At 45.3% G+C, this 72,089-nt stretch overlaps 2 protein-coding genes across 4 annotated transcripts in view; both read right to left on the bottom strand.

Moving 5' to 3' along the window:
- The window catches only part of LOC125939726 (membrane metallo-endopeptidase-like 1), a 15,033-nt gene extending 14,733 nt beyond the window's left edge, over positions 1 to 300 (bottom strand). The window contains exon 1 of the mRNA XM_049667938.1: positions 1 to 300. This exon is cut by the window's left edge and continues 9 nt beyond it. Coding sequence (XP_049523895.1) covers positions 1 to 9 — 9 coding nt within the window. The 5' untranslated portion in view covers positions 10 to 300.
- Positions 301 to 15,624: 15,324 nt separating this feature from the next.
- LOC119453398 (neprilysin-1-like) lies at positions 15,625 to 68,525 on the bottom strand. 3 transcript variants are annotated; one of them, XM_049667842.1, is made up of 19 exons: positions 68,482 to 68,525; positions 66,967 to 67,128; positions 65,159 to 65,239; positions 62,709 to 62,917; positions 59,281 to 59,476; positions 54,769 to 54,855; positions 50,469 to 50,599; positions 50,165 to 50,390; positions 46,559 to 46,657; positions 42,652 to 42,729; positions 40,101 to 40,213; positions 37,019 to 37,077; positions 34,677 to 34,728; positions 30,123 to 30,190; positions 28,436 to 28,566; positions 24,294 to 24,359; positions 21,268 to 21,372; positions 21,064 to 21,140; positions 15,625 to 15,854 (listed from the first exon to the last, which is right to left on the bottom strand). In XM_049667842.1, exons 5-19 carry the CDS (start codon positions 59,356 to 59,358, stop codon positions 15,755 to 15,757), a joined length of 1,470 nt encoding a protein of 489 aa, XP_049523799.1. In that variant the 5' UTR covers positions 59,359 to 59,476; positions 62,709 to 62,917; positions 65,159 to 65,239; positions 66,967 to 67,128; positions 68,482 to 68,525; the 3' UTR covers positions 15,625 to 15,754. The 3 variants fall into 3 exon arrangements, with proteins under 3 accessions (XP_049523799.1, XP_049523801.1, XP_049523800.1); XM_049667843.1 differs by lacking the exon at positions 21,064 to 21,140 and having other exon boundaries at positions 15,666 to 15,854; XM_049667844.1 differs by lacking the exons at positions 50,165 to 50,390; positions 50,469 to 50,599.
- Between the last annotated feature and the right edge of the window lie 3,564 nt (positions 68,526 to 72,089).

Here is a 72,089-nt window from a genome sequence, read left to right as displayed (position 1 = left end):
ATTACGCATTAAATGCAGAATGTTCCATGCGGATTGAAAGTGCCTGGAGCAAAGCTGAGAAGCTGAAGTGGTTGTTGGCCTGGACAGCAATCTCAGGAAACACAGCCGCGTCTGACGTCACCACGACTTTTCAATATCCAACGAAAGGGCAAGTTGTTATGAAAAAGAAAATGTGAAATACCAATAAGCACATTGCTTAAAATAGTGGAACGCGTCGCGAGGACAACTGTGCGCGATCGCTGACGTGCTTCACAGCTGTAAGCCATCGACCATGGCGTGACATTTTGCTCAAGCAATGTAAACTCCCGGCGACTAGCTTTCCCAGGGACCTTGACCGATGAATGAGCTCATCCCATGAATCTCTGGTTGCCCCAGACATTTGCCTGCGACTCGAACACTGCTCCGTTTTCGTTTTTTTTCCTTTTTTTTCGCGCGCACTCTATGCGCAAAAAAAAAAGAGAGATGTATAGTGATTGTTGTCCACGTAGAAATGGAGGTTGTTCAGCACAATATGTCACTTTTAGCCGATAAAGTTAGGTTGAGTAGGGTTTTGAGTCGTGGTCTCGCCTCAAGGCCACGCCTGATACTTTTCGATTAGCGTTCTAACTCGGCCTTGTCTGGTGCTTGAGGTGAGACCATCGGCATTTGTTAGCGTTCCAAGAAAGGTGGACCAGCCAGGCGAAAAGTGGCATGACTACGATGCAGGCGTCAGCCGCGCGATTCAGACTAGTGACGCACTTTCGTCGCGGCTGGTCATAATAGCGATGAGCAAACCGCGCGGTCGCTGCCTTGCAACTTTTTAAATGGCAGAACACCCCGCTAGATGCGCTGTTTCTTTATACACGGCATGTTTTAGAGCCCCGCACTCGCGGCGTACAAGCGGGCGCGTAACGTGCTTTTTACAGCGAACCTGTATATGGCTAGGTTCTCACCAAAAGTGCATGCGTCGACAGGGCGTGTCGAAAAATGTCGCGTCGAGAAAATTGAATCCGCAGTAGCCTGCTGCGCGCCGGTGGCGCTCCGTGGCTATGGCGGAATAATAAAACGTGATAGTGAACCAACCAATGCCTGTGCCTCGTTTTCTTGTGACGTCGACATCGCTCTGGCGACGTTATCAACAGTTGTAATTTGGTCTTCCTATGGCCAGGACGCGCGTAGGCCGTACTGAAGAAGAAGAACGTGCACGGAAAGAGCGCCGGCGGGAGCAATAGCGTTAATGGGCGCGAAGGTGACGGGAAGCCGCTATAGCTGAACGTGTGTCGTCCGAAGGAACCGTAACGTCAGATAGCCGCTCTTTGACCGATGAAGAACAACAGCGTGCCCATGAGGATCGCCTTCGCGAACAGAAGCGGGAGTGGGCACGAAAGAATCGGCAACAAATTGCAGTATATCACACTGACCACGAAGCAATAGTCACCATGGTGACAAAGTAAAGAGAAGATAAAAGACGGTAACAACGCCGTTATGTTTGTGTGTCTTTATTCAATCAATATAGCAATTAACCATATATAACTCAATATAGAGATCAAGTACAGCTTCGCTGGTCTTCCATCTTCACATAGTGGAAGGGCTCTGAACTTTTTAGATCGGGGCTATGTCACTCCCTCCCTCCGCCGTGCGGCGCCCACACCCGCACTGCGCATGCGCATCCTCCTCCCCCTTCTATCCTTGTATGTATATGTATAGTATATGTACGCCAACCTCCGGCTTCCGGAACCGCAAGCCGGCTTCTGCTTCCGGTTCCGCTTCCGTTTCCACTTCCGGTTCCTCTTCCGGTTCCGGAAGCCAGCTTCCGGCTTCCGGAGAACGCTTCCGGCGTTTTGCCCGAATGATCCCCCGGTGCTTCGCCCACTCATCATCATTCACTTCGTCCTCTCATTCTCCTACCGCAACGCCGCGATGAGTGCCACGGACAGCGCCAGCGTCAACGCCAGTGTCAGCGCCGTGGACAGCGCCGCGGAGAAGAGGGCTCGAGCCGCTGCCACGAAACGGCAGCGGCGACAGGCCGATATGAAAACTAATGGCAACTTGAGTCGAACCCCATGGCTGCTTCGTATACTACTCAGGGTTCCCCTACGGGAAGATGGTGTAATTTTTTTCTCTCTTATCTCGCAGGCTTTCTTTAGGGTGCAGAAATAAATGATTACGCCACATGTAGGAAATTAAAAGCTGCCGAATTAGACGTTCCCTAGAACACTCGACAACTTTCTCATTGAAAATTTGCCTTCGGTGTTAATACTTCATCAGTTGGTTATTAAGCTTATCTAATTATGAAATCAGGCAGAAATGCATAATACAAGAAATAGTGTGACTTCGTTAATACAATTGCCAACATGCATTTGGGCATGACCTGCTGGAGTGCTTCGGCATATCTTCAAACCCTAACTAAAGTTAGCTGGGACAGAGAATGCGCTAGCGTTCATAGCAGTTTTCTGCAGCTGCGCTATGGAAAAAAAAGAAAAACTACCTTTTTGCTAAAATAATTTGTGAAAGGCTGATACTTTCGGCGGTACTTTAAGGTAACATTAAATTATAGGGTTTTACGTCCAAAAACCACGTTTTGATTTTGAGCCACGCCGGAGTGGGGAACTCCACAATAATTTGACCCACCTGGCATTCTTTAACGGGCACCTAAATCTAAGTACACCGGTGTTTTCGAGATTCGCCTCAATCGAAATGCGGCCGCCGTGGCCGGGATTCAATCCCGCGCCCTCGTGCTTAGCAGTCTAGCATCACATCCACTAAGCAGCCATGGCAGGTTACTTTGAGTTGTATCTAGAAGCTGAAAGTAGTGCGGTGTTTGGTGCGAAGTGGCATACTTCTAGGATTGACGCAATATATTCAATTAAGAATTTGAGTAAAGGCGACATTTCTTGCATATAATGCGTATTTGCGTTCGCCGTACCCCCTCCACTTTATACAGTGCCGTTCTCTTGATGAAATATTCCACCTGAAAAGGCAAAATAGTTTTCTCCATTACAGTTGTTTTTATTACTACAACCAAGGAACCGCAATCCCCCGCTTTTGCGGCCCACTAGCTACAGCGTTCCATTGTTTAGTACGAGGTCACGGGTTCAATTTCTGTACGCGCCGGGTGCATTTCCATGACGACAAAAAATAAAAAAAAATATCGTGTACGAAACCATATGTGCATGCTGAAAAACCAAAATGGTGTCAATTTAATGGGACGAAAGGGACATTCCTTAAGCCAAGCCGTTGAATTAGTACGAAAGATTGAGCCAACAAAATGTTTAGGCCGTGTATAAAAATCATTCCGAAGACGCATAAGCAGTTCTTATATGAGTTGTGGATGCGAAAGCATTTATGTCCAATTGAACGCCGCAGAGCGGTGCTTCGAGATATGAACTCTTCACGGGCAAGCGAGCACGTTGAAATGCTTGGCGTGTTTGGATTTGGCCTTCGTCGTCATCATCATCATCCTCATCAGCTTATATTTATGTCCACAGCAGGACGAAGGCCTCTGCCTGCGATCTCTAATTACCCTTGTCTTGCGCTAGCCGATTCATACTTGCGCCCGTAAATGTCCTAACTTCATCACCCCACCTAGTTTTCTTCCGTCGTCGACTGCGCTTCTCTTGGTATCCATTCTGTAACTCTAATGGTCCACCGGTTATCCATCCTACGCATTACACGGCCTGCCCAGCTCCATTTTTCCCTCTTAAGGTCAACTAGAATATCGGCTATCCCCGTTTGTTCTCTGATCCATACCGCTCTCTTCCCGTCTCTTAACGTTAGGCTTAACGTTTTTCGTCCTGTCGCTCTTTGTGCAGCCCTTAACTTGTTGTCGAGCTTCTTTGTTAACCTCCAAGTTTCTGCCCCATATGTTAGCACCGGTAGAATGCAATGATTGTACACTTTTCTTTTCAACGACAATGCTAAGCTTCCAGTCAGGATTTGGCCTTACCAAGGCGCATCTAGTACGCAGACGAGAGCTTGCACGGACAAGGAACGCGCAGATAACACAGACTTTCGAGATCCAGCGCGTATTTGACGTCGCGGCGGTGCCATCTACCCTCACGCAATACCTGGTGCGCTATTGCGGCAGCAGGTGTCCCCTTTCACCCGCTCTGCTTCATCGAGGCGCGCTTGTAACGTGGCGCCGCAGCCAATGGGAATTTAGGTGGAGTTTCGCTGCTACAGACGCCGGAAGTCGGCTTTTGCGCTCAATGAGCCATTTGACGCTTTCGCATAAAAATCGTGGTGTAAGCGTCCTACTGATAAACCTTGGTTTGCCGTCACCGTCGGCCATTTTTTATGTCCAGTGCAAGACGGAGGCCTCTCCCAGCGCCTGTCATTTACCCCTGACTTTATCGTACGCGTTCAAACTTTTTAGTCTCTCCATGGCATATATTATTGCCCAGGTCCGTGTACCTTGACTTCTCGACTTTGTCTGCATTGCAGATTTTATTCTTCCCGTCTAATACTCTGCCGTCATTCGCCGCGTTTTCTTTCCATTGCCACCTATTGTGTTGATATAATACCATTTTAAAGTTACTTCAAGCGGAGAGGATAGGGAACAGGTACAGTGACTGCGTATGGCAGTTCAGTGCCATGTCGCATTCAATCTGTACAACGAGTAGATAATGGGCTCACTTTCGAGAGTATCGACAAATAAATTTGTGTAAGGGCATTAACAGTACATACGAAGTACCGCGTCGCTACAAGAAGCACTTACATGACATTCGAGTCGAACCTTTACCCGCCGTTGTGGCTGAGTGGCTAAGGTGCTGCGCTGCTGAGCAAGAGATCACGGGATCAAATCCTGGCCGCGGCAGCCGCATTTCGATGGGGGCGGAGTGCAAAAATGCCTGTGTCCCTTGCATTGGGGGCACGTTAAAGATCCCCTGGTGGTCAAAATTAATCCGGAGCACCCACTACAGCGTGCCTCATAATCAAATGGTGGTTTTGGCGCGTGAAATTTATTGAATTCCACTCGAACCGTACTACCTTGCCACAGACACGAAGAAGTCCCTGTGGGTATTGCAGCAAAGTGCGAGTATTCTTGCGACAGTCAGCTTTAAAATTTCTTCCCCGAACGCATCAGTCCAGCTGCGACAGGCCGTGATATAACGCCACCCAAGTTACGTTTGACGCATAAAGTTGAAATTTCACCGACTGCACATGTTGCCATTTCGCAACCATGCGGCCTTTTCCTTTTTCATGTTGTTCTCAGATATCCTTTCGTCAGTAATATACAACTTGCCCATGTTTAAGATCAACAACGTTAGCTGCCAGTTACAGAATCGTGTACTTTGGATGACGTGGTTCAAAGAAGAAAATGGTCAGGTTCTTGCATGTTTGCCAATCCGGAAAAACAGATATGACGGCAGTTTGGCATCAGTTCTACGCTTTCTTTTAACGCGATAGCATTAAAGGCGCCGTGTCGCAGAACATCCGGCGTCGGCAACCGGCGTCGGCGTTCGATATTGTCGGGTGGCGGAGAAAATCATTCCCAACCACCCCGACCGCGCAGGCCCTCCACGTGGTGCAAGGTTGTAGTGAACATAAATTGAATTTCTCACAGTGAAATCCGTCAGCAAAATGGTAAAGTACGACTTTACCATTCGGCGTGGGAATGGTAACCAATTGCCGTCGTATTGTAGTTTGAATGTACGAGAAAAACTAATTCTGATACGAGAAAACTCAAACGCAAACCCATTTTCCAGCATTTCTACCAGACCTAAAGCCGCTCGTTCGGGTACTTGCAAAAATGATATCCAGATGGCGCTCGCATCCTAGGCAGGTCAAATTGGGACTTCACCTGCTAATTTGTTTTGGACATGCGCGCGTGTCGGCGCAATAGCAAACAATTAATAAAACAATAAAAAAGGTGCTAGAGCCTTCGCATTTTAATATAAGACCACTTATATTGCCCCTGAAAAAACGCCTTTCCAGCAATGGATTTCTGTTTAAAAGTGAAGCCGACTTTAAGGGGATCGGTGTAAACTTGGTCTTTGTAAGCTGGCTTTCCCACGTTCCGTGTTGCAGCGAATGAAGCCTGCTTGCCGTATGCAAATGATGCGATGCGAACGGGTCCCGATAACGCTATCGCGTTCTACTCTTAAGGGTGAAGCTTAAGCGTCCTCCAATTTTTCCTATCGGGGGAACAGCTAAATCAGCGCTTGAAATCAGCTTGAGTCCACTAGGGAGAGTTTACGCGAGAAAAAAAAAGGATTACGTAAACACGTAGACATGTTGATGCAGTAGACAGGCAGGTGTCTTCATGAAGCATTTGTTGCCGAGTTCCGCGTCAGACTCTTTATGCACGTGGCTCAATTAATAACCTATGTTGTGTTTGCAAGGAGCGAGAACCCACTGATCATTTTATTGCGGTAGCAGTCATGTGGAGGCTCCAGGGCACATTTCCACCGTCGTCGTCGCCGTTGGCGTCGGTGTTGCCGTAATGTTCCGTATAAAGTCCAAGGTTGATAACGTCACCAGCGCGTGCAGTATGCTGTATGTGCGAGTAAAGGCACGTGCGAGGGTGAGCCGACGATGGTGGCTAAATCTCGCCAATTTTTTAATAATACGAATCGAATACAAATAGTAAGTATCGAATAGGACAGTCAAACGTAGTCGCACATATTTACTGCGGGAATATTTGGTTTAATTAGGCACCACGTCCGTAATGACTAGTGCAAGAAGGACAGCTAACTATCATGCATAAAGAATAAGTTGTAAATTCACTTGACTTCTGGAGTTCAGCGTGCCAAAACCACGATTTCATTATGAGGCACGCCGGAGTGGGGCTGCTGTATATAACTTGCGTTTGCTTTACTCTAATAAATGGTGACCGAAAAAAAGATCAGAAATCGTCTGAAAAAAAAAAAACTGTTTAAGGACTTACGTGCCATAGATACATATAAAAGGGCCCGTTGCAAGGAAAGCATCAGTGGTTTTAGCGTAAAACTAAAAACTGCTCCGTGTCTTGACTGCCAAAAACACTAAATGACAGACTACAAGCAAGAATCACAGGTTGTCATGTCGGCTTCCGCCACGAAACCAAAAACAAAGCTTCCAATATCCATTTTATTTCTGAATTGCTTCGAAAACTTTTTTGTTGCTTTACATCTGATAATTTATTATTATTATTATTATTATTATTATTATTTGATTTGTAAACATATATACAGGAAATAGAAAGCGAGGAGCAAGGCTGGCAACTGCGACCAGAAGGGGCACAACGCCTGCGATGCATTGTTTAGCAGACGGAGAACAGTAACCGAAGTTTAACAATAAATGGCGACAAAATATTTGGTTAACTAATTGGATATTCGGAAATACCGAATACTTTCTTTTCGAGGACGAATATAAATAGTGGGTAATATTCGACTCGCATTCAAAACTTTGAATATTTGCCCCTCCTCCCTCGCATAATACCCTCTCGCCCGCCTTCCCTTCTTTTTCTTTCTGGCCAACAGGCCATATGAGCGATGAACGAGTCCTTCATTCATTCTACGCAGGCACTGCGATAACAAAGCAGGATGTAAACTTTGACAGCGTGTTAGTTGGTTACACATAAATTTTAGCGAAAAAGAAAACCACTTAGGCGTACAGAAACGCAGAACATTGGGCTACGCTTGGCGTCTTGTGCCTAGGTATGAAGGCTTCGGTTTGTCTTTCGTGATCTTTTGGGCGAAAATTTAAGTAAAAAGAAAGCGAAGTTTCAACAAGAACGCTTTCCCACTGTCAAACATTTGTCAAACATTTGTTCTCAAATGTGAAACATTTGTTCTCTTCATGATAAAACTTCACCAATCTGCATGTTGATGTAGAGACGCGCAAAGGTCCCTTCTCAAGTGTGTTCCTAAGCTCTTAAATAGCATAACGGACGCGCAAGAGCTGCACCGCAGGGTCGACACGGCGCATGCGCATGGTGTGACGCACGCCGCGCTAGCGCTGCCTGAAGGTCCTCGCGGGTTCTGCGGCAAGATATGCTAAGAACCTAAGACATATTTCAAGAGCAAACAGCCCAAATGTTTTGAACATTTCCGGAGAGATAGCCTTTCCCTTTGCGGAAACGCAATAGCGGCGCCGTGCATGAGCAATGTGTGATACTTATTATTTACTAAGAATAAATTTAACCTTTATTGACTTCAAAATTTGTGGAACATCTGGCAATCTTGTAATTCAAACAGGTCAGTGCTTAAAACGCACGCGCCCCGGAGGATATATATAGCACCAGATAACAAATGCACTAGATAATAGAGAGTTTTAGAACTGCGTCATGACGACACGTTGCGCTTGTTCTCAACAGCCAAGCCAAGTGAACGTTCTAGCCGGATCCCTAGCCAGATTGCGGCACAGTAGCCGCCATTTTTGTGAAAACATAGTCTCGCGCTGTCCCGATAATACTGGAAGTACGAGAGCAGTGACGCGAAACCCCCACGTACGAGCGCTAAAACAAGATGCGTGCTTACGCGGCGGTCACGTGCGCATCATGTACCGTTGGTGCTGCGTTCTGCACATGCGCACGATGCAGAACGTAGCACTCTTACTTACGCAACGTACGATGGGCTCAAACTGACTAATAAATGCACTAGATAATCCTCTCCAGACATGCGGAGGAATGCATCCGCGTTCCAGCTCACAACTTACAAAAAAGAAAAAGAAGCATCCATAGAAAAATCAGAGAAAATGCTAAGAAAATATCAATGTGTTTTGCGCCAGAGGTTCAGAACAAATGTAATGCAAATGTTAATTGTGTCCGTATTTTTATTAAGTAGAACGCGCCTCAAGCACTCATCGGCGGCTTCAATCACCGAATTGCGACAAGTGTCCCAGGACACTTGTCGCATGTAAAACCCCACATTTTAATTTAATGAGATGCCATATATTGCCATGCAAGAGGGTAATATATGCACATATTGACTATTTGGCATAAATGGCCATATATAGCTTATAAGGGGTTCATATATGGGCCCTGCCCATTTACATATATATATATATATATACCTGTACCTGCAAGAGACACCTCAGAAATGAGTCATATTTTGTGATTCTAAGGCAGCACTTCAGAGTCTGCATTTTGCCATTTATCACAGGACTCATGAACAGCTGGTATATGAGATAAGAGAAGACCACCATCAAGCTATCGCTAAAGGGCATGAAATTATATTTCAGTGGCTACCGGGACATACTAGCATTGCTGGTAATGACCACGCCGACGAAGCCGCCCGGTCTGCTCATCTGGAAGGCCGACCAGTCCCAATCCCCTTATCCAGGACCGACGCTGCAGGAAAACTTAATATCGTGGCTAAAGCTATGACACACAAATATTGGTGTTCTCTTAACCCGAAGTGCCATCTCCACAAAATTGACCAATCCTTGAAGCTTCAAGTGCCATCAAACATTTCCCGCTCTGAGGCGACAGTATTGTGCCGCCTCTTGCTCGGGGTGGCATTTACAAAGACCTATTCGTTCCGCATTGGAATGAGGGATACGCCCATCTGCGACTTTTGTGGAACCAGAGAAACAATTGAACATGTCTTATGTCTCTGTCCCCAGTTCGACGTCAAGCGCGAAGCTCTCCGGACAGCATTGAAACGGCTGGACTCTCGACCATTTTCGGAAATGAAGATCCTTGGACCATGGCCGTATGCGTCGATGGCACAGAAAGCCACGAAAGCCTTGTTGCACTACCTCAAGTCGACAGGTCTTGGCGACCGTCTGTAGACTTCGTGCGAAGCTTCAAATGTGCGCGGAACTGTGCTCTCTCTATTTCCTTTCTCTCTCTTTTCATCCTTATACCCCCTTTCCCCAGTGCAGGGTAGCAAACCGGACGTGCGTCTTGTTAACCTCCCTGCCTTTCCTCTCTTCTATTTCTCTCTCTCTCTCTCTCTCTCTCTCATATACGGGCATATTAAAAATGGGGCACAAATGGTCCTATAGGGTATATTAGTTGCCCATGTATTGCCGTTTTCATATTGTTACGGGGAGAAAATATATGTATTTACAATATATACAGAGGGTTGTAGCTCTGTGGCCAGGGTGACACCATCTACCGAGCTCCGAGACACTTCAGCCTCTTCTTCCCCAACCAACGTCATTTTGTCCACAGCGGTACAAACTCGTACGTGACATGAACCCCCCGGCGGCAGAAGCATCGTCTCGATGCTTCTTAGGGTGTCGAATCAGCGTGCGAGTTATAGGGCTTTAGTCGCGAAACGTGCACGATATCAGTTCCTGGGGTGGTAGAAGACTTTGAATTCACAGGTGAGATCTCATATGTGAGGCTGGTGACTTGGCGAAGAACTCGGTATGGCCCGACGTATCGTGGCAGCAGTTTTTCGCAAAGGCCGACGCGACGGGAGGGTACCCAAAGCAGAACAAGGGACCCAGGGCTGAAATGAGCGTCCCGACGATGACTGTCGTAACGGTGCTTCTGGATAGTCTGAGATGCCAGAAGACGGTCACGGGCAATACGACGTGCTGCGGCCGCGCGAACAATGGCGTCGTGAGCATAGAACGTGGTAGTGGTGGCGTCAGAAGGGAGCAGTGAGTCAAGAGGAAGGAGAGGGTGACGGCCATATAGTAGATAGAACGGGGAATAACCAGTAATATCGTGACGCGACGAATTGTATGCAAACGTCACGAAAGGTAAGGTGCAGTCCCAATCCCGGTGATCATCACTCACGTACATGGAGAGCATGTCCGTAAGTGTACGGTTGAGACGCTCGGTAAGTCCGTTTGTCTGTGGGTGGTAAGCCGTCGTGAACTTGTGGGACGTTGAGCAAGAACGAAGAAGGTCGTCGACAACCTTAGAAAGAAAACAGGGGCCTCTATCGGTGAGTAGCTGACGTGGGGCACCATGATGTAGGATGACTTCATGGAGGAGAAAATCAGCCACATCAGTTGCGCAGCTTGTAGGGAGGGCCCGCGTTATGGCATAACGCGTGGTATAGTCCGTCGCAACAGCCACCCACTTGTTGCCCGAGGATGAGGTAGGAAATGGGCCAAGGAGGTCCAGGCCGACGCGGAAAAATGGCTCACTGGGGATATCTATAGGCTGAAGGTGGCCAGCGGGAGACAATGGAGGCTTCTTGCGGCGTTGGCAAAGTTCGCAGGCAGCGACGTAGCTTCGAACAGAGCGATATAGCCCAGGCCAGAAAAATCGTCTGCGCACACGGTCATATGTACGGGAGACACCCAAATGACCAGCGGTAGGCGCATCGTGTAACTGCGAGAGAATTGTCGAGCGCAGATGCTGGGGAACGACGAGGAGCAGTTCAGCACCATGAGGATTCATATTGCGTCGATATAAGGTCCCGTCCTGGAGAACAAACATACGTAGAGAAGCGTCCTGTTGCTCCGAGGTAATGCGTTCGATGATGGATCGCGAATATGGGTCACGACGCTGCTCGTCGGCGATGCGTGAGAAGTCGGAGATCGACAAAACGCAGGTATCTGTATCGGTTTCGGTGCCATCCGGTGGGTCGACAGGGTAGCGGGAGAGGCAGTCGGCGTCCTTATGTAACCGCCCAGATTTGTAGGACACGGAAAACGTGTACTCTTGCAGGCGTAAAGCCCAGCGGCCAAGACGGCCTGTCGGGTCTCTGAGTGAGGATAGCCAACATAAGGCATGATGATCTGTCACGACGGTGAAATGTCGACCGAACAGGTAAGGGCGGAACTTAGCAATGGACCAAACAAGGGCCAAGCATTCACGTTCTGTTATCGAGTAGTTTCGCTCTGGTGCAGAAAGAAGACGGCTAGCATACGCGATCACGCGATTGGTGTCCCGCTGTCGTTGGGACAAGATAGCGCCAATGCCATGGCCGCTTGCATCAGTGCGAACTTCGGTGTAGGCATGCGGATCAAAATGACCCAACACGGGTGGATTGGTAAGGCGACTGATAAGCGTTGAAAATGCTTCAGCCTGGTCGGGTCCCCAACGAAAAGTAGTGTCCTTTTTCAGAAGGTCTGTGAGAGGACGAGCGATTTCGGCAAAGTTCTGGATAAATCGCCGAAAATAGGAACACAGCCCTAGAAAACTGCGGACATCGGTAGGAGAACGCGGAAGGGGAAACTCCCCAACGGCACGAACTTTGTCAGGATCAGGCTGGACGCCAGAAGCGTCAACCAAGTGACCAAGTACTCGTATTTGGCGGCGGCCGAAATGGCATTTTGCAGAATTGAGTTGTAGGCCGGCACGTCTAAAAACATCAAGGATAGCTGAGAGTCGGTGAAGGTGGCTCTCAAACGTCGGTGAAAAAACTATGACGTCATCAAGGTAGCAGAGGCATGTGGTCCATTTGAATCCGCGCAGAAGAGAGTCCATCATGCGCTCGAAGGTAGCAGGGGCATTACACAGTCCAAAAGGCATCACTTTAAATTGGTAGAGACCATCTGGGGTGACGAAGGCGGTCTTTTCGCGATCTCGTTCATCCACTGCGATTTGCCAGTAGCCGGAGCGCAAATCAATCGATGAAAAATAACTGGCACCGTGTAAGCAGTCCAGCGCGTCATCAATACGCGGAAGCGGATACACGTCCTTTTTCGTAATCTTATTCAGGTGACGGTAATCGATACAAAATCTCCAGGTATTGTCCTTCTTTTTAACCAAAACGACAGGTGACGCCCACGGACTGCAGGAAGGCTCGATAATATCTTTGGAGAGCATTTTGTCCACCTCCGTTTGGATCACCTGGCGTTCAGCTGCTGACACACGGTAGGGCCTCCGGTGTATAGGAGGAGCGTCACCAGTGAGGATGGGATGGGTGACGACACGGGTGCGACCTAGCGGGCGATTTCCAAAATCAAAGATGTCTTCATAGGACATCAGAATACGGCGAAGGGCGTCGGCGTAAGCAGGCCGTAGGTCAGTAGCTATCATGGGCGTAAACTTGTCGTTGCTTGAAGTAGGACGGTCGGAAGCTGCAGCAGTGTCGAATCGTGGTTCGGGCGTAAGAGCAGCTACTCCACACTCTTCCAAAGGGGACAGCAAAGCGAGAGATACACCCTCAGGAAGCACTTGCAGACACGAACCAAAGTTCAGAAGGGGAAGCCACGCTCGATTGTTAACAAGAGTGACAATGGAGCTGGGTAGTGCGATTTGGCGTGCCAGGAGAACGTCGCAAAGTGGGGACACCACGTAAGGACCATCTCGAAGTGGAGGAGAAGGCGACATGAGGACGTAGGTCGCAGCATCAGGTTGCAGGCGAACAAATTCAGCAGAACGAAGTCGGGACTTGTGGTCTTCGGTCGGGTCGGCAAAGTAATGGGGCAGTTCAAGGCGAAGGGTGCCGGTTGCACAGTCAATAAGTGCTGAATGAGCAGTCAGGAAGTCGATTCCAAGAATCACTTCGTGGGGACACTCGGCCAGTACAGTGAACAGGACTAACACAGGACGACCGGCAATGGTAACACGGGCGGCGCACATTCCCATCACGGCTGTTGTACTGCCATTAGCCACTCGGACGGCAGGCGACTCGGCAGGTGTCAGGACTTTACGGAGACGGCTACGAAGATCTGATCGCATAACCGACACCTGAGCGCCAGTATCGATGAGGGCTTGAACGGGTACATCATCAACAAAAATTTCAACAAGGTTCGGTCGAGCAGCAGGGGTCAGCAGAGGTTTTGCAGTCCGAGTCGTCAACGCAGCCTCACCTCCGGGGGCTGCATTGCTTAGTTTCCCGAGAAGCGGCCCGCGTAGGACGGGGACGAGGGGCGTCGAGGTGTAGGCGAGCGGGACTGACGGCGTTGCGGCGAGGGCGAGCGGCTAGTGGTGTTTCCCCGAGAGGGAAGGCCGGCATGGTATGGTTCAGAAAGGGGCGACAGAGACCGAGAGTCTCGGTCGAAGCGGCGATCAGCGTATGGTCGAGGCGAGGAGTACCAGCGGCTACTACGGCAGTGGCGGGAGATGTGACCGACCCGGGAGCAAGCAAAGCAAATCGGCCTGTCATCCGGTGTTCGCCACTCAGATGGGTTCCGATATCGACTCGGGAACGACTGGCGAGGTGCAGCAGAGGCAATGACAGGAGTGGTAGGGGTGGGACGTGGGCGGACGGCAGACTGGATGTCCATGTTGGCAATTTCTTGGCGGACAACAGCTTGAATGAGCGAGATGGTCATGTTGTCGTGCGTATGGGGACAGTGAGAACTTGGAGCCATAGCCTCAAGTTCGCGGCGGATGACCTGTGTCAAGCTTGGCGTGGCAGGCGGATGTGATGCCGGAGGGTCGTTGCAGGAGGAAGTGGCAGCCGTATTGGGAAGTCGGTCGAAGCGTTGTACGATGCGTTTGCTCTTCGCTTGCTCAAAATTCCGGCATTCCTTTATGATGGATTCAACCGTTGAGCAGTTCCTGCAAAGCAGGAGGTTGAACGCATCGTCTGCGATGCCCTTCAAGATGTGTCCAACCCTATCGGCCTCTAGCATGTCCGCGTCCGCTTTACGGCAGAGAGCCAGAACGTCTTGAATATACGCGACGTATGATTCGGTTGGTGTCTGGACACGAGACGCTAGCTCTTGCTTGGCCTCCATTTGACGTCCCACAGGCCTTCCGAAAAGATCGCGTAGCTTTTCCTTGCAGGAGTCCCAGCTTGTAATTTCGGTTTCATGCGTCTCGAACCATACCTTCGCGGTTCCTCCCAAGTAAAAGATCAGGTTGGCCAGCAAATGTGTGGCATTCCACTTGTTGTGCTTACCGACGCGCTCATACGACGTCAGCCAGTCTTCGACGTCGACCTTGCCAGTGCCAGTGAAGATTCCCGGGTGACGTAGCTGGGTTAGTACCACTTCCGCCGGTGTCTGAGCGGCGGAGGCAGCGTCAGCGTCGGAGGCAGCGTCAGTAGCCATAACAGCGGAACCGATGTGACGCCCGCTGCGAAGATCCAGGGCCGGCTTGTGGCGAGATTACCCCGCACCTCCACCAAAATGTTACGGGGAGAAAATATATGTATTTACAATATATACAGAGGGTTGTAGCTCTGTGGCCAGGGTGACACCATCTACCGAGCTCCGAGACACTTCAGCCTCTTCTTCCCCAACCAACGTCATTTTGTCCACAGCGGTACAAACTCGTACGTGACAATATCAGTCTAGATATGACATTTTCGTAAGGGCTAGCTGAAGATTTATTTAAGAATTACCTTTTTGTTCAGTGAATATCGAAATTCATCTTACTGACGTCCACCGTGGCTAATAATGCGTCCCTGAGTAAAAGACATTACTGTCTTCACGGTACCCGCCATGGTTGCTTAGTAGCTATGGTGTTGGGCTGCTAAGCACGAGGTCGCGGGATCAAATTCCTACCACGGCGGCCGCATTTGGATCGGAGCGAAATGCGAAAACACCGGTGTACTTAGATTTAGGTGCACGTTAAAGAACCCCAGTTGGTCAAAATTTTCCGGAGTCCCCCACTATGGCGTGCCTCATAATCAAATCGTGGTTTTGGCACGTACCCACAGTTCTTTTCTTCTGTCTTTACGGTGCTGTACTTAAAATCTAGGCTTTTAATTCCCCAATTTGGAGCACGTGTTATGGTTTCAAGCAAGCGTTCACATTCAATCATTGATAGTACCTTTGGAGTGTTTTTAGAAAGAGATGCCTCGATATCTCAATGTGCAATGACCAGAATGCAGGAATGGTGAACTGTTTTATAAGTCAAGAAATCTTTTATTTGGCAAGTTGATCATTTAGCCCAAATGTGAGTTGTTTAACCCGTGTAATGTCACTTGTAATCTCGACCTCTATTTTTCTTTGTTGCTGTTAGTCTCTTGTACCAGCACAATCACCATAATTTGCACCGTTCCTTTGGATTCATCTTCGAATCATTTCCACACTTGAATACGGTGGAAAATTCTTCCATGTTTCGCATAGGCATGTTTACTCTAAAAAGAAAGGAAAAAGCAAAAGTGCACATGTCAGATAAGCCCTGTAAAGCAGCCAACTATTCTTATTTTTTGTGCATTGTTAGGCCTTTACAAAGTGGTGACGGTGCCCAACGTCGCATGCATTGAATTTAGGCTCTTTTTTGCAGCACAGTTAGTATATATATATATACAAAATCGTGTCACCTGAAACTGTTGGAGTGTGTCTGATATCGATACTCGTAAACTTTAAATATTATGGGTTTTTCTTTCGTCAATATAAGTGACAAACAATACACGAGATGGTGCTGCCATCGCGGTGTGCTTCAGATTTGCGATAAGGTAGTATATAGCGTGAAACCAGCGCTAACGCATAGAAGAAATTGTAACTCTTGGCTCATCGTTGTGGGAGTAGAAAGCAGATTGTATATAATATAGGAAGCGGAGAAGTCAAGAGTAACCAAGGACAGCATATTTTAGTGAAATAACAACTGCATGGAGCTGGAAACAGTACCGGTGAAATTTAATGTGTAAATTGGCGAAATAACTTGTCAGAAAGATTTAATTCAAAATTATCATCTTACTCCTAATAAGTAAAGACGGGGGCATGATTGGAACAAAATAAAACTTGCCGCCTGTGGGAGCCGAACCCACGACCATCGCGTGACGTATGCGCTGGCAGAAACATTGTGTGGCCACACGTAGAGGATAAACTCTTTGATGATGAGAACATCATAATTTTCGCAGTTGCAAGAGTAGATTTTATTGCGATGGCAATTATTTGGACACTCCAGGCGCATTTCTGCCGTCGTCGTCGCCGTGAGGTTCCGTAAAGGCCAACTGGCTGTGTAAAGGCCAACCTCCATGCAGCGAACTGTCACGACGAATTTCACGTGACAAAAAATCCAGCGCCAAGCGCCGCCGCGAATTCGTCCCACCACACTCCATGCCACCAAGAGCGGGCGAACGCCGCCGACCATGTGGTCGACGCAGCCCGCGAGGAGTCTTTGTGGCCAGACGAGCTAGGCTACGAAAGCGACGTGGGCGAATGAAAGCAGAAGGCAAACATGCACCTAAACCAGTGTTTTTACAAGTAAAATAAGGCAACTGACCTGAAAAAGTGGTATACATAATGTTCGCTGTTAACCAGAACCTACTTCGATTTTTAACGCGACACGTCGGTATTTCGCCGATACTATCCCTCGTCTGTGACCCTGTGTTTGTTTACGGCTCGCTCCGCTCGGCAACAGCTGAGTTTTTCTCCCGTAAGTTTCCGCCTTCGAGCCTGCCCTGCCATCAAGGAAACACGGAAAGCTGTTATGTGACGACGGACATGGCAATCGTCCGTCAAAACCGTCTTCTCCACTTGAAAAAGAAGTTGCTGCTTAAAAGCAAAAAAACAAACAAAAGTAAGAAGAGAAGGAGCGATGCATTGATAGTGACCATAGTCGTCACTGCAAATTGTAGTCAACCGACGTTTCCAGAGAAAAAGATCCCGGCAAATCCGGCACGCACCACCTGACGGTCACCCCTGTCGTCGCGCCGTAATTCATGCCACGTGGAAAAGGTTTAGCCCGCACCCCGCGTGGTGATGACAAATGTGGCAGCGATTTTGGCTATTGTCGTTCCTCTGCGTCGCGATGGCTGCGCAAAGGGTACACAAAAAAGTGCGCGCCGAAATGGGGGGTCCCGTACCTGGCTTGCGAGAAGGCTCTCTTTTGTCTCTTAAAGTAGCGAGCCACCCATATGCCGCACCTACGCGGTGCTTCAGCTCGCGTTTTTCTCGGATGTGCCGGTGATCTACACCTTGCAAACGTCAATCAAACGTCTTTCCAAATCACGGTGGTACGCGATGCATCATGTTGCGGGTATGCATTGGCAGAGCATGATCAGGAAGCGAAGCCTCTAACTACATAGAGTAAACAAAACAAGCAGTGATCACATATTATTTACTAGAACATTGAGGCAAAGCAACAAACAATGAGGAGAAACGGCGCTGGAAAACAAGCGTTTGAAGCGAAGGTAGGAAATATCCCAACAGTAGCCAAGCGTCAACAACCAAAACTCCCGCCTACGGACGACCGACTGAAGCCAACCTCTGCGCTGTGATCCGATTGGCTCACGCTCTCCGGCGCGCGCAACGACTTGCGGTGGCGGCGGTTCGCTGGGCGGCAAATATCTGGAGTGAGTGGATCGGCGGCGAACAGCCAGTTGTTTGACGTCGGGCGGCGAGCGGCCGCCGCCGAAAGTTCATCGCTTTTTCGCTCCATGGAGGTTGGCCTCAATGCAAGGCCGCGCGGACTCCGTCTTGAAAGCGATCTGCGATAGGGACAAAGTGCGCCGAGCGCTGATAGCTTCGTGCTGCCTCTAGCTCTGTGAGCTAGAGGCAGCACGAAGGTCAATTCGCTCGCCGCTGCGGCCGCGCTTCCTCACTCCAACGTTGTGACAGCGAGTGTGCACAGTCATCGATTGAGTTGTGTTCATGTTTGCTTGTGCGCGCGTGATACATTGCTTGTCAATTTAATTAGTAAGCGAATGTGTACAAGTTTATACGGCCGGTAAAACTAATATCCTTACTTCGTATAGCTGTATACTACTTTGCTATCGCAATCGATGCTTTGCCTTTCCGGTGTAAACGCGACTTTTTTACATCAATTAGTGCAGTGAGATTATTGGTTGTTGAATATTATGGCGTAAAGGATGGTCTGCCGCTGAATGATTTTGTTGATTCGATTTTATTCGTATACCGCGTAAAAAAAAAGAAAACCTAATGTCGACGAATGGCGCTCTCTTGTTAAGGCACATAAAAAAATGGAGAGAAAACATTTTGGGTCTCCTTAAGTTATACCGTAATCACGCGCTAGATTTCTATGAACACTGAAATCAAAGATCATTGAAATCAGCGGGTCACATTTTCTGCCTTGCACGAACTCGCACAAAGGCGCAAATTAGGCCCGTCAGTTTCAATGGGCTTTGGCTTCAGTGCTAATTGAAAACGAGCCTGTGACGCTGGTGTTACAAATAGATATATGAGGAATCGTGGTACTTTTCGTCGACGCGCACGATGCACTCCAAGGATATGATAATTTGCAAATAATGCGATGGTTAATCAACAGCCGTATTTTGAAATATAAACGGTCTTCATGGTTAAACTAGAAAGTTTATTAAAAAGGCGATGCTAGTTATGAAATATCGTCTTGCACAGGCGCGGTTAATACGCTTTGGCTGACACAATTTTCGCGAACAATTAAACTCATCAAACATATAATTAACCAAATTCCTTATTTTTCTTGTTATCACGATCGTAGTATATGTTTATACTTGAAACGTCAAGACAGTCGTATTTGAAGACATCACTTTGTTTGATTCTCCTGGAGTGATTCTCTTTAAAGATATTCGCAGTCAAACTTTACATTGTAATCCAGAGTTCGACGAAAGTTCCTCTGGGCCAGTATTTTGTAGCGATGCCTTTAATGTCGTAATGCCTTTTCGCGCTTATCGCACTTTGTCAGTGGTCAGAGCGATGGTCTGCTCGCGTTATCAACGTTGATATCGTGAGCCGACCGTCGCTCTGACCACTGACTAAGCGCGATAAGCGCGAAAAGGCACTATTACTTTAAAGGCATCGCTACAAAATAGCGGCCCTGGTCAGGTAACATGGTGAAGAAACGGCGGTCACTGACCAAGTCAAGGTGAAAACAACACACAGACGTTTCGGGACCCAGACGGGTTCTTTGGTCACACTGAGAGTGTGACCAAGGAACCCAGAGAGTGTGCCCAAGGAACCGCTGCGTCACGTGGAGGGCCTGCGTGGTCAGTGTGGGTCAGGATTATTTTTGTGGCCGCGGATGCCGATGCCGGATTTTCAGCGACACGGGGTCCCGCTATCGCGTTAACATGGTTACATGCAAGAGGTTGTCATGTGCTATCGTTACCAAACAGCTGGTTATGTCTATGTGAAGACGCTATGGGACACTGCTGCCCCGACTGCAGGGATTATAAATTTTTCTGGGATGTCCTTCCAAGAACCCCCAAGAAGGATGTATATTATAATTATAACACCCTTCTCAATTTATGTTTTGTCTTTAAGAAATTCCGAATATCCTCTGTATAATATATTTACATGAATAGGTCCCCGTTCAATGAAATTGTCCTTTCGTAACGCTGGGGGTGTGAATGTCACACTCTCAGGGTGACCAAGGAACCCGGATGGGTCCAGAAACGTCTGTGTGTTTAATTTCACCTTGACTTGGTCAGTGACCGCAATTTCTTCATCAAACTTGACACTAAGCCAGCTAATTTCGCATTCAGAGGTACGGATCTCATAGTCGAACAAGCGTTAAATTTATGCAACATAATGCACATTTATGGGACTTAGAAAACCTGATGAACACCAGTTTGACTTTAATTAATTATACTTACTACAACATAGTGAGTGCTCTCAAACGCGCCCATTCCTGCTCGGATGGACAAACGTACTGTCAAGCTACACCTCTCTAAATTACGACGCGTGAGAGGCTAAATTTAGCTCCGATTGCGTCATGCGTGGCGCGACAACTGCGCCATCTACGCACGACACACATGCATGATCGAGTAACGGCTTCTTCTCTCTACTGAGCGATATCAAAGTTAGGTGCGTGGGTAATATATGGTAGGACAGATATAAGCGATAAAGCTATAACATGTTTCCGTTACATCGGTTTCACCAAGCAACCACCTTTCACCCTTTTTAAGGGCGGTTCACGCCAACAGCCAAAAGCAACATGCTGCCCTACCAAACTACGAGAGCACTTCCGAATGTCTGGCTCACCTCACCGTTCTGGACAGAATATCGGGGCAGCGGGCAATTCGAAGTTTCGCGGCTGCTTCACTGATGCTACAGGGTTACCAGAAAAGGCATAAATTGACACAATCGCATGTTATATAGGTAGATGCGCACACAGCCTGGCCAGTGCACAGCCGTGGCAACCACATTTGCTTTCAGTCGTGCATGCTTAACGTTTGCACTGGATCCTCACAATGCAATAGCACTGGCCCTCAGTTCACGGTAGCTGAACCGACCCAACTCAACACTCAGTGACGTTGGCTCATACATCATGCTGTAGTATTACATTTTTTCAGATCTCCTTTAGTGATAAGCTTGCGTAGCCGTGATGAGTACCTTCCTTTTGTAATGTTTGTAGTTCCACCCAACTTTATGCCTGTAACACTGGAACGGCTTACTACATACCTGTAATTTTCGGGACTGTGTGTGTCATACTGAATTTGAACCTGCCGCTTCTCTTTGCGATATCGACTGCACCATACCTGTAGAAAAGAACACATTTGTCAGTGTTGTGTTCCACTGCCTCTTTGAACCGTATCTGTTCGAGATAACATAAAAAAATGATTTATTTTGTTGTTCGAAGCAACATTTTTAAAACGGAGGTCATACCATTGCTTCCGCGATGAAGAATAGCTGTTTTCCAGATAGGTGTGTCAGGCCAGGTAGGCGAGTGTCCACACCATGACATTCGTCTTGCAGCAAACTTTCATAAGCCTGCAAGAAAATGAATTGGAGCTCTTACTTGAGCACTCTATGCAAGGCATGGCAATATACCGTATACGACACTTTATACAACACTATAGTGTTTCACGGCGTAGTTTTCACAGTATCGTCAATGTTTCTCGAACAGCACTCTTTCTCTTATCCGCTTCCCCAAATAGGCCTAGAGCCCTCCTTTAAATATATTTTTTCCCTCTTGACCACAGTGGGTCCGCGGTCCTCTACACCACTTTATCAAGCCTTTGGATGCAAATATGTGTTCGAACAAGACTGCCGAATGTGCCTGACGCAAGGCGTTCAATCACTTTTTTTATTAATCTGGACACAGCCACCATCGAGCTAAAAAGAAAGAAAAAATTGAGGGCACTTAAGCTTCGCCTTTAAGAGTTGAATGTGACAGCATTCAAAGATCTCTGTCAGGCTTCCCGGCAACTGCGGCGTTCTTTTTTCAGCACCTTAGCCTCGGCGCGCCGCTGCCGAGGAGGCGAGCGCCATCTGGATGGTGTTTTTGCAAGCAACGCTGACCGGGGCGCGCCACTGTTTGAATGGTAGGAATGCTGGAAAAAGGGTGCGAGTTTCCTCGTAACTGAATTCTGTTTTCTCGTATATTCAAATTACACTCCGACGCTGTCATACCTGTTGGTTTTGGTTAAGTCGTACTTTATTATTTTTCTGACGCATTTTACTTTGAGAAATTCAATTAGTTCAACAGCACCTCCGCGCCACGGGGAGGGCCTGCGTCGTCGGGGTGGTTCGGGATGATTTTCGTGGCCGCGGACGCCGACGTCGGAGTTTCAACGACACCGGGCCCTTAACGCTGTCGCGTCAACATGGTTAGCTAGATGCAAGAGGTCGTCGTGTGCTATCGTTACCGAATGACTGGCCATGTCTACGTGAAGATGCTATGGGCTACAGGGGTTATATATTTTTCTGGGATGTCCTTCATAGAACCCCCCAAGAAGGATGCATATATATTTATAACACCCTTCCCAATTTATGATTTGCCTTTCAGAAATAGCGAAAATTCTTTATATAATATATTTATACTAATAGGTCCCCGTTCAACGAAATTGTCCTTACGTAGCTCTGGGGGTGTGAATGTTTGTGCACAGCTCAAGAGCCTAAACTGGAACGGATGTCTTTGTGGATTGCGCGGGCCCACCTAGGACCTGTGTATTAACCCCGTGTACACTGTTGTGATGTCGGGGGTCCGAGCAGTCATGAAGGTTCCATAGATGGTGCCATGCCAGGTGCCGAGAGAAGGGGAGGTCCACAGAGATGAGAAAAGCATTTTATATACAAATGTACGTGGTATTTTACACGAAGGGCTCCATGATTTTTGGAGCCGTCTGCATACTAACGTGTTTGCATGTCCGAACATTTACATCTCCGAGCATGCACACAACACTCAAGCCCAGCTTTTTATCAGTTCATTTCCCCATTTCTCTTCGAGAGAATCTAATGTATTTCATCCTGGCTAATTGTTGTCGCACCGTCTGCAACAACCCGCCCCTGGTGACGCACCACAACGCTGGTCTCTGGCTCTGGTGTTCAAATTTCAACCCGCCATCTATGCATTGTAATTTCATGGGAAGCTTGGGTCGGCGCTGTTCCCACGAAGTCGAAGTCACCAGCGTAGGCGCTTTGCAGCAAGTAGCCGGTGACACAATGCCGAAGACCTCTTCTCAGTTTGGTGTCCTTCAAAAAACGTGACTTACTCATAAGCTCAGGCGAACACGCGACGTAGAGCCACTTGTCAATCATCTTGATGTGACGCATGCTTCGTCGCCAGTTCTTTGGCGTCGAAAAGACGATGCAGCGTGAATGGCCTTTCAAAGCTGCACGCTCGCCGGCATGCATAGCTCACCGGCATGCACGCTCGCCGGCATGCATGCAGGTTGGTCGGTGAAATCCCGGCCGCGGCGGCCGCATTTCGGTGGAGACGAAATGCAACAACACCCATGTGCTTGCGTTGTTGTGCACGTTAAACAACCCCAGGCGGTCAAAATTAATCCAGAGCCCTCCACTACGGCGTGCCTTATAATCAGAACTGGTTTTGGCACGTGAAACCCCAGAATAGAAGAGAGCTACTGTCTTTTTTTACACGCAAAAAAGAAACGAAACCAAGCATGATGCACCCAAATTCTCGGAATCATATACCATCGAATAATAAAAAGTTGAAACACCACAAAAAAAAGTATGTCTACGCCTTTGGTGAGACAGCAGTGAAAATTAAGTTCCATAAAGCTATATATTTGAATTTATTAAACTAAGCCTACTTAGATACGGGCAGTCCGCGAGTGCTACGTTCTGTGCATGCATTTCGAGTTCCACAACGTGCCATAAAGAAAGGAACTTGCGTGAATCATAAAAAAGTTGAGTTAGAGATCCAAACAACACTTTTGTTTTGTTAATATTAGATAATTTAAATATTACTTTACGCCGTTAATTTTTGTGGAATTATTACTTTAGATTATTATGTTGTTATACCCCCTTCCCCTCCGTTTAAACCAACAACGTTATAACTGCTAGCGTCTGAGAGGTTCTGCCGTGATGGGGGATCGCAATTATTGGAGGAAAAAGCAGGCAATAAAAAAAGAAAAAAAAAAAACACGCTTGCTGTATTCCCTGTGAGCGAATGCTGCTGTCATAGCCCTTGTGTTCCGAGCCTAAGGTACAGCTTATTTCTTGTCCTCATGGAATGTGCTCGTTCACCTTATAGAACGGGTGGTTTAGAGAACCATAAATGCCTACAGAAGCGATATTTGCCACATATGCAAATACTGGCTAATAAATTACATCTGAAATTTGGTCTCGGACCAAACCAGCGATTTGAAAATATTGTCACGAAGCACAGCAATTTATTAAAGTATGGCTTAGACCCGGAAAGCGCGTCAGTTCTTGGTTAAACTCACCTTGTAGGCCATTCGAATACCGCCATTGTCGGCAATGTTTTCACCGACAGTATTTTTCCCATTGAGCTGCAGAGAGAAATGGAAATAGCCTATCAGTAACTAGAACGAAGTTTTCGTGCCCGCGATGGGAAACTTGAAAACTCGTTCATGTACAACAGACAATATTTTACAAATAGAGGTTTCTAGCTAGAGGAAGCTTGTTTGTTTTTGACTTCAGTGTATGGTATGTAAGTCGGGTGATACCAATGAGCCACCGTGTACTAGCATGCCTATCAAGGTAGCTGAGTTGAATAGGTGATTTTTAAAATGCATTATTTCACATTCCTTTGAATTTTCTTGAACTTGACGAAAACAATGCCAGTAGCTAGAAGTGGTTGAATGGTGATGATAAAAAAAATGCTGCAAGATAAGGATGCGTCCTTGGTTGCAGTGTAGAGGCAGAAAGCGCCTCTACAACTTATTCTTGAAAAGGTGATGAAGCTTTAATGGTTGGATGAATAAAGTTGATGCATGAACAGTATGGTATACATTTCAAACGAACCTGCGGCATCCTGATATTGATTATCGTTGAATAATTTTCACACGTAAATTTACGTCAATATGAACTATTGCTTTCCGATTAGGGCGAAGAAGGAATGTTGCAGCTATATTGCAGCTCAGGTGTTTCCTTTAGCAACGAATTTTATTAAACGTTTAATCAACGTTTCGGTTATGTATGGCTTTAACTGTTCAATGCTAACAATATTTCTAGGCTGTGCCTTGTGAATGTTTATTACATAAATGGTACAGCTTCTTATATGTTGTAGCTAGGGTGCTACGTAATTTTTAACCAGAACAGAAATGTGCAGCCTCTCAGAATTCAATAACAAAAGTGAGAAACTTGTGTTTTCACACGATAATCGATAAGTCCGTCATACCGAATGGGATATTGAAAGTGAAAATAACTCTAATTAGTTATCGTCTCTATAGGTATACGAATTGCTTTACTGGGCTCAGTGGTGAAGAAATACAACTGCGGCAGGGTATGAGGTCGGGCTCTTTGGTATTCCATCTTGCTACACAGCGCGGAACCAGACAAAGACCTTCAGCGAGCAACGTAGACAAGCGCTTTTCTTTGTCCCTCGTTTGCCTAACTTGTCGGGTCCATGCTGTGCAGCAAGATGGAACCTAAGACCAAAGTGAATAGTTTTGGTGCGTACGATAACTCCAACAATTCTTTGTAAGCCTGCATTTTGTTCGACTTGCAGACGCACAAGTCAGGCAGGTTTGACGGACCTTCATGATGCATATATGAATATATATAGAGCCAAAAAAGAAAGATGGCGACAAGCCAGACGACATGACAAGCTCTCACTTCTAAGTGCATGATGATTACGAACGTCACGTCTTATACACACATCAAAATCACTCCAGCAGGGAGCAATGTAAAATTAACACCTAACCAAGTAAACGTACCAGGAGAAAAAGAGCATGTGTTTCGACACACGTGCCGTTTGGTTTGCATCACGGTGGAAGAAGATAGGTGATCCGATGGCGGCGCGAGGCGCGGCCACTTAGTATGACTCTACGCACGCTGCTGCCGCAAGGGGCAGCACCTGTTCTGGGGGCCACTTTTTCGCTCGCTTTGCTGGCGCTTTTATGGGCACGCGCGGCAGAGGTGCTTTATTTCGATGCATATATGCCGTTAGCCTGCTTAAAACGACTCTATTTGGTTGGAGGAACGTCCCTTTATATTTCTGCCGACATTCCGATTGACTCCGATGCGGCGAGCAGCGGCAAGCGCAGCGCGCCGTCTGCTCGAGCAGACGACGCGTCTCTTTCGTGTTGGAAAGGACGGTATTTTGACAGTAAGTGGCATGAACCCTTCTACCTGCTCAGGATTTGGCGTCTGAATAACGAAAATTTGCGCATGTTTAAGTATGGGTGTTTAAATGCTGACGGAGGTCGTAAATTATCCACTCTTGTGCCGCTGCTGCAAGGCCTCCTGAACATGTGCTGCCCCTAGCGGCGGCACTCACACGAAGTGGCCGCTCTCTCGCCCCAGCGCGGCAGCGCCTTCGGAGCACCTTTCTTCTTACACCGTGGTTTGCATATATGGTTAGGCTAAGTTAGCGCTCAGCCTGTCATTTATCTTGTTCGTATTTTTTATGGTTCTTTATATATCATCACGTTCTCTAGTGCCTTGGTATTGATACTGGCTAGATCATTTGAGCCGCAGCAGTGACCGACGACAAGTTGCGCGTACCATAGAGCACGACAAGTTCGCATTAAGATGCAATATATCGCCCGTGTTCAACTTCTTCGAGTTACGCGTAGTAAAGGTCTTCAATCGCAGCGAAGCTGAAGGGCTAGCACTCGCATACATTGTTGATCAACAGTATTCAGACTGCCCCGTAGCTGAAGAAGGGCACCCGGCCTATAGGTGCGCGCCACCGAACTGTACACTGGGACCGACACCGTTACTTACTAAAGGGAAAACCTTATACAGGGTGTTTCATTTTAGCTGCACCAAATTTTTAAAAATTGCCTGTGGCAGATAGCACAATTATAATCATTCATCTAAACTACTCGATGAGGCGGCCATTACTTCCACGAGAAATCAAAACGCCTAATTGAATAATTAACATAATTACGCTAGTTAACTTTTTAATTAATGATTTTAGGCACATCTTTCAATCTACGAATTATAGCCGCTGAGTTCGCAAGGCGTATCCACTTGGAACGCATTCTCAGGACTGGACCAGTTTCAAGATGTTAATTTTTAACGTGTCCAACGAAATCAATGGGCGTTCCAGTTAACTTTTTGAGAAAACGCTGTTTTATGCATCGAAGCACAAAGTTAACTGGAACGCCCATGCATTTCGTCGGACACTTTGAAAATTAATATCTGGAAACTGGTTCAGTCCTGAGAACTCGTTCCAAGTGGATACGCCTTGCGAACTCAGCGGCTATAATTCGTAGATTGAAAGATGTGCCGTAAAATAATTAATAAAAAAGTTAATTAGCGTAAATATGTTAATTATTCAAATAGGCGTTTTGATTTCTCGCGGCAGTAATGGCCGCCTCAACGAGCAGTTTAGATCAAGGATTATAATGGTGCTATCTGCCACAGGCAATTTTTAAAAATTTGGTGCAGCTAAAATGAAACACCCTGTATGTCTCATCGTTCAGTCGACCGTCAAATTCCTTGAGCGAAAATGCGTCGACGACACGAAAGGTACAAAAACTATCATCATCAATGGCTCATACCCTCGTAAGCACTCATATCCCCGTAAGCAAGCAAGATGGATAATAAAGCGAATAAATGGGTGACAAAGCGAATGAAGATGGATGATAAAGCGATTTAAGAGGGTGATTAAGCGAATTAGGAGTATGACAAAGCGAATTTAGGGGGATGTCTAAGCGAATTTAGGGGGATGACAAAGCGAATTAAGGGGGATGACAAAGCGAATTAAGGGGGATGACTAAGCGAATTAAGGGGGATGCCTAAGCGAATTAAGAGGATCAGTAAGCGAGTTAAGAGGATGTTTAAGCGGATTAAGAGGGATGCCTAAGCGAAGTTGACTAAGCGAATTAAGGGGTATGTGTGCGTCATGTGTCCGTCTTAAATGCATCGACACTTGGGGTTTCGCCTTGAAGGGATAACATAAGAGACCCTGTGAATTTTCATCCTTGTTTCCTTTAATCTATGCGAAAACACTTCATGAACGCAGCCCCACGTAGAACACTCTACGTGCGTGATTCATCGAGCATACTTTGCAGGTTCAATTCAGGGCATGTGTGTGTTCAGCGTCACTTTGGGCGAGCCGCCACTTCCGGCTATATCCGGCAGCCCATTTTCCAGCTTTGTCAGAGTGGCCTATTTCTAAGACACTGTAGTTTCGGCGTGAAATACACATTTTTACAGGTTGTATTTCATGTTTCCCGTTCCCATTTCGCACGCTGTTTGTCCTTGAGGCATCTTTTTTTGTAAGTAATCATGTCACTACATTTATGCCTTGCAGAATGCAAAATTTTGGTGCAATAACATCGACCAGGTTGAGCTTTACGAACACGCTTGCGTACATCTGGAATTTATGACGCTCATATCTGTCACTGTAGCTTAACGAATTTCGCGATTCAAAAGCTGTCCGGAATCTCACCGTCATGTTCGCCTCTTCGTCAGTGATGTTTCCATACTGATAAATGAAGCACTGAGCCTTTTCATTAAATTTAGCACGTGTTTCGTTGGTCCACCATTGCTTCAGTGCGCCTTCGGCATCATACTGGCTTCCTTCGCAGAGGATAAAAGGTACACGAGCCAGAAGGCATGAAAGGCGAAGCGATATAAAGGTTTTCAACAAGACAAAAAAAAAGCACGCGTAGGTTGGAAGTTCAGCTTCTATGCGTCGTGATTGTGGCTTACGCCCACCTACTACACACTAGAGCAAGGAAAAAGAAATTTAAACAAACATGTCAGAATAAAAAGCACATGGACTTACATGGTCAGCAAAGGACAAATTTGTGCCTAGAAATTCGCATCGCTGAAGATGGGGATTTTAAATCTTTTAAAAGATTTTAAAGGAGTTTAAATTCCTGAAGCAAGAGTTGTGCTATGGGAGATGACATAACTTATAGTTCTATATTAACATTGGACACCTGGGGCTCTTTAACGTACACCCAAAACAGGGCGTATAAGCGTTCTTGCATTCCATCCTCGTCGGAATGCGGCCCGCTGCGAACGAGAATGGAATGCATGACCTCATACTGATGGTGCAGAATAACATGGCCTTTGAAGCGCCGCAGATGTGGGTGTATCGATGAAAAATCCCGGCTAACGTGCCAATCAATGTGCGATTCAATTCGCAAGATAGGAGTTTCTGTGGTGCAGCGGTCATCCTTAGCGTTTCGATTTCGTTTAGTTTTACAGCTGGGCGTTTTGAAAAAGCAAACACTGTAGGCAAAATGACCGTTTTTTTCCTCACGTACTTATCGGGCCTATTTGACATAAAGTGTCCCAACTGACGTTATTCAATGTGTTCAAAGCAACAAAAAAATGCTTTAAAGAACACAGTGTTAACACCTATGGTGTTTGGTTGACAGGCCTCTGACGTGGAACCCCTTGGGTCTTACATTCGTTTCTTGCACTGTGTCTTTAGTTAGCTGGGACACCCTATATAAGCACAAACTATGCGTACAGAAGCGTTTAAAGGCGAAGCTTGCCTCCTCCTTCGACTTTCCCGCTGCTGCTCTTGTTGGCTGCCGCTGCTGACTTGCCGATAATAAAACGACATGGGCCATTGCGTATGTGTCACTGAATATGTGTCCAAATAGACCACTTGGGTCAGTGCATATATGTAACTAGGCATATGTGCCCGAGCAGACAAGTTAGACGACTGGATATGTGCAACCGGGCATTTGCCACTGGGTACATATGTGCTCTAATGTACAACTTGCGCCTCTGGGTTTGTGCGGCTGGGTACGTGCTCGAATAAACAACGTGGGCCACTTGGTGTGTTTGTGGCCAGTACCAGTCAATTGTCGAATACCATAGCCGGGAGCCAGCAGAGATGACAGTGGTACGACGAGGACTGCGTGATGATGATATTACTTTCAGTATGACCCACGAATTCACCTAGAGCTTTTCTGCAAGAAAGCAGCCAACAACAACAACAACAGCAACAACAACAGCAACAGCAACAAGAACGTCGCAAGAAAGTTTTCAGCGTTTTACTAGAGGATACACAATCGTCGCTTGACATTTCTCAGAGGAAATGCCTTGTTTCCGAAGATTTCGGCTGTAAGAGTCTTCTAGGTACAAGTATTTTTTTTTTCTTTAAGGATATTTACCTTGGTCGTCAAAGCCGTGTGTCATTTCGTGTCCGACTACCATCCCGATAGCTCCAAAGCTGAGAGAACTGTGCATGCGTGGAAAGAATTCAGGTTTAGTTTTTGCAAATTAACGAGTGCAAGAAAGGAATCCTTGTTGCATCTTGAATTGCTGAAAACGCATTCGCTGAAGGCTGGCAGAGAAAAGCGTATTTGCACCTTTTTAAAAAACAAAATTGGCCTAAGTTTTTAAAAAATAGGTATCGTGCACCGAAGCGCGTATATGAGAAATGATATCGCTGATGACAAACGAAGGAAGCAGCTTAGCTCTTTCCCTACCATGGGGAAAATACGTGTTTTTTGTATGTTACGGCAGATGTTTTATTTTGTTTCTGAAGGAACTACTCCACTCAATATTTAATGTAATACATAAACAGAAAGCAAAAAGAATGCTCTTTTCACGCATAAAAGTTTTAGTAACGAGATTTATGTCATAAAAAAGATATAAATTCTTAAAATTAGGATTGTGCGATAATATTGAAAAATGTTTGTAGTGACACGCTTGGTATCTACTAAGAAAAAATGTTACGAAAATTCTGGCGCTATCTCCGAAAAAATCAAAATTTCTCATTGAACAGGTATTTCGCTACAAAAATTTAACTGCAAGCACCACAGTTGGGCGTGCCAGGCTGCGGCCGCCGATGTTCCGGGCTGGTTTGCGTCGTCGTCGCTTTCAGACTCAAAGTCCGACGAAAAGTCAGCGTCCTCTGACTCGCTGCTATTTGATGTATCGATAAGATCAGCCGCAGAGGCAGCGGAATGGCGATATCTGCGATCTCCCGAAGCGCGCGCGCCGTTTTCGGAGCCGGACATTTTTGCGTTCTGCTTTGACGATCGCGAAACTTCGGAGCGCGTTTAAAAATCACCGCCTGGCGAGAAAAAGCGAAGTGCTTAGAAAACAAAAATATAGTTTCGCCTCTTTCACGTCCGATGGCGCAGTGTGTCCGTGAGAGGTGCAGAAGGTCTCGAAAGCGGCGTTTCAAACCATTGATAGCTGGCGGCCATTTTTTCGTTCTCCTTTGACGATCGCGAAACTTCGGAGCGCGTTTGAAAATCACCGCCTCGCGGGCGAAAGCGAACTGCTTAGAAAACTAAAATATAGTTCTCCTCCTTCACGCCCGATAGCGCAGTATGTCCGTGAGCGGGGCGGGTGTCTCTAAAGCAGCGTTTGAAACCATTGATAGAGAGCTAACGATGCCCAATGGGCGCGGTACGGAAAGAGTTATGCCACGTACACACTAGCGGAAAAACGCGCGCGGCGCGCCGCCGGCGGCAAGACGCGCGCCGCGAAAGCAGCCGCGAAACGGGTTTTCGTTGCCGCGGCAGGGATCGCTCCTGGACCGATTTTTTGCGGTTTGCCGCGTGCCGCGGATGAAGGAGACCAATGAGAGCGGCCCGCTTCCGTGACGTGCGCGCGGGAAACTGGTGCCATGCGGACCCGCCCGACCGCTTGTTTCTAGTTTCGCACTATCATCTGCACGCGTCAGCTCCCGGATAGTTCTAGAAGGGGAGATGAGTCTAGTCTGTCACGTGATTGCCGCAGCGGCGCGCCGCCGGTTGGTGTGGCCGCCCTGCCGCTGCTGCGTTTTGCCGCCGGCGGAGCGCCGCGCGCGTTTTGCGGCTAGTGTGTACGTGCCATTAGGGATACTGTGCAAGACTCCCCCGAAAACCTTGCGATTACAATTGCGGTGCTTTTTGCACTGTTTCCAAAGAACGAATATCGTATGTCCATCGTGAAAGCAGACGTGTGTTTCTACAGCAGTAGGCATCGTCTTATGGGTGTTTTTTTTTTTTTTTTTTTTTTTTTGGGGGGGGGGGGTCTTGACAGGTTTCTTGAGCTGGACCTCTCAAGGCAATTTTGTACCTAATTTGCCTTGAATAAACAGAAAGAAAGAAAGGCGAGAAAGATATCTTCAAAACGACAGCTCAGACGTGGCTGTCCGATGTACGCGGAAAGTCGGAGCCGATCGCCTCAGAAACAGGTTGGAGAATGCTGCAGTAGGTGGGCAACCACGTCGCGAGATCATTTTTCCTCGAATCCCTTTAGTCATGGATTATGATGTACTGCCTACAAGTGAGTCAAAGTTACATAATTATATTTCAAGGTGCTGCAGACTCCATTGTGAGGACCCTTTGTGCACTTTCAAGTGAGCCCTCATAATTAGAGAGTAACGAAATTTCCTTGACATGAACAGTCAGTGATGTGCGTTTTTCAGTAAAAAAACACATTTCGATCACCCTTTTCAAGCAAATGCATGGTTATTGGATGTAGGCAATATGAGGTGAGAACATTTTTTTTTGATAATTGCTGATGGAACATGGCACGTTGAAAAAGAACCTTAAACGTGGCCGTGCATATCCTTAAGCAATCGTGTGTAGCAGTGCTCTGCAGCAGTGTGGTAGAGCCACATTATGTAAGTAGAGTGCTCATTTGAGCGGAATGTCCCCGTCCGTGATTTTTTTTTCTTGCCAGTACTGAACTGAATCGGCAAAAACAAATACCGTACACGAATGTTTACAACGTAACTGAAGGGGATGTTTTGCGGGATCTCTTCAGACCCTGAAGCTAAGAACCAAATAACCGATAACATCATAGAAACAGCTTCACTGAGTGTTTCGGAGCCCTGCTCTACAACTTTCAAAGCGTATGAAATGTATTTGAACGAATAATATTGCCTTTACTATTCCAAAGCTGGCTCTCTGGCTTGAAAGCGAGGAGGGGGGTATTGGAGAAAAGGTGAAAGGAAGTACGCCACGGTAATCAGCGGCAGATTCTAAGCACATCCTCCAGAGCTCCTCGCAAGAAGACAGGTAACGAATGAGAAGGCATAATACATATATAGTGTATTAACAGGATAACATATAATATGACAGCGCGAGAAGACATAATTAAGGCGCCTCGAATGCACCTCGAAGGCGCCTCACGCACTGACTCGCTGCCGGACCAAGTATTCCAAGATGGACCGACACGTCCTGGTGATTGGGATGCTGGAGAGATTTCACTCCGACGGAGGGTTAAAAACAGGGTGTCGAAACCGAACCCAAACTGAAAACTGGAATTTTAGCCGGAACCCGAATATGGGCTGAACCCGAACGAAACCTAAACCTGAAACAATAATGGCGGTTATCGGTAGGGCATGAAACGGTTCAAGCATGTAGGGCGACAACGGATGCTCAATGAACAAACAATTCTTCGAATTAATTACTTCATCAGTGGTCATACCCCATTAGCAGAATGTTAGGACTCGCAAGTCGCGTTGCGTGCAGCAATGGAGATAGAACGTGCGCGGTAGCAACGCCTGAAACGGCACCGGATATCTGCGTTTGTTGCGCGATATGGTTCAACGCACGTTTGAAACCTCAAGGCAGATTACAACGCTCTTCGATTTCTTCGAATCATTACCGGGGGACAATGTGCAGGCTTTGGAATTTTTGTTGCCGGTTAGTCAGCGCGAAACTACGTGTCGCATTGGTTAACATCTCTACCTTTCCCTCTTCACTTCTCTATCACGTGTCCCATGAAGATGCGTTGGAACGGTCGTTGCAGTGTTTCGCACAAACTGTACTTGTTTATCGTTTAGAGCATCAATATCCTCACCTTCATTTATTTTTAAACAGCAGAAAACAAAGCGAAATGTTAATTGTTGACTTATTTCTTTGTTGGGGACTGTAAGCTTGGTGTTGTAGTTGAATAGTTTAATGCGAATCTCCGTTGTCTCCGACACCACATATATGATAGCGCCCGCTTACCACGATTCCAATAGGAATTACCTGAAGCAAAAAATAAAATAAAGAATTACCTTCTTAAACTGACTATTGTGCTTTCAAGGTGCGTAAGCTAAGCACACCCGGTGCCAGACACGGGGATTCTCTCTAATGAACTCTGTCTTTGATATGTGCACGAAAGCCTCTTAGTATCGGTGCAATCCATTTGTAATTTGCACAGTGTAAAAAAATGACTTCACTCATCCTTATCAAAGTGCCTCGGCTACTTTCTGACATCTCACTCTTGAAACTAGCCATCGCTAATAGTGCCGCGATGGCAGTTCGAAGTGCAACGTGCAGTGCAGTGATCGATGCACAGTGAGTAACTGCTTTAAAGGAAGACTGCAAGCTTTCCAGAGGTTTCCTCGACCGAAACGGGTACTGTTTGTTCCTGCAGCACGCGACACACAGTAGTAATACGGCTGGTGAATGCGCAATACTATTGTGTTTACTTTAGCCGCGCATATAAAAGGGCCAATCATGGCAGTAAAAGAAAGATTGCAATCAGCTCTTTGGTGTCGCTCTTCCTCACACGTGTCCCTTCTTTTTAGCGGGGGGGGGGGGTGGTAAAGGGGGGGCTGACCTACTTCCCGACGTATACGAAGGACTTGCTAAAGTGTGCAACTTTAACCGATACACTGACTGCAGACATCACACGATCACGTTCGGAGCAGTACGTTTCGAAATCTCTTTACGTCGGCGCATTTCGGAGTTATTTTGGCAAACGTTCCACTGCGTTATGTAACTTACCGTGGAAGACCATATTGATAGAACACACCTTGAAGTACACCCGAGGGATACACTAGAAAAGAAACGATAAAAATGCCTAAGTTATGAATTCAAGAAAATATATATTTATCGAACCACACCGTAAAGGCAACAAAGCAATGATTGTCAAAAAAGTCGAATTCTTGCGCGACCTTGCAGAACAACAGCCCATTTTCCAGCGAAGCTGTTTCTTTCGAGCTGTTCCATTAAATGTTTATCTGGTCTTTAATTAACGCATATGCTTTGAAATGCTGCCCGCATATGACCCTCCCGTTTCAAGCATTGGCCGCATACTCAGTGTACCACGTAACTTGTGCCAAATTTTAAAAATATTTCAGTGCCACGTAGCTGCAGAAAACCAAATTAAAGTTGTTTCCCATCTCTTGCAGCAAGCCGGACAAGTTTTTCTTTGGATTTAGCCTAATCACATAGTTATTTATTATGAATTTACCGACTTCGTGAATATTATACACAGAGCTCAAGTGTCAATGAGAAAAATTGTAGATAATATTAAACAAATTCCCGATGTACCTTTTTTTCGCTCCACCCCGGCTACATAAAAGTTTTTGAAAGCCTGAAAGAAAGCCCGCGAAATACGACATCACGGGGCACGTTTATCGCGACAGTTTTTTAACGCAGCACTTTTAAGTCACGCCGCACTTAAGCAACCCTCCATTTCCACTGAAACTGAACTTGGTGTCATGTTCACTTCGCTTAGTAATCTGGTAACCATGCCTGCTAAACCGTTTAAATGCATTATAGCACTCTATAACGCCTATAATGAGTAATTTTCTTGTAAAGATGTCTTCGAACTAAACAGAATAAATAATTGTCGTGCGTCACCCAGAACCTTGCTTTCAATCTTGCAATTTCAACGAAATATAATCAACGTGCCTCGAATAGTTCACCGAGGAGACCGGGTAAACTAACTACACGCCTCATATAACCCATGAACATTGGTAAAAAAAAGTATCCAATAATTGTTTCCGAAGCCGGTAATTAACCTACACACTTCAAACTTTCGGTACACGTCACCCACAGCATGAATCCATTGTCTCTAGATATGAAATTGCTGCCACTTTCGGTCATCCAATGACAGCGGGGAAACTTTGCAAGCGTTTCATGTAACATCTCTAAACAGGCTGAAATTGAGGCTATAACAATTTTCACTTAGCCCCTGATGAACCCGCACACGTCACGGTTCACTTGCGTATCACCCCCAACATTTCCCACATTTTGTCAAAATATAAATTTTGTGAGTGATCTAGTCCTACCCACAGGGGTGGTTAGTAGCTTTGCGGTGCGCCGATAAGCGCGAGTGCACGGAATCAAATCCCGGCCACGGCGGCCGCACTTAAATGGGGGCGAAATGCAACAGCGCCCTTGCACCGTGCATTGTATATGCACGTTAAAGGGCCCCAGGTGGTCAAAATTAATTAGGTGGGCCTCATATTCTGATGGTAGTTATGGCATGCGAAACGTCAGAATGTAATTAATTTTAAATCTAGTTATTTTTTTTTCAGAAAGCAGCGAAATCGGCATATACCGTTTTCTTAACGCTTCTAGTCGCACAAACATATTCGCTGCAAAAAGTCGCAATATGATCTAGTTCTTTCAGGACCCCGTAAAAGTTAGCAAAATAATGTTTTCAAGTGCGTCTATATTGTGTAATAAGGGAGGAAAATTCTTTATCATGCATTTAGCATTTTGCAGTCTTGTTAATGTTGTTTCACCTGAAGTGGTAGGCCAGTGACTATGACGTATCGCTGGTGAGCGCTGAGTCGCAAATTGAATCGCGGCCTCGGCGGCCACATTTTGATGAAGGCGCAATACACAAACACTCGTGTACACCGATTTCGGTGCACGTTCTGGAACCCCAGGGGGTGAAAATTATTCTGGAGTCTCCCACTGCAGTGTGCCTCATAATGAAATCGTGTTTTTGGCGCGTAAATCCCCAGAATTTATTCTTTTATTAACCTTTCTTGATTTCGTTCATTCTAATACTTAGTGTAGATTGCGAATGTTAAAATGCGTAAAACAGTTTTTCGGGGGATAATTAAGGTTACCTCCTTGCCATCATCAATGATTTTTATGTAATTTTGGCGGGATGAATCAATCGAAGAGAACATTATTTGACCAATTTATGTTAATGAAATGGCTGCACATTCGAATAATCAGAAATAAAAAAAAGTTATGTATAATTTATTTAGCAAGAGTTTCTCTGAGAGCTGCAACTATACGAAGATGTTCTGATCGGATGTCTGTGGCATAAACATTGCGCGTGAATTTGGAAAAAAAAATTGAGCATATATGCATGCACTTACGCATTTCGTTTGCAGCTGGATTGTAGAAAGCGTTAACAACTGCGGGGCCTGTGTACCAGCTACAATTGAAGAGCAAAGGAAATGAAGCGTACGTCAATATTCGCGCTTGTACAAAAAGTGGCAAATGACCAGGTATAAACAAACTTCTAAATGCTATAAAAGTTCCCAGATTCATTTTAGAAGACCTCGGCAGAATTGCTGCACTTGGCGAGAGACACGTTAGAAGACACCAAAGGACTCGTTTTATCATAGAGCGTTTCATAAAGCGATGCATTCTTTGCTTATCCTCCCACCACCATTTCATGTTGTTCGGTCGTTGTGTCGACTTTTAGGTCTGTAGGCCAGGCGATATGTTAATTGGTCTGTCGGCCGGTGGCTATCTCGACGGATATATTTGTGGTTAAAAAAATGAATGAGCACTTGTAGAGCTGGAGAACAACGTTGTGACACTGAAAATGACACAGCTAATGGAATAGCGCATGATTGGCAACGCGTTCTTTGAATTTCATGTTTCTTATATTTTTTTCATGCCCCACTGGTTATGGGTGAGACCACAGCAGCGATGGCAGAATGCTGATTCCAACTCTGCTTTCTGCGAAGTCTTTCTTCTGGCTTGCCGATCTTGCCGATCTTGTTATCAACTTTGCTGAGGTGGTTGTAGCACCTTGCGGCGTAATACCAGTCATTTGTGCTCAACGCGTGGTTGATGCCTTCTGCCTGGGCTTGGATAGCGCTATCCCCTTGGGGGATGATAGTGATGACCTGTCTATTTGAGCATCAAGTGATCCGTGGGCCGACATAATTGGTGACGTTGAGCTAACTGTAAATTAATTTACTCCCTTACAAGTGGATAAGGGTGTAAATATGTCTTAACTCACACGCTTACACCCATGAAGTGTGTAAGAGTGTGAAGTATAGCCCTCACAGCCTTAGATGTACAGCCTTATTCATTTTGAAGGGTGTTATTATTTTTCAGCCTACGTTTCCGCAAACGGTCAGCGTGGTCCCGCGGTGTCTGCGAGCCAGGATGCAAAACCTGTATCACACGCTTCTAGCTTCGGTGGGCAAGACAACAGCAGTGACGACACAATGCCGATTCACACTGTTTGTTTCAAATTTTTTTGTTATGTTATCTTGTTATTTATCGTATGTTATCTTGAGGGAGCTATACCTACGTTCACTAAGACGACCGCTTCTTGCTGTTGCTTCTTCGCCCACACCGTCACGCCTTCTTGCCTAATACCCTACATTCTTATCACATATATTGTTTCAGCGCAGTAGCAGCATGTCGTAGACTCGTCATATAAATTTTACCGGCAACAAAACTCTAAACAAGCCCCGATATTAACGGCTTAGATTCCACGCAGGTCCCTTAAATACTAATTTAATCATTTTGAAATTAGTTATCTGACAACTGGAACTAATATAAAATATAAGATGCCGGAGAAGTTAGAAATAACTAAGAATAGAAGCTATCTCTTCATCTGCTGCCCTTACGAGAAGAACGTTTCACCGTCTTCTAAACATTCTGCTTTAAATGTGACTACTCTCAGCACCCGTCACCACTGAGAATGCCTAAAGCTCTTGCACATGTTACTAAATCATTCTCACTCTTCTTCACTTAAGAAACGCACACACGCACAAGCATACGCACACACACACGCAAACGCGCACGCGTGCACACACACACAGACACACACACTTCACGATACCCTCCTGCAGTACTGCTACATTTTGCTGCAGTGCTGCTAGATAGGGCACTTGACATCTGTGAAAGCTGTGGGCTACTTTGTAAACTATGTGGCGTCGACACTACGACATTTCTGTTGGTATTGACGCTGTCGATGCCTTAGACATTGTTTGGCACCAACCAATCTCTTCTCGGCACAATCTCAATTGTGGTTGTGTGCATTGTTTGAGGCTCATCACTATCATTGTCATGTACGTCTCCCTTGTGCCGTCGATGTCGTTTTGACGAACATGACATTGACGAATAGCAAGCATACATACCGCCATCTTCTCGAGAAAAAATTTCTATGTGATGCACGTAATGTCGTTCTCGCCCAATAGAGTGTTGCTCGTTCTGGACTCCGAAATACGCGCACAGACGTCACTGCCCTCGGAAAAATCGTCATTGTGTGGTCGGTAACCGCAACGGTCGTCTTAAGCGAAACGTAATTGACTGAAGGACACGGCAAACCCAATTTCGAGCCTCTATATGCTGTTGCCGTAATATGCCCCTGGGTATGTGGCCATACTTGGTCAATCCTCCCCATTGTTGAAGTGCCACTGTAACACGAGGGGTGTGTACAAGCCAAAACTGTATTTACATAAGTGTTTTACTGCTCTCTTCATGTATCGCTCCTCCCCATTATTCCTTCGACAAACACCAAACGTCGCCGTCATCCACGTGGAATAGCTGCGTCAACATGTCATTGTTCATTCGTATGAACTGCGCTCTCATTCGGCATAGCTTGTGAACGGCGTAGTAGATAAACAAGAACATGGTATGACATTGAAGTAGCAACTTTTGCAGTACATTAACATAAACATTGCATGAGGCAGCACGCTGAATAGAACGACAACAAAACAATTGTACGAGCCGCAATTAGTGGTAAAGTATTTCATTAACCGTCTCAAGAAGGCTTCGTCTCGCGCAGGTGCCAATTAACAGACAATGAAGCAAAGAAATGCATAGAAATCTTACCACTTTTACAAATTTCCATGTATAAATAATATTGAATGAGGTAAATTTGCATTAGGCCTCATATTAGCAAGAATGCAAAAACGAAAATAAAAGCTACAAATTGATAAAATGTATTTTCTTCGCGTGTTTTTACATTTGTGATCAAGTGGTCGCACTAAAATACAACAAGGTCTATTCGTGAAATTTTCTGCAAGTTCCAAAATTCTTGTCATTTTTCACTACGTACAACGCTTTGGAAAATACATGAAATTTCGGTGGGTTCGGTTGATCGAGAACAACAGTAATTGCAGTTCTTCTGTGAGGCCTTCGGGCCTACAGGGCATCTGAGGTGGCGCTCAAATGATGACTATATAGAAAGGCTACTTGATGTCTTACACTGATTCCTTGTCATACGGCTGTCCTAAATGCAGCAGTTCTCGCATCCAGTTGTTTTTATCAATGTAGTAAGACATCTCCAAAAAGGAACTGCTGAGATTCAGGTTTGGTACCTGCAATATTAAGGTATATTAGGATGGATGACTGAGATCTCCACGCATGACTATGAGACTACAGAGTGATCGTAGTTTTAGTCGGCATTTTAGAGCAAAACAGTAATGCAAGATGACCTCCTGCGTGCTAAAATAGTTGCTCATAGAAATGATGCCCGAGATTTTATCAGAGCCCCACAGATTGGGAACACACGCACGCCCACACGCACATACAAAGAAATTTGCCACTATTCTGAATGAGATTTTTTTTTCGTGCTTAAGATAGCCACTATTTGATCTTGAAAATGACAGTCTGAGTCTACGCTGGATGAAACGCTTGCTTCTTTACATTTCGTAGCTATGCGGTAAGTGATTTTACTTCTTTTTTTTACATTTTATCCTTTCTCTACAAATGATTGCCCCGCTTGTGGTGGCGAATTGCTTAATGATGTTTAAATATACTCCGCCTTACTATGGCGGTTTCATTCATGCAACAGTTCAACCCTTTTGAACGTATTTGCTTCCAAATCAATCATTCAATAATCAAGCGATTAGTCACTCAAAGAATCAAAACCCAGCAAATCACGGCGCGTCAACCCCTCTCATGAAGGAAATGGCCATAACAATAATTTCGAACATCCATGCACTGAAACACTCGCTTAACGTTTTGAGCATTCACAGTTCGGAATGTACCGTATGGCATTAGTCAGGCGTTTGAGCTAAAGCTAAAAATTGTAATTTTTCAGGGCTATGGTCGTTGCAGTCGCTCCTAAACGCGGTTCGGACTTGCCCAGGCAGCACTTCACACCTGGTAATACAGTTTAGTTCGAAAGTCAATTACAGCGGTGCTCGCTAGGGGAAACTTAACTGTAAAACTCGGAGGTTTGTCAGTTTCAGATTTTTGAGGGCTGGAAGCGCGGTGACACCATTTAACTGGCTGTATATGTGTGTAGATTCGCTGGTAATGTCATTGCTCTAGTTTAAAACTGTCTTCACAGATGAAAGCACCATCATTTTTATGGTCGTAAGGCTACACTGCAGAAACTATTAAATTGCTATTGATTGGACGACATGACAAGGGATGTGCACTGTCTGCCTAAAATACGTGGATGTGGCGTGATAAGAACGTAAGGCTGCTGACCACTGCACGCACCAGTTTGATGAATGCTGTCACCGTCGCCAGAAATAATGCTTACGTACTAACAGGACTAAGATTTCTAAATAAACAAGGCCAAATCGTATTAGTATCGCGAATCATGCAGGTGTGACGCTTTCCACGTGAGTATCAGGAGTAATATAATTTTTTTAGGATGATATGAAGCTTGGCATGAGGTTCCGATGATTTGCTTACCATTTGGGAAATTGTACGTATATCATTCAATGCGCACTTTGCCAGAAGAACGGTTAAGATGTGCTAACGGCTCAGAAAGGAAACTGTTCACTAACACCAGCGTGATTCGCCACAATCGCGCTTTTGATAACGAAAGCGTTGTTCTCACCAATCACGTGAGTGCAAACAAAATATTTGTTTTCTGAACCGTAGTATAAGATCGCGCCGCTGTATAACGTGGATGCCGTTAAAAAGCGCCAAACTCTCTGGTGGCGCACGTGTTGAGCCTGCATCCTGTGGTGCCCCCTAGCGGGCACTGCACCTTTATGTATACCTGCTAATTACCCGCAAATTTCGGCGAAGCTTACCAACTTTGCTTGGTTCTACAATATGACCAATATCGCGTCAAGCTTTACGAAAAAGAAAATACTGATCGCGAGGAAGCTTACCTCGTTGGTAAGCTGACTCTATACCATTGGAATTTTTTTTCATAGTAAAACGGCGTCAGAGGAGTTCATACTTCGAGCAAGTCTGACAAGTTCCTGAATCAGTAATAATTTGTACCAGCAAAGTGGCTGGAAAAGTCACTGGGATATAAAAACTACGTGTTGCTTGTCAGTCTCTGGTGTTCGAAGACTGATGTTGCTTGTGTGCTGCGTCTAGAGATAAATCATCATTAATAAAATGCATATCTATCATTAAAAAAGGCTTGTGCTTGGGGAAAGAATTACAAAGAAATGCGTTAATTTCGCCTCTCTGCACCTCATTGAAGTGTCAGCGAGATTTTTTACGAGGTTCAAGGATTGGCAGGTACGCTACACGTTTCATGCTGTATATCAAGGCGGCGAGCAACGGATAATTCCGGCTACTGTGCTATCCAGACTTTTTCTCGACCTAAATATTATCGAGGTGTTTGAACCTCTCGTGAAATTATTATGCATCAGTGCGCCACAATTGCAGCATATAGGTAATCAGCGTAAGTGTAGTGAGCTTCTGCGGCCAGAATATTTGAATCTTTTTTCGTTCAATGTTAATGGCACCGATCCCAGAGCTTCCAGAAGTATCGGCGTATTATCATTAAATCCCGGTTAAATATGCTAACTCTTACGAGAATCGATTGAGCACTCACGTGTCTGTATAGCTGCTCAAGATATGTTACGTTGAGTAGCCAGCTTGGGTATCCAATTTTCGAAACCATTTTTGCCAACTGTAAAATCAAGAAGAATAGCAGCTTATTATTCCTGAAGAAAATGCTTTTAAAATTGCATACTGGTAGAATTTAAAAAAAAAAATTTGCTGATGACAGGAACACGTCGTTGGGAACGGGCGGGCTTGTCACGTCATGCAGTGCCACCAGCGGCTATTCCGGCGTTGCATTGGGCGCTAACCAAGAACGCGCCGCTCATTGGCGTTACTATAGCATTGCAATAAGGAAGTGCGTCCGCTAAACCACACCGCTAAGTGTGCCAGCCACTCGCCAGTGGCATGCGCGCCAGTGTCCACGGCAACAAATAGTGTGAGTGGAGGTGAGTGTTAATGTGACCGGACACATTGTAATTATTCTCTCGAAGCCTCGTGCTAGGCAGCCTACATGCAAGTGCTGTTTAAAACAGCGCTTGCATGTAGGCTCCCTACCTTGCGAGGAGAAAGCGCGCCGTCTGGCCTAGATATTTTCCGCCGTACGCCAGGGGAATAGCCTAATCTACCTTCTGTAAATTTTGCATACCTAGTTTGCATCGTACTAAACATGCAAGGATCACTGTGGGCTCTGTCACCGCTTTGGCACTATAGACACGAGGTCAGGTTGTTGGCTTGGCCAAGACTGTTGGTTATGAGCCAGTTTCGATTGCTTTCGGAACTATTATTAAATATTCCCCTTAAAGTATGTACCCTGTTCATGTTGTTCCGAGGAATATCTACGTGACTGCCGGCGCAGGCTCTTCCACGAGTTTATCATTTTGGTGAGAAGGCCCGGACTTAGCTACACTCGTGAAGTTATTTAGGCAGTTGAGATAGCGTAGCTGGGCGACTCGTTCATAAGCTGGTGTACAGTAAACCATACTGTGAAGCCGCTGGAATTTCTTTCTAGGTCACGAGGGTATGATATGTGACTTCGCATGCAACACGCGCGTTAATGCATCTGTCCTTGCTTTTTGTTTTGTTTCTTTGACAACTTCGAGCCTTTCTTTCACGCAATCTGTCGATATGTGTGATGCGTGATCCTAAGATGCATTTTTGGATGACAACTCTGTTTCTAAATATATTTCTTAATTGTGACTCTTGTCGTGTTTCATCATAGAGTTTTCTATAATAGCTCTCAGAGGAAAATCTAGCTCGGCGATCTTTCAGCCATCATGGGAGTGATGGTTAGTACATGAATTTGTCTCATCTTCGTGCTTGTTGCTTCGGACGTTCTTGTGGCTTCGTTTATTGCTTTCTGCCTTCATTGGCCTAACTTTCAAAGCAATCCACTTTTTTTTTCTATTTAGATGACAATAAGAATCTGCCATCACGCATAATCGCTGCATTGGTTCCGCTTGCCCGTGCGTCCTTGGCTTGAATATCGGGCTTTATGTTAGAGGTCCTGTGTTCGAAACCTGCCGTCGAACACTTTAATATTGTTTATTTAAATATTTCTAACACCGTACATTGTCGAAAATGATAAGTTTGCAAGGTTATGAAGCCAGAAGGACGAAGTTTAGGCACAACAGCTCCCTCTACTAATAGTGTGGAACATTATGGTTTCCACTGTTTTCTGTCATGACCCACCCGAAGCAATACGAAACTTAAAGGCCGATGTATGACGCTGCTCGCGCCGTTTGCCCCACTGTTCTCGCATTATGACTGTATCATCGACTAGTTGCAGGGTCGACATCGTGCATGCATCCAATGAACCGGTATACCTCGGTTCAGCTGACATTCAGAGCCGGACTTTGGTGTATCCACATGCAGACTAGCGGCAATTCATCACCCCTGCTAGCCAGTACCCCGTAATGCTATGTTCTTGTGTGATATCTGTGTTATATGCAGTAATTGAAGTTTTTGCATCATATCTGCCATTGAAAAGTATTTAAACTATTACAGTCGAAATCAAAAGGGACTCTTTACCAATAGTATTGATTTTTGGAAAAGTTCTATATATGTGTGTTTGTATGTGTGGTATCTCTAACAACTCGATTAAACTTAATACAAATGGTAGCTTAAGTAGCTATATGGCAGCTTTAGTAACGTCCACTACACGTGATGCTGTGTATGACAGGTGTAGTAGACGACAACAGGTGAGAGCAGTGGCACACGCACTACAGTAACGTCCACTACACGTGATGCTGTGTATGACAGGTGTAGTAGACGACAACAGGTGAGAGCAGTGGCACACGCACTACAGGATTGATGTTTTACGTTAAGAAACTTTTACAAGAAATATACACCTGCCGTGACAATTTGCGTTTCGGTACCCCTTACTGATGATGAGGTTAGGAAATTCGCAGGCGCAAGTTGGAATACGCTAGCGCAAGACAGGGGTAATTGGAGATCGCAGGGAGAGGCCTTCGTCCTGCAGTGGACATAAATATAGGCTGATGATGATGATGATGATGATGATGATGATGATGACCCCTTACTCTAAAGACTACCGCATGTCATAGCTGTAACAAACTAGAGCGCGAGGTGATCATATAGGTTATCAGATAATCTTACCACTCTCGAACATGGTGTTCTGGCTAAACAGAGCTTAATAGGATTTGTCCAAGCAGGGAGCTTTTTTCTCTGCACTCTCGATACCGCACCTAGTTGCTGTCAAGTGAATGCACTGTCATATAGTGTTGAAAAACCATTTCACTTCGTTTACACTCGTGCATTTTAACTCAGTGGTCAGCACGGTTAGCGCAGCATGTAGCGCAGCTCAACAAGTCTAGACATGCGATATTTGGGTAACGCGGCTGTCTTGTATATCACAAGAACGACACATGGAACGATTTCAGGGAGCCGGAACTCAGAGCAATCTGTGTGGTTTGTCTTTTAATACTTTTTAGAGCGGAGTTGTATATGTCTACCCTCCCATAGATTTTTCAATGTCCGTGCCTCAACACTCCCGGGCCCTCTATGAGGAGTCAAAGCAAACCAGTAAGTCATGTGCTGACATCTGGTGCAGCAAGATGAAAGGTAAGAATCCCCCCAATACTACATAGCGCCGCCCTCTATGAGGAAGCAGAGTAAACGAGTAAGACATGTGCTGACACCTGGCGTAGCAGGAGGAAAGCTAGGAAACGGGCGGCGAGTAGCAGCGAAGATCGTCCACGAGAGGCTGCCCGTAAGCGGCGGGCTTGACAGGAAGACGGTTGCCGCGAAGCGACGCAGGTGCCACACCTGTAAATTGGACGAGCACAAGGGTGTGTGTGCAAAACTTCAGAGGGAATTTCTGGGCAGACATTTCGGATTCAGTCATGGGGTGTGCGACAGACTGTGGTTCTAGAACGTCTTGATGGTGATTGGTAGCGTTCGAGATGTCGCGAAGCGTGAACGTGATGCGGTTCTGACGGCTACCACAGCTCCTGACTTAGCCAGCTGCTAGGTTTTGCTGTGCCGAGGAAGGGCTAATGGCCGTTCGACAGGTGGTTCCTATCAATAGAACTGTTAAATTTCCTCACCTGCGCAAAGAACCAAATTAGCAGTTAGTATGTTGCGTGCGTTAGTATAGTGAGGCCGTGTGTAGTGCGAACTGCCGAAAAACCGCTCCGCTGGTAGCTCAGATTCACACAATGGAATGGCTGCGATTTTTTTATAAGCTTGAATAAGTTCGAACAACATGCACACACAGCTCGCAGTGAGAAATAGCGGCAGCTCGGCTCTGTACAACATAATGTAAAATGCCAGATATTGATTCCTAAATCTAATCCTAAGCGTCTTTCAGAGCACATCTGAAGTAGGGCTAGACTGCATTAACACGCGAACCAAAAAGCAAAAGCGAGTGAAGGAACAACAGGATTCGGCTTTTGGCCATTATTCTCTGCGTATATAAAAAAACGTTGACTCTGTACCTTGTTTTGTGCAGCAGATTTAGTTTCATTGTCCATCCACTCATTGTTTTGGATTGTTTCGTTGAATGCGGTCATGATCCTGCTGACAAGGTCTTCGACCTGTGAAAACACAGTATTCGGCCATACATTGGCGGTAAAGTGATGTTAACTGTTGCAGATAAAGTACCTGTTCACAATGTTTGAGGAATATATTAGGTTCTTGATAAGTTATGCAATGTGCGATCCGAAATGCTATCCGAACAGGGCCCGATGACGCCATCGCGTTCCACTATTAAAGGCGAAGCTTAAGCATCCACCATTTTTTTTTTCTCTGGACTGTATTGCAGTCTTTTATCCCTCTGTTGTATTTTAGTGTATTTATCGCCTGCACTGTTTTTATCCTTTTTGTCGCCCTGCATGTCTGATTGTTTATCACCCTGCACTGTCTTTCATTGCTTTCTTTTACGCCTTGCACTGTTCTCACTGTTTTCTGCCCTGCACCACCTGTCGTTATGTATTTTTTTTTTGCATCCTGCACTGTATTTATGTGTTTTTTCACCCTGCGATGCTCTTCATTGTTTATTTAATTCTGCACGTACTTTCACTGTATATAAGTGGTGCCCAGCATTTCAGGGTATTTCTCGCCTTGCACCGTTTCTATAGCTTTTAACGCGAGAGCGTTAAAGGCCCCATGGCGCAGGAAATCTGGTGTCGGTGTCAGTGGAGTTACCGTTAGCGAAAATTTCCGTATATATATATATATATATATATATATATATATATATATATATATATATATATATATATATATATATATGTACAAAGCCTTGCTATATGACGTGCGGTATATAGGGGATATATTGCCACACCATTCTATCACTTAAGTTCATCATACCTTGTCTTACGCGAGATCGAATCCCGGCCACGGCGGCCGAATTTCGATGGGGGCGAAATGCGAAAACACCCGTTTGCTTAGATTTAGGTGCACGTTAAAGAACCCCAGGTGGTCAAAATTTCCGGAGTCCCCCACTACGACGTGCCTCATAATCAAATCGGTGTTTTGGCACGTAAAACCCCATAATCTCTATACCTTGTCTTATATTGTAGACAAAGTTACTCCCCGTAATTTTGAGAATGACAACCCACAAACACATGACATGAAACAGAACACTGAAAGCGCATGCCTGTTATGTTAAACCTTCACAGACTGAAATATTAAAAGTTTAAAACTATAACAGAAATCTGAAAATGTAGTTTTTTGGGCGTGCCTGTACACTACCTCCGGGATCGGCCCACGCAAGAGGCGGCATTTCTAACAGAAAGCTCGCCTTCGTGCATAGCGTTCCCTACCGGCATTTCTCGGTAAACATTACGGTTGCATAAGCTGCATTTGGCGGGAAGCGTGAATGCTACCGCGTTCCACTCTTAAGAGGAAGCTTTAGCTCGGGTGCTGCTATCCAAATGCATGTAAAAGAAGAATTTGTTTTTCTCGCCAACCACTACACCGCATTTGACTAGGTTTATTGCATTTAAAAGGAGAACTTGAAATATGGTGACTGTTGGTGTCGAAGTTTTGATTTAGGCCGTCAATTTTTATTAAAAATTGGCAAAAATCGCAAATTTTCAGAAGACAAAACTATCAAATTTACAACTCTAACTCAGTAAGTAAAATTATATCACAATTCTGTGATTTGCACATAATAGTACATCCAAAGCAGACAGAAAAAATATGTTACACATGAATCTATAAAACTTTCAGTAATATTGAAATACAGGTTTTGCGGAACCATTGTACATAACGTAACGAATTCACGTAAAATATAAATTGACACACCGAATGTGTCCGCTTTGAATGATCTAACGCATGCCGTTTACAGAAGTGCGATGTCTGTTCTTGATGCAGGGCTATTAACTTGTAAACTTCGTGATTCTGTGTTTTTTCGAACTTCTGAATTTTTGAAAAAAAAATGAAAAACAAAACAGCAAGCCATAAATCGAAATTCCGCTTCCAGCAGTCACTAGAATTTAATTTTATCTCTCAAATGCAACAAATTCGGTTCAGGGGTTATCTCAGAAATACGTTTTACCTGTATTTCAATAGGCCGCGTAGGATTTGGGCCCGAGCTAAATCTTCCTCTTAGAGGCGAAGCTTACGCGTCCTCCAGTTTGTTTGTTTTTTTTCGATCTGCGTTGTATCTCACTGATTTTCTCGCAGGCACTGTATTTTACTTACCATATAGCACCGTATGTCACCGACTTTTTTTTTTCTTTTTCTTTTTTTTGTGTTGGCCTTTGGCGTTTTTCAGTATTTATTTTGCCCTGCACTGTCTTCCATGGTATTTTAAATGCGCAGCATTTCTTGGCGAACATTTGCTACTTTGACCATATCTATCTAGCCGCCTACGACTTTGTGCTCTCATGGTGGTTTCGTTAACTTGGTATGTACTAAAAGTGACATACTATGACAAGAGTATATGACGAACATAAATGATATGTCATGACATGAATATCATGACATGCGTGCCATGTAGGTCATGAAACAGACGCCTACGTCTTGGTGCTCTCATGGTTGTTTCATTAACTTGGTAGGTACGAAAATTGATATATTATGACAGGAGTGCATGACGAACGTAAGTGATAGGTCATGACGAAAATGTCCTGACATGCGTGTCATGTAGGTCATGACAATGACCCAGCGAAAAAGTTTAACACTCAAAAACCACTGAAATGCGTTCCGGACGTGGGTACTAAGTGAAGGAAAGACTACGGGATGCTCGTAGAAGTAATAGTCATGAGCATGACTCAGAAAAAATGACAGCATGACTCAGAAAAAATGACAATGACTCAAGGAAAAAAAGTATAACACTCAAAAACCACTGGAATAGGTTCGGACGTGGGCACTAAGTGATGGGAACACTAAAGGACAATGGTAGAAATCATAGTCATGAGCTTGACTCAGCAAAATGACAATGACTCAGCGAAAAAATAATTAACACTGAAAACACTGTAATGGGTTCGGACGTGGGTACTAAGTGAAGGAAACACTAAAGCATGTTGGTAGAAGTCATAGTCACGAGTATGACTAAGGCTTTCGCCCTAAGGTCTCTTAGGTGAAGCTAAAGGGATTCCTGAGGACTCATTACATAAATGTCGTGACATGCGTGTCATGTAGGTCATGAAAGAGCCGCCTATGTCTTGGTGCTCTCATGGGCGTTTTGTTAACTTGGTAGGCTCCCCGCACACTGCTTCGCATAACATCGATTCTCACAGGACGTGGTATCTGCCGGTTTTTTTCACCATGCACGGTCTCTCAATAACGAGGCAAGAACTTCACAGGGAGATCGATCATAGAGGCTTGAAGTGATTAATAGTGGTCGAACAAGAAATGTCATTTTTCTCATTTTGCGTGCATTTTTTTCTCAAAGAACAGCCGTAGGTTCTAGCGATATTCTTTCCTTGTTCTACCACTGTTAATCACTTGAGGATTCCATGTTCCTGCAGATTTCTGTCTCGTTTGTCTCCATCTTAATTTGGACTGATCAATCTTGAACATGTTTTGCTGTTTGATAGTGCTATCACAGTTTTAGCGAAAATGTCTCAAGGTGTAGTTTGCGAGTGCGCGGTTACCTCTTTCTTGGCTTCCTCGCTGAACTTTTGAAGGACGTAGAGGTAGCCGACGATCTCTGGCATGATTCGGTTCATTGTGTAGACACACGTTTTCCATCTGGCCTTCTCCACTCGGATTCCCAAAGATGCTTTGTCCAGTTCAAATGAAGCATTGCGGTATTGGTCCGATGCGCCCGCAGCCCATTTGAGAATCTCTCGCAATCCCATGAAGTTGAATAGGGTGTTGCTGTAAATACAAAATTGGATGTCACATTAGTTCCACATGTTCACACGAAGGAAAATAATGGAAAATTCGTGCACTTACCAGTCAACGCATTGAAGAAATTCGTCTAATTTGCTGTAGTACTCCATAGCGTAGTGTTCTACTGTCTCGTTTTCTGTTAACGTAATGTTCACCAGGGAAAACTGTCTATTAAGCATATGCAGCAAAGGAATCTGAGGAAAACGAGATGCTTTGCAATCACATTTTTTTAAGAGCTCAGTAATACAACTACGCTCCAGAAAACTTGATTACACAGTGATGAAGAGTATTCTATAATATTACGACTTTTAATTACACGATTGACAATTTCCGTTTATGACGCAACATTCGTACGTAAGTATAAATGTTGGGTCATAAATGTTGCGTCATCTGATTTGCTTGCCAACATTTATACGTAAGTACAAACGTTGGCAAGCAAAGGCAAGCAACGGAAGAGCGAGGCAAACAATTGTACTGGCAAAGCGAGAGTATTCCCCTGAATATAGTTTACCTTTGTTCTGCAAGGTACACCACCACGGCTGGTGGCCATTGAAAGCAGATAATGAGACGCGTTCGTCACCGGAAAACTGTTGCGCGTTTGTTATCATGTTCGGTGCTGTGTTGTCGGCTCATGAAAGCTTCGCTTAGGTTGATTCCCAAAGTGAATATGATCTGCACGCTTTCTTTTTTTCACGCGCAAGCGTAGATGCCCCGTCTGTCAAATCAGTGAAATTATGTTTGTCGCCACGAGGGAAGTGAGCGCTCCGGAGGAAGAAGACATCTTGAGGTGGAGAAGAGAATCGCCACGTTCGTGCCCTTTCCGTTCGTGCTTCGATGCCGCGCTGCCCGCTGTGCTTGTTCGCGGCATCCTTACGCTTGCGCGAGACTCGCATTCATGAAGTAAAGCGTCAATAACTTTTAGATGCGAAGCATGTTATGGTCGGGGCTATGTCACTCCCTCCCTCCCTCCCTTCCTCCCTCCATACATCCGCCGTGCGGCGCCCACACCCCTACTGTGCATGCGCATCCTCCTCCCCCTCCTCTCCTTGTCTCATCTCCTCTCCTTGTCTCATCTCCTCTCCTCTCGGCATTCCTCGTCTTCTCTCTGACACTCCTCTCCTCTCCGGATTGCGCAATGAATGGCAACACCTGCGGCTCCGCGCGCGATAATGCGAAGCAGCTTATGTTAGAGGCGCGGCGGTAGGTGCCCCAGAGGCACCGGCAAGAGTCACCAACGCGGAGCGCGTTCGGTGCGAACGCGGGCAAAACGCCGACGGCGTCGACAACAGTTCTGCGCGTTTCTGGTACTGCTGCATGTCCAAGTTTATACGACTGATACAACTATACCTTGAGTCGAGCCCATGGCTGCTTCGCATACTACTCAGGGCTCCCCTACGGGAAGTTGGTGTAATTTTTTAAACAGCGGATCTTTTTAAGCCGACCATCAGTCCGTGTGTCGCGAACAAAACCTCGCTGAGCGATGACGTCACCTGCGTTGCCTAGCAATCCCCTCGCGGGGCGGCGTGTGCTTCGCCTCCTCTCCGTGCCGTGCACATGTTGCCTTGAGATGGGACGTTAAGGAGAGCGAAGGAGAGCATGAGCGCGGCGCGCGCTATGTTCGGGAGAGAGAAAGAGAAAATGAGAGCGAGAGGGAGTAAATAGTAGCAGCACCAACGAGGCAACGCGCAGAGCTGCTGCCGACGCCGTCCGCGTTTCCCAGTTTCCCCGTTTCCCCGTTTCCCCGCGTTCGCGTCCAACCGGCGCGGTGTCCATGACTGCAGCAGGGTGTACTGGTGGCGGCTTGGCAGGTTTCGACCAGCCACGCCCCGGCAAGTGTGGAGGCGGAGCTTGGCCGTGACGTCACCGGGTAGATAGAGCTCGGAGCCGCCGCGACGGTGGCAGAATTCTCGTTGGCTCTGTGGCCAGTACATGTAGCCTGGAACGACCAAAGAAGATCCGGAGAACCGAAGAAGCAGCCGCTCATCTTGAAGCGCGTCGCGCTGCCAAGCGAGAATCTGCGCGTCGGCGGCGAGCCGATTCGTACTACCATGCCCAGCAGCACTTGGCATTTCCTGGCAAAACTTAGACGAGCCTAGTAAAACCTGGCAGAAGCTAGGTCGATCACCAGCTCCCCTGTTTTCTCCAGCCTTGCACCACTAGTACAAGCTGCCCATTTTTCTTGGACATGTTTCTTTTTCAGGACGTTTTAACCCTGCCTTTTTTGGCCATAAACGTCAGCTTTTAAGTCAGAGCTCTTCTGGCCTTCTTCTTGTCTTCCTGTTTTCGTAAGTTTAGTGGATCTAGTCAACCACGACGTCATACAATGTTGCCCAACTTTCTGCTCCTAAGGAATGGCGCAGTTCTCAATAAATGCAGACCTTCTAAAACAGCAAAACTGGTCTTTATATCCATATGCTCCCGAGGAACGAAAAGTGTGTGCGAGGAGAAATTTCGACAAGTCGTGACAAGGCACCAGACCCCGAGCGCTGGCGATCTAGCAGGGGCGTGATTCAACCCCGGAGATCTGTGTATATAAATAGCTACTGGCTAATTAAGGCATTATTGAGTGCGAAATGACAACGAATACCGCGGTAAAAACACGTAGCGAAGACCCACGCTTCTGCAGCTAAACAAAACTAAACGCTCTAGCACATTGATTCAGGTGTTCGTGTAAATGCTACAATTCGTGGTGCCCGTTTGGGAAATTCTCTTGCATGTATGGCTTTCTTTACTTGAATGCGCGAAAAAATACACTTTCACAGTTTGTGAGCCCTGTGCATTGTATAATAGCACAGCAGCCTGATTCCTTCACTTAAATAAAAATTAACACAGGGCCCTGAAGTGATTGTGTAATATACCCTGCCTTGAACGCAAGTCCGCATAATAATCCATACATTGTGCTAAAGCGTTCAGAGTCATTCATCAAGCTCTTGTGAACATAGTCACTGGATATGGCTTGTGAGGAACTGGGCAATGAAGAAATGGTAATCACAAAGCTCTTTATCATGAAGGATAAACAGACCACTCGGAATTATCAATACGCAAAGAATGGACTCGAGATTACGTAAATTAGTGCAATAATTTTTCTCATATAGTATCGATTATTTTAGAGAAAATGATTTGTGTGCATCTCTAGAAATATCGTATTTTTGAATGGGGCCTCATTTTTTCTTAGTCACAATCAGAAATATTATTTTTCCCGCAAGAGCAGATAGACGCTCGAAACTTGGCGTGCCGCATCTTATTTGATTCGGTCTTCGAATTGTATAGTCACTGTTTGAAAATAAGAATATTTTCAATCGTTATCGAATATTTTAAAATACAAACTGTACACAATAAAAGAAAAATTTGAGCAGTATTACGATACATTTTATTCCTGTAGCCATATCTAGTAGGCTTAAAACCAGAGGTACTACGCAGAGATGTAGGCACATCTCTCGGGGAGTCCGTGATCATCCACACTCCCCTAAGAGTTCTGGTATGCAAGCAAACTTATTATTGGTTACTAATATTCCATTTGTGCTTTTAATGAACGGCGCTTCATAATGTGCAATGTACTGACAGAAACTTGCCAGTGTTACTAATAGTAACTTGGGATCATTGTTTCACAATTACGATTTTTTAAAAATCCGCCCCCATTGCACCCGGTGAAATTGGGTGTACCGACAAGCCCCACCACCACATATTATTATGTGCGTGCGCACATGACGATGTACGTCATGCGCGCACGCACATAATAATATTACGCGAGAACTCAAACACAAAACCCTTTTTCAGCTGCCGTTTTTTTTTTTGGAGGGGGGGGGGGGGGGGGGGGGGTGAGCACGCCACGAAAAATCCCGACCAGATAGAGGCTGTAAAATTTTTCATTATTCGAAAGCCATTTTAGAAGTATTAGATATTCAAGTTGCGTCGATTCGCTTCTTGGAATATTCGTATTTTACTAGGTCTAAGAAATTACTATTCGCACCCTACCTACTTAATCATATCGTTTATATATAATACAGAGGAGAAAAATATGATCCACCAACGCCACTGGAGATCAGATTCATGCACATGCGGCAGTGAGTGGTCGAAAGTCCGGCTCAACAGACAAGTTAAAAGCCGGAGAAATAGCTGAAGTATCCGAGATGGCCTTTCTGAGAGCATTCGTTTGACGGCGCAGCAGAAAGCATGCCCCTAAGCTCAATAAGTCGTCATGCAAGACCTCGTCAATCAAAAGCAGCAGTCCCCAGCAGTTCTCGACAAAGAATGTGGCATTTGGATTCCTCGCTTGAGGATACTTTATTTGATCTTGCGCGAGACATCTTTCGTCTCTGGGAACGAGAGCGCTGTTGGAATGTCAGGACAGTGATTTGCTTACCTGAGTGAAATTCTTTTCTAATTCGCCGATAGTAGTTCTGTTATATATATCCAGAATGTTGCGCCTTTCTTCCGGGGGTGTCGTCAACTGTAAATAGTCAAAGTTTAGTGCATGATTGGCAATACGAATAACAGGCTAGAAACTACTGAAGTAAGAGAAGAGCGACAAGTTCAGCCGAGAGCATGCGTGAAAGGACTTATGCTCTATAAATGAAAAGCTATCCACTCTCCGAAATAAGATCTGAGCAAAAAATTATAATTGTAACCCCAACATACATATCCTATTATGACGTTTCGCTGCTGAATAGAAGGTCGCGGGATCGATCCGCAGCCGCCACGGATGCATTCGATGGAGGTGTAATGCAGACACACTCGTGCACTAAGCGCTTGGTACCCGTCAATGCACAGCACATGGTCAACAATAATCCGTAGCCCTCCATTAAGTCATTTCTCATAGCCCCTGTGTTGCATTCGAAATGTGGTATCAACCAATAAATTAATGGTGGTAGTGCTGGCGGTGTTGGTGATTTTAGTGAAGACCTTACCGGCAATCGCTCCACCTTAGTATGTATTTGTGTGATAAATGCCTATTACCATAAGTCGATGTGTCTTGTCTCTCGCCGAAATGCGAGTAGAATGCGCGACACTTCCTTGAGCACTCTCCATGGTCCTTCCGGGAAAACTTACTGTTCTGCCACGTTCGCGAGGAAACCCTCTTATGATGCTGTCCAGAAGGAAAGAAGCGCTTGCAAGACGAGATGAAGTGCTCTGTATCACCCACTTCATTGTAAATGACCAATACAAGATGAAGCAGCAGCACGGCTGGCATTAATGAACAATAGAGGCGTGCAGGCTGATCATGTTCCTACTGTACAGGAAGGTGGCATCTCGGCGACTATGTCCCTTTGCGACACTGGGCATATCTGGCAGCTTCCCAAGTGAGCAAAAGTGGCGACGAATTGTCTCGTTACGAAATTGGCTATTCGCCCCCGGTCCTATTACTGGCTGCCTTGTAAGCGATCCACTGGTAAGAGTATCTCCTCTTTGCAGTCGCAGTTTGCAGCGGTAGTCGAGATCCTCCTACAGAAGTTTAAAGGGGGCTTACAAAAGCAGCGACAGGAGTAGCCAGGCGTGTTGCAAGGAAAGAAGAAACCGCAAGTGGTACCTTATTTACGCAGGGTTACGCACAACCCAAAGAAGGTAGCGAACCGTCACGGCATGGCATGGTGCATAGACATGGCGTCATGGCACAGGCATGGTAGGGAAACCTGCATACTGTCGCATGGTAGGGAATGAGTATTCCGACGCGGAAGCGAACATAACCTTGAGCGATGTCTCTGAAATGGAATACGCATTGCATACTGACGATAGGACACGAATGTCTTGCTCGTTTTGTAATGCGAAACTACGCTTGCGCTCAGCACTGAACCCGACTGACGCCACAGGCGATTCCATAAGCGTGACCTAGAAATAAAGTTTTCTATTCATCGAAGGTTAAAACATGGAGTATGGTGCACCATATTCGCCTTGGTGGGGCGTTCACCAGGTGCTATACGCAATTCACAGGTTGCAGGGGCACTACTTCAAACTGCGAACGCTGTCAAGTGCGAGAAACATTAGCACACGTGTGGGGAGTTTGCCCTGCGGACGCGCGAGAATGACATAATCTGATACCTTCGATTTCACAGGGTAATAGCAGACCACTATCTCATGACCGTTTTGGATCCTTTGCCTGACGCACACAGAACAGCCATGATTATAGCTTTTTATAACATTTACAAGTCGCGTGTCTGGCCTTTTCACGAACTGGGCTGCACAAATGGCGTTAGAAATGTTGAAACTTAGTGCACTGGAAGGTAGTTGTTGTTGCCGCAAAACATGGATTGTATACTCGCGAGGGGGTTTGGTCTCACTGGATACATTGAAGCGTACACCCAACAACATACCAAAAAGGGTACAGGCGAAAATAAATTCAAAACGAATTATTTGGCAACTAAATGATTACACAAATTTTGAGAGGACCTATACCCAAGCTTATAGAAAAATAATGTGTCCCTGGTCGGTACCCAAGCCGCGATCCTTCCGGACGCTTCAATGAACTAGTGCAGAGCAGTAATCATCGACACATGGCTCATGCCTAAATGACAGGCGCCAGATGACAAAATCTGCATTGTTGTAAGTGCTAAACCCAGATCACCGGTTGGAAATATCAGGAACATTCTGTGGAGGAAGCAGCGGCGGCGGCAATAGAGGAAGAAATAGTCGATAGTCCCTGTTTTATTATGAAAAGGGCAAATGTTACTTGTGGATAAACCAGATGTATGAAACTAAAAGTTTGGGCGGGGAACTCTACAGCGGAACTTGATAACGCCACCGTGGCGTGAAAGGCATTTGCTCGTGTTCCACCAAAATCTTAGATGTCGAAAATCTTGGGCGGGGAACTCTACAGCGGAACTTGATAACGCCACCGTGGCGTGAAAGGCATTTGCTCGTGTTCCACCAAAATCTTAGATGTCGAAAATCTTCCGCGCAAAGTATTCATTACAATTCAGTAATAAAAGGCGTTAAAATCTGGCTCCTGTTATAAAATAGAAATCCGGAAGAACATTTAGGACCGGACCATTTAGTGACGACGATGCGGGCGAGTCAGAGAATTCATTAAAAAAGATCCCACTATGTCGGGGACCCAGACAAAGCGGACTTCAGATAAACTGTCCGGGGCGAGAGCCGAAAATATACTTAGCAGGTGTGGCCGATTATCAGAAGATAAATGTGTACAGACCAAAAGCGGAACCGTAACAATTATTGCTTTATATTTCTGTAGACCCAACTTTCTGATGGCCAGAATAATTCCCAAAAATTCCCCAAGAAAAAATGGAATGTAATCAGCGAGGCCAAGAGCAAAAGTCTAGTTAAGCTAAATTTGAAAAGATGCCAACTCCGGCCTTCTCCAAATATTGTGTTGCGTCCGTAGAAGTAACCAAATGAGTCGGAAATTGAATAAGATGACCTTGAAGGAGACCTTTTTAATTATGCGTACAGGAAGAAGTTTTGCGTGCATGTACGAACTTACTTATCTTCGTAATCATTTCCTTTTATTCCGTGCAGCCCAATTTCCTCGTGAAGAATAATACACGGCCAGAACAAGCTGTAGCTTCCGACCGACTTCTCTGCCTTTCTGTCACTAAATTCCCCTTTTTACTCTGTCTCGTAACAGCTTTCAATCCGGTATGTTAGAATCGGTAGAGGGTCGTGATGAAGTAATTTTCGTTCAGGTCCCTGTATTTTTCAAAGTAGCGCAAACTACTCCTCTCCGCGCCGTTTCCTCCTCGTCCCTCGCTCTCGGCCGCCATTAGTGAGCGAAGCGCGCGGCCGCTACCGCCCGCTTCATTTCGCATCGCATGCGGCGCGTTGAAGCGCTTGCTTGAAACGCGATTATTCTGGGCGCATTTTCACAAGGCTTTTCGTACGTCAGATATCTACGCAATATATTTAGTGCCTTCAATTATTAGTAGAATCGGCGTCGCTCAGACGAGGAAAACGAAAGGTAGAACAAGTTAAACGCAATCCTAAGCAGTCTTCACTACTGCTGATTGTTTCTTGGAATCGAATGGTGTTCTGTTTATCTGCTGCATTTACGAAAACAAAGAGCTACATCAAACCATGCACACACAACACGCTGGAGACATTTATGTACTAAATACGCTCAACGTGCTTTTTTTTATTTCCAAAATGCATCCGCGCACTTTTTTCCCCCCTCAGTCATATGCCTTGGTTCCTGTGTGTGCGCGCGCTTTCTGCGTTTTGCTGTTTAATTGGTGACTCTCCCATTATGCTCGTTTTATCAGAAGTCATGCTGGTATTCATATTGCCAAAATGCGCCTTTTTGTTCGCCGCGGGGCATAAACCGCGACTTTTTTTGTTTTACTCAGTCGTTGGCTGATGGTGAACTCGCGAAAGCACCCACCTTCCCGCGTTCATCACTAACTGGGTGAGAACAGCGATCAGAACCTCCCCCAGTAATGACTTCCCTCGGTGGCAATCAAATTTATTTCTTCCGATACGGTGGAGCCATATCGCTCACCGTTTGAGGTTTCGTTTGCCACGAGGAACCGCAAAAAGCTTTCCCCCTTGGCAATACTATTCGAACATCCAACTGCACAGCAAGTCCGCATTGTGCTGCAGCCGAGTGCGTCTTCAAAAATGTAAAATGTCTACGCTCACACACAGCGCACACGTATTCCCGTGTTTCTACGCTCACTAATGGCACCTTTTTTCCGCGATAACGAAAGCTGCGCGGGTTCTTCGTCACGTGTCAAGCCTCGAGCGTCCAATGGCAGAGCGGAAGATGGCGAACAAATCAGGAGAGAGGTAGAGGGCGGGGAGGAGATTCTCATTTTCTATTTGAACAATGGTTTGCGCTACCTTTGGAACATACAGGGACCTTAGTTTTCGTTTCAAATGCTCGTCGACATGAAACTTTGGCGACAGAAGGAAAAAAAATGGTACTTACGTTGGCCAACTGTCCTTCAAAATCTACGAGCGCGTCAGTCATCCGAGATAGTTGCTCTTCACTGAAATTTGGCTTCATAAGTCCCAGCGCCAGTCTTAACAACCTTTTTGTAAGCGGTGATTATTGGCACATTTTTTGTTGCGTTTGGATTAATAAGCTGGTTCCTACCAACCGTCTCAAAATATAATTGGTCTATCTGAAAAGACAGAAAGGTTGTTTAACTCACACTGCAAGTTTAATGCTAGCTTTTTAAATCCAGAACCTTAATAAATTTGATAAATTACCTACGTTCTGAAGGCCCTGATGAAATGCAACTTGGGTACACGAGGTTGTTTAACATTGAAGCCTTTCAACAGCTTCACGTAATGCTAACAAAGCAAGATAATATTTCACTCGTGGAAAGTATCGTTTAGCGCCTTATGATACTATAGAGTAATTTAATATTTCAGAAAACCTTTACAGTTAAACCTGGTTTTAACGAAATCGGCGTGACCCAAGATTTATTTCGTCAAGTGGAGATCTTCGTTAACTTAAGCGTATCTAAGCACTCGTGCGAATAACATTATCTGCATTCAAGAGCAAAAAAGAAAAGTTTTATTTTTGCCTGTGCAGAGACTTAATTGTAGACAGAGGCCGTTGAGCATACCTTGTGCTTTTTCAAGGGAGCGTAAGCTTTGTGAGCAGGTGGATCGTGTCCATGATTACAAGTTATGTCCAGAATACCCATGTTTTGCCCCGATTATCTCCAAAAACATTGTTGAATTGCGTGACATGTGGATTCAGTGCGCTGCCTCGATGTGTGTGTGTGTCCTATTACGTGTGTGTGAATGTGTTTCTGGTTTTTATCGTGTTTTGTGTAATGGACATGTTACTGGCAAATGAGTTTTTCGGAAACTCGCAAGCTGCAGACAGGTTAATGAAATTAAAATTGCCATCCACCTTTCTGTAGGTCTGTGTGCTTCGAGTGGTCAATTTATGCGGTCTCGCTATACGATCTGCTAGCCTTCTAGTTAGCTCGGATGGGATAGCGACCACCCCGAAAGGACGTTGGCCCTGGGTTTGATTCCAGGCATCAACATTCTTATTTTCTTTAAATAAATTCGGGCTATACAGTCGGGCGGATGAAAATTTTCCCTTTCATGACGTGTTACAGTTTAGCGAGCCCTTCTGACACATGTGTCCAAAGCAGATTTATTACGTATGGCTGGATAAAGAGATAGCAGAAGAAACATCACTTAGCGTGCGAGAGAACAATTCATCGTGCAGAACACTAGCGTAATAAATGGAATTCTTAATTTCTCAGCAGTCTTTCGAATTGTGTTCTCAACGTTCATTGCGTGTTTGCTACATGATAAAAAAAAGTTTGTGGTTTGACGTGCCAAAACCACCATCTGATTATGAGGCACGCCGTAGTGGGGGACTCCAGATTAATTTGTACACCTGGGGTTCTTTAACGTGCACCTAAATCTAAGCACACGAGTGTTTTCTGCGTTTCGCCCCCATCGAAATGCGGCCGCCGTGGCCGGGATTCGATCCTGCGATCTCGTGCTCAGCAGCCCAACACCATAACCACTGAGCAACCACGGCGGGATTGGTATATGATACGTTACTGTAATATGTAATATATTAGGCCCTCTGCGCATGCGCTGCCTCTGCGCGGAACTGCAATAGCCGTGCCGAGAAATCGATCGTTTTAGCATAGCGTTTTAAAGTACCGTGCTAGATCGTAGCATAAAATCATTCATACAGCAACGAATTAAGCTTTTAGAGCGTTCCCCATCGCCTAGTCATCACGAAATCAAATGCTGTGGCGCCATCCCATCTACTAGGTGGAACACAAAACACTTTTTCTGCTCGGTGCCGCTTTTCTAGGCCTGGGAGTGTCAAAACCAAACAGCTGGCTTTAATGTTAACGACAAAACATCGCTAATACCTTGTCCTCAGCGTGAGATGCTACTTAGGGATGGCTGATTTTACCCTTTATATTTTTCTGTAACAATCTGTAGAGCAAGCAGCTGGCAAAGAAGAATTCCAATCGAAGCGGGCAATTCTCGCCACGGTGTTTGGGTTGGCCTGGGCACTGCGATGTTACGTAATCACTACGCATAAATCATCAGTATAAGGCGCAGACGCACAGTGTGCCTAACTTATTACGTAACGTATCACGTGTCACGCAATACTAAACTCTGTTAGGCTACGTATATTCAAGTCAACGTCATTATCTCACCGTCTGCCGAATACGTGCGTCTACAGCCTAAAAAGCGCAGTAAAGAGGATAAAAAATTGGCGGAACCCACGCGATGTGGGAATGGGTTTGAGCTAAGCTTTAAATAGCGTTTTCGAACGCTCTTAACAGGCGCGTTTGCTCTTGTTCAGCGACCGTTCGCACGTAGAGCGCACACGGCCAAGTATAGCACATTTTCACCGGGAAACGCCTCGCAGCACGTAAGCCTAGAAATTGCTCGAACATAGGGATCCCACGCACGACGACGAAGCAATGACGAGGGTATGACGACAACTGTGGGATGATGACGCAGTAACAACAATCGGAAAACAGTGGAACGACGACGATAGAATGATGATGATGGAACAATGATGAAAGTACGACCATGAGGCTTCGAAGTAGGCCTAGTAATGACGATATGACAACACAGTGACAGCGTCAGAGTCAAGCCGGCGGAAGGATGACCTGAAAACGAAGTAATGATGAGAATGGTATGAAGGCTATATAAAATGGTGACGGCGGCATGGAAACGATGACTTGTTGGTGTTGGAGCTCACGTCCGCGATTACGTGAATCACCAGCCCGCCTCGGCCTGCCTGGATTCGTACGATATTCGTTCTTTGTTTCACTATCTCCGGTATACTGGCTAATCGTGCAAGACTACAGCTAGCACTCAGACGAGAGAACAATAGCCCGATTTCTACGGCATGTCGACATTACTTTCAGTATGACCCACGCATTTCGCTAGAGCTATTCGGCAGGACAGCAACCAGCAGCAGCAGGCAGCATCAGGTAGCAGCAGCAGCGCAAAAGTCAAACGGAGGGGCAAATAAAGATTCGGTATAAAACGCCCGCATGTACTGAACGTTGTAAGCTGACGGCTTTATGAAGCACGTTTCTCGTATTAGGTTATGTTCAATTTGCCATTCGTTTTAAATAATTTAATGTGCTATAACATATGTACGTGTGTTTAGCGTGTCGGGTATGTAGTGTTACTTGATGTACCCATTTTCGTTAGAGTAGTGTTTTAGCGTATTGGAATATTCTGTGAACTACGTTGTAAGTGATACTAAATGCCGGTTGAAAACGTTTTGCTTCGTGTTCATGTCTGTTACTACTTATAGCCACTACTTGCGCGTTTATGCACTGAATCGGAAAGAAAGCCGTTGCATTTCATACTGGTTTCTAGTCAAAGATTTCTTACCTGAAGCACGTAAGACGTAAGCTTCTTGACATCTCTGTCAAGGTAGATTGTCATCAAGGTATAGATGGGAATGTTTTTAAGCAATTCAGTGCAGTTTCCTATAGCGAGAGTTGTTTTCTCGTCTTCAGGATTGATTGGCCACTGACCAAAGCCTGAATCATTCATAATTTTGTACAGAGCTTCAATTTGATTTTGCTTTTCTGGAACGTCTGTGAAATTGAGAGAGCAGGAAGAAAACTTTGCAAGTCCGACTTGAGTATGACCAGTTGTGGTATACAGAGTGTCCCAGCTTCTTTCTATGCAGCAAGTTAAAAAAAAAAAAACATCGATTATTCTACCCGAAAATACCGATGAATTCTATTTAAGGCCTTGTAGAGAAACCGGCTGTGTTTTCTTTTATTTCCTTGCATCCAATTAGTTTTACTAAAAGAAATTAATCTCACCTTTAAATTGTTTTCCGAATGGTTAAGATGTCAATTAGGCTGTTCTAGAGAATTGCAGACACGTCAAAATGGGATGTTTCCAGCAAAATACACATAGCATGTTTACTTTTTCTGGCAAATGTAGAAAGCACGCGAAATATGAAAAATACCAAGCGACCGTGCAACCACGGGCGCACTATGGTGCCTTCACACCGTACCCGCCACGTTAAAACTTAAATGCACAGTCGAGTACAGAATTTTGCTAATGCCTAAAATTTCCCTAACTAGCTTCAGAAATGACAATTTTAGGACACGTATAGCAATTTACCAATTCAAAACAATAAGTTCTCGAAACACGTTCATTTGGAAGGAACTTGGAATTCAACACAATAATTAGATATTTAAGGATTGTCCAACTTGCGGCAAGACGCACTGTTGTTTCACTTAGTTTTGCCAACAAAGCGTCTATTTAAGCTGCGCAGGCACAAAGATAGCTGGACCACAAATGCATTATTTCGTAGCACAATTTGGGAACGCGTGCCTGAAAACTGGTCCCAGCTTTAGCATTTTTTTTAAAGTCGATTTGCCTTCAAAACTTTTTTTTTTTTTTTTTTATGGGGTTTTACGTGCCAAAACCAGTTCTGATTATGAGGCACGCCGTAGTGGGGGACTCCGGAAATTTGGACCACCTGGGGTTCTTTAACGTGCACCTAAATCTAAGTACACGGGTGTTTTCGCATTTCGCCCCCATCGAAATGCGGCCGCCGTGGCCGGGATTCGATCCCGCGACCTCGTGCTCAGCAGCCCAACACCATAGCCACTGAGCAACCGCGGCGGGTGCCTTCAAAACTTGCCGTCTCGCATTCGTAAATTGCGATATGCAGCCTAAATTCACCATTGAAAGCTTTATTAGTGAAACTTTATTTATTCACTTATGCAATCCACGCTTTAATGCTGACATTACTCACCTCTTCGAGTAATCCAGCTCAAAGAATATAATTGTGGAATCTGCTACGGACAATTTAAGAAAACTCTATGAAGATAAAAGAAGAAATAATATAAGAAACAGCAGTTGCGCTGTCGGTGCTTCACGCCACTGAGGCGGACTACCTTAATATTGTGACAGTTACTATTATTGTTAAGGTACTCGTAGTTCATGTTAAAATAAAAACACTCTCTTTATATTTTAAGTATATTCACAGCCTTCTGTTCTCCGTGTTGTAATTTCTTCAGCTCCTAGAGTGGACCACGTCTGCCCCTCTTTATAACTGGTGACTGTTTACACGCTACTGGAAAGCTATTCTGGACTCCATGAGCTCCAGTACTGCAGCGCTATTGTCGAAAAATGGCAATTTTCGACATTAACTGTGCTTGTCTTCAGCTCGAGGCTGCTGTTAATTTCGTACTCGAAATGTAGTAGCTGGTGATGAATATTTTGGCAGCTGTACGGAATTTCGTGAGAGTAAACGCACGAAGCACGCATAATACATGCTTCAGAATAGTGTTTGCCTGAGCTCGTTGGTTGCACATAACGCAAATGGTTTCCAGCAGAACGTACGGACACGGACAGAAAGGGACGACGACACACGCTGGACTAGCAATAGATTCAGTCAGTTGCTAAGTCCAGCGTGTGTGTCCGTACGTTTGTGATACCATTTGTGACAATACCATTTGTGATAATACGTACGCACGTACTTGCAGACGCACACACAGCAAACATGTGCGTGAGTATGTATGCTTATAATACCCGTGAGAAAAATAATAGGGATCGCAGGCACGCCAAATTATTCGTTATTCAGACGCGCAAACAGAAGTTGACGAGTGCACTGAAAAGTTTGCAATGTTAAGTTTGGACTGCGGAACTCAACTTCAAGCTGCATTTATAGGCGGATAAAACAAATTTTCCGTATCCCGGAATCCCTGTTCAGTATATTTTTCCTCGGGGAGTACTTATATGGTTAGTGCAAGGCAATCATTTTCAATGCAATGTTGCGTATCAACACGCCAACTTAGGAACGTTCCACGTACCGACACAGGCATTGTAGGCAGCAGCGACCTTGTCCGTTATATTTTGCTTCTCCTCTACGAGTGTCATGTTTCCGAATATGCCTGGAAAAGAGAATGTGAGGAATTTGTCCAAACGGTGCGTGAATACACGAGCCTAGGTTATTACAGCGTATGAGAACTAAGTTTTTTCTTTGCCTCTGTACAAAGAGAGCTCACTAGACTGGGTCGTACAAACGTAATGCTAATAAATTCATACCCTGGGTCAGTGCAGAATGTGCAGTTTCACGTAAGCGCGCTGGGCGTTTTGTTATTGCAAGGAGTCTGGTTTATGGTGTTTCGGTTTGGTCCCTTCCTATCAAAAGGAACCTATAAGCACAACGTACTATTTAAAGCTATGAGCCCATGGCTGCTCCATATAAGTACCGCTATGTTCCAATATATCACTCGGGTAAATCCCATAGATTATATGAACGCATGAGGATTCATATGTTCATTCGAAGCTGCTGGATATAGGCTTATATTTTTTTTCCATGAGATGTGAGCTTTTGATCTACTATCGATTGTTCTAGTGGTCGATCCAAAGCGGACTTCTGGCACACTTGCCTATATCATCTACCTTTTCCAAGCCTCAAAGCGTGCTGAGTTAAAAAAAAGACGGAATATTCTACGTGAATAAAACCAAGTGCACATTGTTTGGTCTTGTTAGGAAACCGCCAGTAATTTTTAGTAAATAAAAGCAAATAGCTAACATTTTGACTTTTCTTGTGAAGTCAAGATGTCGATTGCGAGTTGTTGGGAATCGTAAGAGGCGTAACAATGAAGTGCTTCCAGCAAGGTACAGACCGCGAGTTTATTTTTTTCCCGGCAAATAATGAAACCCCGCGAAATAGGAAAAATAGATTACTTGTTACTGGACCGAGCGGAGGCGATACCAAGATGCGCGTTCTTTCTATACGAAGGGTGAATAGCTCCTGGCGATTATTGCGTATTGCGTATTGGAAATGAATTGTCCTGCATGGGCAAGCCTGAGATCAACGGCTTGCTTTCCAGCTGAGACTGCTTGATGGCGCTGCTATTCTATGCGCTCGGACCCGCACTCACATGGCATTTTTCATTTGTTGCGGGCTTTCCCTTTTTGCCGAAAAAAGTAGACACGCAATATGTAACTTGTCGTGAACGCCTGATTTTGACGTTCATTACGATTCCCTTGAAAGTTAGAAGAATTGGAAAGTTAAATAATTACGTTTAATTAAATATTCGAATGTCGGGGAATGGAAAATTATTGGCGGTTGTCTTAACAAGGCGCTAAACAACATACTCTTGGTCACCATACACCCGTTGATTGATCCCTGTTTTGTTGTGTTTGTTTAAAGAGAGAGAAGAAATTCTGGGAATGACATGGAGGCTAGCCAGTGTATATGGGCAGCGCAATGTAGCCAGGCGTAGATAGGCGTACCTTAGTAGCCAGGCGTTGGTAGCCAGGCTACCTTGGTAGCCAGTCACAAGGTAGCCAGGCGTATCGCCTGGCTACCTTGTGCTGTGGAATGAGGTAAAGGAGATAAAAGTTGATAGAAGGACGACAATTACAAACATTCACATAATAACAGGATGCTACGTGCTACAACTATCAAAGTCGGTCGCACAATTCTCATGTCCTTAAGAACTTAAGTAGTAGAGAGAGCATTTAAATTCTATGCGTGAAGGCTGGGACACCCTGATAGCAGATTTCATTTTGATGGAGTTGAGCAGCCGACGAATAACTTTCGTACTCTCGCAGCAGATTTCACGTTCGCAAAGGCAGATTGTGCAGGTATGTGCAGGTGTCTCACTTTTCAGAGTTTCTTGCAGCTCGTCCCGGAGCAAGTAGAAGTTCCCAGTACTCGATTTGTCATCTGGTATTTCGTGGCTCTTATTCCACCCGCCGCAGGCGTACGCGTAGAAATCATCGCATGGCTGAACGGTCGTGTCGAGCGACTCATTGATCATCTTTGCTGGAAAGCAAATTGCGGCGTTAATGTATATGTTAGAACAAGTCTTGAAGCCCATGCTGCGTAGTCGGCTTTTTCCGCTCTAATAAACAAGTCATGTATAAAGTGAACATTCTAGCTTTCGATTTTTCGTACGAGACACGCGACATGGTTCGCCGCATATAATGCATCGATTCCTACGTGGTGCATAGAAAAAAAATGCGCATTATTTTTTTTTCCTTCCTAGAATTTTACAGGATTACCTGTGGTTGGGTTTGAACGCTGCGATGTTTTAATTGCTTTAATTATTCAAAACCTAGCTGAGCAACATATCTTTACCACTTCTGAATGTGCGGATGATGGCGTGCCCGATTTTTCTTATTAGGTAAAAAAAATGTGAAGTTCCACGTCTCAATTTAACGTGCACTTAAGGCACCGTATACACAACGCTTTTGTTATACCATCGTCAGGTTGCGGGCACCAAGGCTAAGAGTCGAACCCGGGACCTCGCGCTCAGATGGGGAACACCGTATCAGCACTTAGTCGTCGCCGCCGTCTTAATTACCGTGTTTCAGGGGTGCGATATTCAGTTCCTTTACCATGGAATTAATTGTAGCTTTACGCTACTTCTCTATCCCAAATTTAGAGTTCACTGTCTACCCGTAGCACGTTTTTTTTTTCTTTGCAATTTTATACTTCGCACGCATAACAGGAGCAAACGTCGGTGTATGATTGGCTAACGCCTGTATTATGCGCCGTGGGGGTCTGTCGATTTCACTTTGTGTGCTATAGTATAGCGCTGTGTTTTTTTTTTCTTTCTATCCAAACATGGTCGACTTATATCAGATGCACTTATCTGTAATGTACTCGTTGGCGTTTTATTTAGAATACTCAACTTCATTTCTTACATAAAATATATTCGAGTAAGAACACAGAACAAATTACGCACTCGGCGGAAATAATGACACCTTTGAAGCCTTCAACAGCGAAAGATTGGGTGAAAGCTCGAGAGCAGTATACCAGCGAGTACCACAAAGCTGCAAATGGCTTATTAAAGAAAATGCGAGTAGGACATTCGCCATTGTGGCGTTGTCATTGTGACGTCCAGATGGGTCTGCCTGCCATCTGATTAACATTCGGGAGTAGCATTGTGCAGGAACTTATACTGCATGTACAAATAGAGGTACCTTGTAAAAAAAAACAAAGAAAACGTGAAAAGTACAGCTGTGAAAGGTTAGGGTTAATGCTTTTCTGGCTTTTATCGGACGTTCGATAAATTTAATCCTTTCAGCATATACGTACACATGCACGCGCATGCACAAACGAACACAAACACATGCAAAGAAACTACGCTTCTGCGGATATCAAGTACATTACCTCGTTCGAAACAGACGGGTTCACAACAGACAGTGTAGTTTTCTAGATGGGAAATTAAAAAAAATGAATGCAGGCATTAGTAACAGGAACTGGTATAGCAGGAACTTTTTGACATTTTGCCGGGGAGTGCTTGCAACAGATTGCTGCTGCATCGGGTTATGGCTCTAGCTCAAGACGCGCTTACGGTACCTTGAACTTCGTGAACATTGTTATCAATTCGATAGCGAGATATGCCTGTCTAACTAGATAGCTCACATTATGCGTATATTGTAGCTAGAGTCTCGAACCTGCGTGAGTGCGGCTCTGTTCTGCATAAAAAATAACTTACTACATAAAACCTGAACATATAATGTCAGTTCACAGGCATCTCAAAACACCCTGAGTTGTTAATGAGAAGGTGCATAATATTGCTACACGCGTGTGGTATTTGATTGTTTGACCTAGGCGCGCGGGCGCCATCACTCGAGAAAAGAAGAGGAAGAACGAGCTGGGCTCGCGCTGTGAACCTAACCGGTCAGCGCTTCAACCGCTGTTGTAAATACAACCTGTAAATAGTTGCCCGTCTTACTGACTCGTTCTTCGCGTAACAATATTTAACGATTCTTGATTTAATTTACTTTCCTTGATTTAGCCACTCAGTGTGTGCCACTCGGGGTATGCCCGTTCTTCGGCAGCTCTGCAGAATCAGTATGTCCCACTGGTTCACACAAGGTACAGAACCCTACATTTTGTTTGATACGTGTCGTAATTTTCCGTGCATACACCTGTCATGAAGATTCGTCCCTGAGCAAGCGTCCCACATCCCCAGCGTCCTTGCGACATCACTGCGTATGCGTCTCACAGTGTGCATACACCTGAATGCACACTGTGAGCATTTCGGCATGCTTGTAAATGATGCAGTGCGTCAGCTTAAGAATTGCGCGACAATAAGGTTGTGACCTTGGTGGTCGATCAAAGAGTATTAAATGAGATTGAATGTTGCATAGGATTAAAACAAGCGGAACTGTAAGCATAGCCATTAGTTGTACATCATTTAATTAACCGCTTTACTTTTTTTCTCGCGCTTGGGTTGCCACGTGGGATAACGTCAACATGAAGCTAAACATAAAGACACAGGCCCGTTGCAGATAGACTCTGCAATAGTCGCTTATAAAATGTGCTGTACATAATTCTTAAGCTTTGCTTCGCGTACGTATATCACAACATGTTCGTTGAATCTGCATATTTGTTTTATTCATTATTTTATACTGTCTTTGCCACCATCTGTACTTTAATGGTATACACATTTGCAAAAAGAAAGACACATTGACGATGCAAAGTGCTTCCAGCAAGGTACACATCGCGATTTATTTTTGCCCGCAAATAGAGAAAGCCCACGAAATATGAAAAATGTGGCTAGTTACTGTGCCGAGTGTAGATGATAACTGTATGCGTGTTCTTTCACATTGACGACGCGTCATCCTATTCTCAATTAGTTTTCTTTTTTTGTGCCTTGTTTTTTTTTGTGCGTGTCCTCTTATCGGCAATTTTGTCCTTCGCCAACTACCCGCTATGCCAAGAAGCAGTTGTGAAGCCCATCTGTTCTTTACCTCGTCACGCTACACTGTCGCGGCCTTTGCACTCGGTTCAAGAAAAGCAAGTCAGAAATAATCGACGGAGTCAGCTGGAGGCAATGTGATCTCAGAATGCAAGACATCTTAAGACATAATAGCTTTCCAAGTTGCTTCTTATTGCTGACAGCTAGCCCAAACTTAAAAAAAAAGATTTTTTTTTGTTTACATGCCACTGTTAAATGCTAAAAGCAGCAGCTCCACGTACGTTGACAAAATAACCATCTTCTCACATTATATATGATAAAAACTGCATTTCTTTGCATAAGCACCGATATGAAAATGCTACACCACGTGGGGTGAGTGGCCACGTGCGCGCTGCATCATGTATTTTTATGTGATTTCACGGTATGCGACAAACAGTTAATGCTTGCTTCTCGGGCTCTGCGACGACCCAACTGCCTATGCCAAATTAGCATGAGTATTTTCTATAGCTAGCGGCGAGCGTATGATTAAACCACTTGCATACAGATCAGCAAGCATCTGACATCACATCCTGGGTAAATATGTCACGTCATCGTGTCATGGTCACCCTTGAGAAGAGTTGAAGGCAGTGTGAGATATAATGTACAAGGTCAACATGACTTCTTGGACACGTTGGTAGGGTTTACTGAACACTATATTTAGGCGCTAGATGGGACATACCAAAGGACCCAAACACACACAAAACAACCAACTACCAACTGATCAAAGAGAGAGTGAGGGAAACCTAGGAGAGGAAAGGCAGGGAGGTCAAACGAGCTTCCCGTTTGCTACCCTGCAATGGAAGTAACGGAAAGATGGATGGAAGGAGCTAAAAACGAATAGAGTGAGCACTGAGTGCACGTAGGAGGATACAGAGGAGCACTATATAGCCCATCTCTCGTATTAGTACCGTACTTGGATTTATCAGACATGCAACATTAAAGATTCACATGTTTGAGGCAAATATGTAGCAATGTAGATAGCCATTACTGTCACACGATCACTCTTCTGTTGGTAGCGCGCAAAAATGGCGCTACGCTCTGTGTACTGCAGCATTAAATACGTTTGTAAGCTGACGCTTTGTGTTCGCGAGTACTTCCTTTCATATGTCCCATGTAGCGCCCTAAAAGAGTTTTAAGTAATTAAAAGGGGTCTCGGGGAAATGTAGGACTCGCAAACTTTTGTGCAAAGCTACACAGTGCTAATTCTGGCTAGGTGGTACCTACTTGGTGAAGAGAGAGCGGTCGTGAACAGTACTAAAGACGACGTACACGAAAAATGATTGGCAACCATAATATTTATTCGAAATAGCAAAGCTGTGGGCATGACCATGCGCAAGAGAGGCAAGATCGATTTCTAAACCACACTCAAGATATGCACAAGTATCTTTTGGGCAGAGATATAGAAAGCCCGCTGACACGGGATTCTGCACGTCGGAAGTGTAATTTGCACTGATACACACAAAAGAAATGAATATTCGACGCACGTTCCGGAATGTATGTCAAGCAGTTAAATAAATGCTCTTACTCTGCTTATCTCCTGCAGTGCTTTCTTCAGCAGCACTGGTTACGCGCCTACCTAGTTAGAGGGCAAGATAAAGAGATCCCAATCCAAGCTGCCCAAGTGGCGCATGCGACCATGGTTGACCCTCCCTCAGGGATCGGTGCTCTTTTCATTAGGCTATTTACGGGATCCACCCGGAAATAGGGCCTTTGACAACATTAAGCATGAGGCAATCATGCTTGCATTGGAGAAACTCAATTTCGGACACAAAACATACAACTATATCAAAGCCTTCCTCTCCGACAGGACTGCCGAACTCCAGCTAGGCTCCGTCGCATCTTCCATATTGCAACTTGGCAGCAAAGGAACTCCACAGGGATCAGTACTATCCCTTTTCCTATTTAACATCTCTCTTATACCGCTAGCTACTGCACTTAGCACAATCCCTGGTTTGAGACACTCACTATATGCTGACGATATCACCCTCTGGGCTAATACTGGAAGTGATAGTGAGATAGAGGAAACACTACA

This window comes from Dermacentor silvarum, chromosome 5, assembly GCF_013339745.2.
Source record: "Dermacentor silvarum isolate Dsil-2018 chromosome 5, BIME_Dsil_1.4, whole genome shotgun sequence".
NCBI lineage: Eukaryota > Metazoa > Arthropoda > Arachnida > Ixodida > Ixodidae > Dermacentor > Dermacentor silvarum.
Note: the sequence above shows the minus strand (reverse complement) of the source record. Positions and strands in the feature narration are given on the sequence as shown.

Coding starts and splice junctions, on each gene's coding strand:
- LOC119453398 (XM_049667842.1), bottom strand. CDS start 59,358: ATGAAGCCAAATTTCAGTGAAGAGCAACTATCTCGGATGACTGACGCG. Junction 28,567..30,122: donor ACACGGCTTTGACGACCAAG/GTAAATATCCTT, acceptor TCCTCTGCGAAG/GAAGCCAGTATGATGCCGAA. Junction 21,373..24,293: donor GTATTCGAATGGCCTACAAG/GTGAGTTTAACC, acceptor ATTTTCTTGCAG/GCTTATGAAAGTTTGCTGCA.